General features: G+C 39.2%; 3 protein-coding genes across 4 annotated transcripts; 2 read left to right on the top strand and 1 right to left on the bottom strand.

Annotated features, from left to right (window-relative positions):
- Positions 1 to 11,723: 11,723 nt before the first annotated feature.
- Positions 11,724 to 13,559, bottom strand: LOC145974703 (uncharacterized). 2 transcript variants are annotated; one of them, XM_083104710.1, is made up of 6 exons: positions 13,476 to 13,559; positions 13,285 to 13,377; positions 13,069 to 13,189; positions 12,709 to 12,869; positions 12,394 to 12,612; positions 11,724 to 12,183 (listed from the first exon to the last, which is right to left on the bottom strand). In XM_083104710.1, the coding sequence occupies exons 4-6, from the start codon at positions 12,857 to 12,859 to the stop codon at positions 11,852 to 11,854; spliced, it is 702 nt and encodes a 233-aa protein (XP_082960836.1). In that variant the 5' UTR covers positions 12,860 to 12,869; positions 13,069 to 13,189; positions 13,285 to 13,377; positions 13,476 to 13,559; the 3' UTR covers positions 11,724 to 11,851. The 2 variants fall into 2 exon arrangements, with proteins under 2 accessions (XP_082960836.1, XP_082960835.1); XM_083104709.1 differs by lacking the exon at positions 13,285 to 13,377 and having other exon boundaries at positions 13,480 to 13,540.
- A 6,763-nt stretch (positions 13,560 to 20,322) lies between these two features.
- LOC145974332 (uncharacterized) lies at positions 20,323 to 24,725 on the top strand. The gene is made up of 9 exons (XM_083104122.1): positions 20,323 to 20,612; positions 20,735 to 20,993; positions 21,072 to 21,134; positions 21,216 to 21,419; positions 21,502 to 21,823; positions 23,916 to 24,060; positions 24,128 to 24,207; positions 24,331 to 24,531; positions 24,616 to 24,725. Exons 1-9 carry the CDS (start codon positions 20,323 to 20,325, stop codon positions 24,723 to 24,725), a joined length of 1,674 nt encoding a protein of 557 aa, XP_082960248.1.
- Positions 24,726 to 43,336: 18,611 nt separating this feature from the next.
- Positions 43,337 to 53,621, top strand: LOC145974333 (uncharacterized). Its single transcript, XM_083104124.1, has 4 exons — positions 43,337 to 43,950; positions 44,506 to 47,853; positions 48,124 to 48,638; positions 53,205 to 53,621. Exons 1-4 carry the CDS (start codon positions 43,611 to 43,613, stop codon positions 53,619 to 53,621), a joined length of 4,620 nt encoding a protein of 1,539 aa, XP_082960250.1. The 5' UTR covers positions 43,337 to 43,610.
- Positions 53,622 to 72,089: the final 18,468 nt, after the last annotated feature.

A 72,089-nucleotide genomic window follows, 5' to 3' on the forward strand; every position in this document is an offset into this window, starting at 1 on the left:
TAGTGAGTGAATAAACAGTAAACTCGTTATCGTGTAATCTGTATTGTGTCAATCGAGTGTGAGACTAATAATCGAAAAAATTTCGATGTGTCGCGCATCTCTAGCAATCATAACCGTGCAGCAGATAACATAGCATGAAGATTCGCTACGCTGCTACAAGGTGAGTGAGCAAGTGAGTAAGCAGGTGAGTGAGTGATCGAGAGAGTGTGAGTGAGAGACTGAATGAGATAGTGTATAAGTGTTGCGTAAAAGAGAGAAAGAGAGCGAGAAAAAAAGTGCGTGCGTATGTATGAATGTCTGTCCCTCCTACCCTCCCTCTCTCTCTCTCTTTCTCTCTCTCTCTCTCTCTCTCTCTCTCTCTCTCTCTCTCTCTCTCTTACGCACACACTCCGCCATACACACATCGCGTGTAGCAATCAGCTGATTGCAACGTCGGACGGCCGGCGATCCGGAACAACTTTTCATTATTAAAATAACGTTATTTTAAGGAACACGTATTTCTGACGTAATTCTAAGACATTTTCTTCTTTACCAAAATTTTATTTAAAGCATAATTTTATGTTATAAGATAAAATAGTTAGCGACTCATGCGGTGGTAATCACCCGTCGGGCGGTCAGCTGCGCCCGCGCTCGCGGCACGCCGCGCCGCTCCTGCCTGCCTTCTGTACCCGACGCGTGATTTACTAACTATTTTTGCTCATAATTCAAAAACTACGCTTCAAATCAAATTTTGGTAAAGGAAAAATTGTCTTAGAATGGTGTCAGGAATACGTCATTTTAAAGACATAACATTTTTCAGGATCGCCCTGTATAATACTGTCCCCGACAAAATTTAACTTTTTTTTTTCTTTTGCTTATGGTATGTCATTTCTGAAGATTTTTGGTCACATCTTAATAAATATATAAACAATTTTTTTCTTAGAATGATAAATAAGTCACTCTTTCATATTAATAAATCACTTTATTGCACTAATTATAGGCATTTAAAACGCAGCAAAAAGATAAAATAGATCAGTAAAACAGCTTTGGTTTAACGCACGAAGAAGTATTCGCTATTCGCCAAATAAGATTTTAGAAATTAAACATGTAGCCCATGAATTTAAACAAAGTAGATATCTCGCCGATTCCTCGCATAATCTATTTTTTTGTTTAGTTATAATTAGCCCTGCTACAGAGAATAATCTCTCTGATGGAACGGATGTTGCGCAAATACTCAAAAAGTCTTTTGCCATTTCAGATAGACATGGATACACATGGGTGTGCTTTGACCACCATTCTAAAATATCTTCATTTTCATCTGCTCTTTTACAATTCAAATATTCATTAATTTCTTTATTCCAATCATTGTCATTTGAAGCTGAATTGTTCTCATACAGTGAATGTGTATCAATTGTATCTGGATCAGAATTAAATGTTGCATTGGTTAAATCTGGAGAATAACTTTGTTCGGAAGATATTTTAAAGTAATTTTCTTTATATATTTTTTTGAATTTTTCCAACGATTGATTTAGCAACTCTTTTCCCCAATTAGTTAAATTAAATGTTTCTAATTTATATCTAGGATCTAAGAGTAATACAATGCAATAAATCCAATTTGTCTTATTATAATATTTAATTAATTTATCCCTTGCTGCTTGAAATGCCAAAAGCAAATTTTCATCGGTTCCACATCTGTCTTCTTTATGATTTAATAATTGCATCATATTTTCTATTTTATCTAGTAGCATATTAAATACTACTATGACTAGCCGCAAAGTAGCATACTTGTCTCCTCCAAGAAGAGTGAAAACTAATTTAAAATTTTTAAAAAATACGCTAATCTGTTTTAATAAGTACCATTCATCGTCTGTTAAGAAAGAAAACGTTCAATGTTCATATCATTACTAGTCCTATTACATTGCTACAAAGTGCATTCAGAGCTGAACGCATTGATAATCCACATTCGATCATGTCGTATGTTGAATTCCAACGCGTTGCTACGTCAATTATCGGCGATAAGTACTTCGTGTCTGTTATGTAACAATTACTTTTTAATTTATTGCGAAGTTGTTCCGATCTTTTTAATTTTATAAAAATGCTTCTTAATTTAAGAACTGGTGTTTTAACAGATTCATAATCGTCGTCATTATCTATTTCATCTTCGCGCGTCTCTTCACTGACTAATTTCTTTAAAGAATCCTGCACAGCTAAATTTAAAATGTGCGCAAAGCAGCGAAAATGTTGGTTTTCAACATCAAAAACTAGTGAATTGTTTATCATAAGTTTTCCGAATTGTTCAATGAATGTAGAATTTGACGCAGCATTATCTAATGTTATGCCCTGAATTTTTTCTAAAATGCCTTTATCTTTTAAACATGCAAAAAATATTTCTGCGATATCTTTTCCTGTGTGGCGACCATTCGAAGCGACGAAATCTGAAGCAACGGAAACCATTTTCCAATCATCATTGATAAAATGTGCAGTTATCCCATAATATGATTTTCCTGCAACAGATGTCCAACCATCTAATGTGAATAATATTTTAGATTTGTTTTGCATCAAGGTGTCAATTACAGATTTTTGTATATGAGTCATTCTTTTACAAACCGAACGGTTTTTGACCGACCCATTGCTAAATCGCTTCATAATTTTTTGATGTGTTCTAGATATACAAAATGAGTGAACACGTGTATCGGGATTTTTTTTTTAAATTTTTTTCGAAAAATATCGGGATTTTAAATTTTAACGCGATGCATTTCATGGTCATTTTCAAATCGCCGTATCTCCGGTAAATTTTAACGAAACAAAAAGGTTTTTTTTTATTTTAAAGCTTGTAACGGTGCACTTATGCACCGTTCCTAATCGACTAATAAAACTATACATCGGACTAATCACTCATGTACTTTCAACCATGCACGCCCTTCATCCCGCTCTTCCATACGTTTGCTGGATGTCTTACTCGCTCAACCGCTCTCTCTCGCTCGCACACACACTCTCTCGTTTGTTCACATCGCCTGACGCATGCTGTCTCTTTCACTCTTTCACTCAACTGTTGTTATCCTCTTCGCACTCGTATATCTTATCCGAACAACGCTGTTGGAAGGGGAAGCCCGGCCGGGTATATAAACCGGCCCGGCCGACACATCGAGACCAGATCCCGTCCTGCGATCCTACCGAACAGATCTTCTGCAACCGAGGTGTCTCTCGAAAGCGCTTCCAGTCCGGATCGAGGTGTTTCTCGATTCAACCGGGTGTCTCCGGCTTCCCGTCCGGGTCGAGGTGTTTCTCGGCTCAACCGGGTGTCTCCGGTTACCAGTCCGGGTCGAGGTGTTTCTCGGCTCAACCGGGTGTCTCCGGTTACCAGTCCGGGTCGGGGTGTTTCTCGACTCAACTGGGTGTCTCCGGTTACCAGTTACCAGTCCGGATCGAGGTGTCTCTCGATCCAACCGGGTGTCTCCGGCGGCTAGCCCGGGTCGAGGTGTTTCTCGATATACCGGGTGTCTCCAGTTACGAGTGAGTCCCGATTGCGCACATTCCCGAACGGACACAGCGAAATTTCCCGATCGGACACAGTCCCGATCGGACACAGACCCGATCGGACACGGACCCGATCGGACACGGACCCTATCGGACACAGTCCCGATCGGACACAGACCCGATCGGACACAGTCTCGATCGGACACAGACCCGATCGGACACAGACCCGATCGGACACAAGCCCGATCGGACACATACGGTTGCAATCGGACACAGTCCCGATCGGACACAGACCCGATCGGACACAGACCCGATCGGACACAACCCCGATCGGACACATACGGTTGCAATCGGACACAGTCCCGAGCGGACACAGTCCCGATCGGACACAGACCCGATCGGACACAGGCCCGATCGGACACAGACCCGAAGTCCTGATCGGAACACAGGTGCAATCGAACATAGCACTTGTCGAAAATATGTAATTTTTTAGAATACATATTCGGTTTAACATTAGATAATTGCATTTAATTTTAGGATAATGAGTTTTTAGTAAAGGTGGAAACGTGTTGCATCTCTTTTCTGCCGGCATCGTTGCTTACTGCATACGTGACAGATATTCTAACCTATATCATATATTATATTGTTAGACATCTATCATTGTCTTAATATCTCATTATTGTGTTTTAATATCAAACACATTTGTGAACTTCGAAAATCTTGTCTTTTGTCGATAAAGTGACATTGAATTAGCATACTTTGCTACCATGAAGGATAATGAGGCAAATGAGCATAATAAGGTAAATTTTTAGAAGTATGTTTTGTAATAAGGTACATTATATTTAGGAACGAGTATTTCTTGTTATATTCTAATAGTATTTGTACAAGATATATAGCCTATTTGTGTTACATAAGTGTAATAACTTTCCAGTGTAATAACTTTCCAGTTTAATGAATCTCTTCTATTTTCAGTAATGAGATCTTTACACTTGTATAAGAAATAGTTGTGTCTATGAAATATATATCAGTGCTGATACAACTATAATTTAAGATAGTATATTTTCATATTGTGTTTTTTTAGTGTTCATTCAATCTAAAGGAAGACTAAATATTGATGGTGATAATATTCTGGTACGATTGTTGTATGAATGAGTTCTTAATGTCGCACTGCCTACTAATATTACATTTATTTTAAAGAAACGAAAATAACAGATTAATAATAATTTGCTACAGATCCAGCTTGTATCAGATGTAAGGAGAAAAAAGTCCATTTACAAAGCACGAGAATCTTTTAAGCGAGAGTTCAATATTATATCCTCCGCTAATAGAATCTTGTGATCTGTAATGGAATGCTTATTCATCAAATTGCGTCTGTGGAAGTCAAATAATAATAATTTAGTTGATGCTTGTTAGAAAATTAAGTAAACATTAGTATTGCTATTCAGTTCTAGTTGACACCTACACACTTTAATATGTACCAAATAGTATATTGCTCAACCATAGCCAATCCTTTAAAGAATGGAATAGCTGATTGGACAGTATAGTATTTAATACGCAAAATATATATTATTACCTACATTACAGTACGTATATATATGTATATGTATGTATGTATACGCACTCTAATGTAAGTAATAATATATATTTGCACATATATATATACAATATATATATATATATATTGTGACCGTTAATTCTTTAAGGGCTAATGATTTTACGTGGCCGGTGTTTTTGGCCCACGGCACACCTTCGGCGCGATCTCCTTACATAACAAAAAAAAACGTTTCTCTCCAAAATCAAATATATGGGCGCCAGGTGCGGTAATCCGCACCGCTCTATAAAATTTACCGTATCGGCAGTACACAAAGAATGCAAAATTCTCAGAAAAATCGCGACGGACGCTCGACTAGCCCCGTCTCGAAATTGGCAGAGGGGGGGAGTCCGTGTTAACAGTTCACAGGGAAGGATCGAGAATACAAGGTGACTGCAAATAAAACATAATATTATAATAACAAGAATTAATATATTTAACATATGAATAAATTTTAATGACAGATTCGTGTAGATGCAAAGCGGTTTTATAATATTGATTATCCGATTATTAGCCGGCAGCGACGGGCCGGCATTCGAGCGCGATCACCGCGGTATCATATGTCACGCGGCAGAAAAAAAGCATACAAGAAAAGTCCCGGAATTCCGCGCTAAACGAGACTTGTTAGAGTTTCGGCAGCTACGAATCCCCAAATAACTTTTAATAATGAGCACCGCGGTGTCGCCTCCTTTAATGACATCCGTCTTTCGCGAATAGAAATAATTAATTATAATAATGGATCTACCCGTCGCAGTTAACAGAAGCGAATATAGATGCGAACCGATTATACAGATCTGCTGCTTCAACAAAAAAATTTAGCGACTAGTAACGTATCTAACAGGAACGGTTGAATCGAGACACGAAAAACTATCAATAACAATAAAGTATCAAATGACTTGAGCCTCGGAAATATACGAGCCGATGCCGCGACGTATTTGTCGGTTATTGGATATCGCAATCGCCTTTGTGTGTGAGCTCGGTTACAGTACTTTTAACAGACAAAGTTTTACAGCTAACAGTAATAATTGTACAAATAAACATTTACAGTGACTGTCGGCGCGCAACTGGGAGAGAGGGCACTTAGTTTTACGAAAGCTCGAACAAAGTCTTTCGGCCGGCCGTCGTACTCTAAGACGCAAATATCGAGAACGCAGAAAAGGAATTTCACAATAAATTTAATGACGGCAGCTATACGGCACCGACATTGTTCGAACTAATTCTACCTGAATTATTTAACAAAGACGGCCAGATGGGGTCGACGCTTGTCTCACCGGTGACTCCTCGCGGTTCTCCGTGCTCTCGGCATCCACGTGTCGGATCGGTAATTTTGGGCCGTCGTTCCCTTCGCCGGTCCGCCGAACAGTGGCGAGCGGAAGGCCCGTCGGAATCACGCCAGCAAATTAATGCGTAACTAGGCCACCTGTGGCGCTTCCGCAACCCTCAGGATCGTCGTGTGGCCCCTTCAATCCTGCGGCCTTCAGGGCTGTACATGTGCTTGTCGCACCCCGTTTCCTCTTTTATTTTCCATAAGTCCTCTCGTCGAGGCCCGTCAGGAGGGATACTTTCGGCCGCCACTCGCCGTTATTTAGAATGTTCTTCTTTAGCGCTGTTCCGGCCGAGATGACTCCGACTCGGGGTCTCAGTGTCAGTTTTCGTCCGCTGGTTGGCCTTCCCCTCAATTGTTCCCCGTACCTGCTGGGCATGTGAATGTTTACAGGGGCGGCAGCGGTAGTCTTTAGTGGACTTTACTATTGACGCAATTAAATAATAATACTTAGCTTGGCGTGTTCCTTTTACTCGGCGCCTCCGCCCGCCCGTTTCCTTGTGTCCTGTACTTCTTCCTCAAGTTTGAGCCACCGGATGAGATCCCGTCAGCGTCTCCCATCGTGCCCGCTCTTAAGCCTAATCTTAATGCTAACAAATAAATTTGTACGCACGGGAGGCGAGTATAATCTCGCCTCCAATAGCCGCTCTCTCCCTAAATTAGGGGAGAACGAGGGCCCAAATTCATTCTCGGTCGGATCTCGCGATCCTTGTGACGGACCGCCAAGTGTCACGTCACAATATATATATATATATATATATATATATATATATATATATATATTAAAAATAATACATATATTAAAATATAATTTAATGTTATGATTTAATGTTAGTTAATGTCAGTTAATGTTATACTTTAATGTTATGTACAACGTCATGTATTAAGTCATATCAGATAGAATTGAAAAATTTAATTATAAATTTTAACTTCCATATGTGTAGATACATTTCTCATTCAATTATCCTATTGATATAAGCGCTGCATATACATATCAAACTTACGCATACAGATTAAATTATCTGTATCACATAGTTACATAGTTGAAGTAATCTATAATTAATTACATAGTTGAAGCAATATATATAGTAATATATGTATGTGTAGTGCTTGTATCATTAGAAAATTTTCATGAGAAATGTATGTAGGTGTACATAGCAAAGTCAAAATACTATATAATTAAGTTTCTAATTCTCTTATGATATATGACGTTGCTTTTGTACATGACACGTTAAATGATATTTTATCTTATTTCGTGCAGACAAAATTAAATTATCTATATCGTATTAATAATAGCTAAAGTAATATATATAAATAGCAATATAAATGTGTTCTTATACCATTACGGTATTTTTATGAGAAATGTATGTATGCACATAGGAAGTTAAAATATAATAATATAATAAATATAATAATTACATAATTAGGTTTTTCAATTATATTTTATATGAGTTATGACATACATGACATTGTTTTTGCATATAACGTATTAAATCAATTTCATTTTTATTGCTTGCAGTAGGCAAAAAATGATATACACAAATGTTTTGATAGCAAAGAGCACTGATTTCCCAAAATTTCAACAGATGAATGTGCAGACACGTTGATGTTTTCATAACATTATACAAGATTCTAATAGTGAGTTAATAATAATAAATTCTCGCTTAAAAGAATCTCATATTTTGTTAATGAATTATTCTTTGATATTTGCTGATAGGTCTGCTATGCAAATTACTTTTTAATGCATAAGTTACATCGCTCTTCATTTTTTTGTATCTGAAACAAGCGTATAAAAATATTAATAAAATATATATATAATATATATAATGTAAAATTTGGTGAAAAAATGTTAAAAAATTCATAAATATACATATCACAAACAGATAATAATCCAAAACGATAAGAAAACAACAATTTGCAATATAATAAACTTCTTTGATAACACTGATGAAAATATTGTTCAAAACACAATAATGTGTTAGCAGGAATATAAAAAAGTCATGTATCACTGAAAATAAGAAAAATTTATTGTTTATTACTATGTTTATAGGAATGTCATTATACTGCATTCTTGCATGTTAAACAACAAAGAATAAAATCACACTCCCGAAATAAATGTATCAATATAATGCTCAAACAAGAAACTTTTTCATACGACAATTAAAATAACTAATTATATATATATATATATATATATATATATATATATATATATATTCTCTGTTAGTTTCTAATTGTATTATATTATTGTATTCTAATTGTATTATATTATATTATCTAATTGTATTATTCATGTCCTTTATAAATGCAACACGATAATTTTAAGAGAGGTTAGGAAATCTGTCATGCAGTAGGCAATGGCCGCGTTCGGCAGACTCAACAGTTGGGCAACATTACTAGATTTTCCGATGTAAATCGACGCTGACTGGCCGGTTCTGAAAGTAGAAACCAGTCAGGTTCGATTGCTACTTAGCGGTTGAACATGATTGGTTTCTACTTTCAGATCCGACCAATCAACGTTGAATTACATCGGAAAATCTAGTAATGTTGAGTCCGCTGAATGCGGCCAATGGGTGCATCCAGAAGCACAACCGCTCACTGAGCGGCTAAGTAGCAATCGAATGTGATTGGTGAATTCAAAGATAAAAACCAATCACATCCAATCGCTACTTAGCTGCTCAGTGAGCGGTTGTGCTTCTGGATGCACCAAATGTAAATGAATGTAATGAATGAAGAATACAGAAATATGAATAATAAAGATATTATTGTTCAATATTACTGTTCTTCTACATTGCCTACTGCATGACAGATTTCCTAACCTCTCGTAAAATTATCGCGTTGCATTTGTAAAGGGCATGAAATAATATAATCAGAAACTAACAGAATAATATATATATATATATATATATATATATATGCATATATAAAAGAAAATTAGTGATTTTAATTGTCGTGTAAAAAAGTTTCTTGTTGAGCATTATATTCCTTCACCTGATACATTTATTTCGGGAGTGTGTTTTTATTCTTCGTTGCTTAACATGCAAGAATGCATACAATGACATTTCGATGAATATAATAATAAACAATAAATTTTTCTTATTTTCAGTGATACATGACATTTTCATATTCTTGCTAACACATCATTGTATCTTGAACAATATTTTCATCAATGTTACCAAAAAACTTTATCACAATGCAAGTTACTGTTTCCTTATCTTTCAGATTATTTTCTGTTTGAACTGTGATATGTGTATCTATGAATTTTTTCACATTTCTACTAAATTTTATATTATATATATTATACATATATTTTATTAATATTTTTATACGCCTGTAGATACAAAAAACCAAGAGCGATGTAACTTATGCATTAAAAAGTAATTTGTACAGCAGACCTATCAGCAAATATCAAAGAAGCATTTATTTAAAAAATATGAGATTCTTTTAAGCGAGAATTTATTATCATTATCTCGCTATTAGAATCTTGTATAATGTTATGAAAACATCACGTGTCTGTACATTCATCCGTTGGAATTTTGGGAAATCAGTGCTCTGCTATCAAATCATATTTGTGCATATCATTTTTTGCCTCCTGCAAGCAATAAAAATCGATTTAATGCGTTATATACAAAAGCAACGTCATATACTAACTCATAAAAGGTATAATTGGAAAATCTAATTTTATATAATTAGTATATTCATTATATTATTATATTATATTTATTATTATATTATAGTATATTTATTATATTTATTATAACTTCCTACGCTTACATACATTTTTCATAAATGTATCCTAATAGCATAAACACTACACACACACACACATATATATATATATATATATATATATATATATATATATATATATATATAAGTTAAAATATATAATTATATATTTTTCAATTCTATCTTATATGACTTAATACATGACGTTGTACATAACATAAAATTATATTTTAATATATATATACACACATATATATATATATATATATATACATGTGCGTGTGTGTGTGTGTGTGCGCGCGCGCGCACTTAGGTCTATAGTTTCTGAGTCTTTTTTTTATCGATAAAAGTGCCTCTAAACGTGGTTTATAAGCCCTCTGATTGGCTACAGGCCACTTTTAGAGGCACTTTTATCGATGAAAGAGAACTCCAGAATATGAACCATACTCTTTACACAGTTTGCATGAACAAGATGAATATTTTACTTCGATAACGACTCTAATTAAAGAGCTAAAAATACACTTTGTGTGTTATAACACACTTTCTAAATACTTTATTGGTTCTCGCTAGGTCTGTAGATGAAAGACGGGAGGAGAAGATCTCCCGTCGTTCATCTACAGACCTTGGGTTCTCGCGGTGTTGTTTACTTTCCTATAACAGTATACATGTCCAAAAGATGTCCACAGGATATCCAGAGAACGTCCTGGATATTTTCTGGATGTTGTCTGGATCTTATCTTTCAAACATGCTGTTAGAATTAGGGATTATGCGGAACTCTCGTGACGCATTTTTTTATGAAGAAAACCTTTAAAAATACAGTTCTTTATTCAGAAATAAAATTACATATGCTACATATCTTTCTATGTGTATAACTCTTTTTTTACTATCATAAAAATAGAAACGAATTTATGACGTTGAGTACATCGGGTATTAAACAGATATTAAGATGTGAATATTTTAACATCCTTTTTATTATAAAAGTCTGTTTTAGTGTCACAATGCCTGCTTGTATAATATTATTACAAATTATGTATAATGTTATAGGCAGTAGCTCATATATTAGTAATAATGGAATTACACTCATGAAGTAATCTGCCGTAATGAAAGCTACATAACTTTATCTCACGATTTATCTTGTTTCAAAATATGATACATAACATACCTAGTTTAACATGCATAATGTGATATATCATAACACAAATAAGAAACTCAGTCTTTTAAAAATAAGAATATATATTACTTTTCTATATATTTATGTTATCTCTCACTTTGCTTTTTTGTATTAAAAATATGAGAATTGCACAACGAAATAAGAATTCATTACAATAAGTACGAAAAAAAAAATCTTTATATATATTCATACAAAACTTATACTTCTCCTAACATTAACGTTAGTTTTATACAAACTAAAATATATAGACCAATACGCAGATACTACTTTCATTAAATTGTACTTTCGTTATAACAGGTACAAAATTGCATAAACAATTATTGCACAATTTAATCAATGCATACTCTTATTAAGAGACTAATAAATGAAAGAAAATACATACATCTTATTCATAAAAAAATTAATTACTCTTTTTTTGAATAAATAGTTATTAAGTAATAGCAATCGTTTGAATCTTCTAAACAATATCTGTTTAGAATACAAGTAAATATAATTTCAATGTAATTGATAATTTGCTACTCATAAAGAAACATGAAAAGAGATGCATGTACGACTAACTTTTATGCAAATTAAAAAACTTTTATGATGAAATGACTCGAACAATATCTCTTATTTGTCCTTTGCAAAGTGGACATTCTTTGTTGTTTGTATCTGTAAAAGTATGAATACAATTTGCACATAAACACATATGACCGCATGGTATGATTATCTGGTTTGCTTTCAAATCTAAACATATAACGCAAGTTCCTTCCGGCCTCTTATTTTTTTCCGTTGTGTAATCATTTGTATGTACATTTGATGAAAGCTGCTCTATTGGGTAGTATGGTAAAAAATCGTCTGACCCATTTGTCATATTTTCATACCAAAATCCGTAATCGTCTTCCGGAACTATGAATATATTTTCATCAGTATCTGAAATAACGTATATACATACACATTATATGTATATAGGTTTATGAACATGTATACACATATGTAAATGTTAATTATAATAAATGGTAATATGTTTTATGTAAAAGCATACATATTAAATGTGTGTATTAAATTGAATAACTCTAAAATGTAATTTCAATATAAATTAATTTATATAATTTATAAACAAAAATTTTATGATTTATTTACCGTCTTGATAACATTCTGTAATATATTCTGTCAGTTTTGTTGGCGAATCCTTATTTTCAGATATTGTAGTTTCACAAGCCTTGGGATTATCCTCTTCGGACTCAGTTTCAACTGATCTAATATTTTCTGATGGAAACTGCGTTCTTATAATTCGTCGTGATCGACGACGTGAATTTCTATTATTGCTTAAATTATTTCTATCATCATTTTCATCAAGTTCTAAATAGAGAGAAAGACAAATAAAAAAAATATTCAAGAGTTTTAAAAATAGATATATAAATAAATTGAAAGAAAAAAATAAATTTTTAATTTCACCTTTATCATGGTTGACAATAGGCGATTCTGATAGCAAGTCGGCACAAATCTTATCCATTTCGTTATTTTCATGTATCACATTTGAAGAAGTTGCATCAATAAGATATTGTTGAACTTCGTTAAATTGATAAAAAGATTTTAAGAATTCCATGAGGGATAGTCTAAAAAAAGAAAGTTTCTTTTTATCATAAATAGTTGTTCTTAATAAATAGTAATAGTTATTCTTCTCATCAAAATAAATAACTGTGAAAAATTTTAATTATTTATATGTTTAATTTCGAGCCATGTGTAGGAAAATATGAATAATATATAATGAATATATAATACACATAATACCTATTTTGGTTAAGATCTTCTTGCCTTTGTAATACGATCTCATTTCTTTTTTTATTAATTTTTGAATGGACGCGTCGTACTTGAAGATTGTTTTTTGCGCGGCCAAAATCAATTTGTTGAGTAATAATCAACTTCTTCAAGTTACCTAAAACATATATAAAAGTAATTTCTATTGTTTTCATAAGTGTTAATTTACAATACAATTACAATAATTAATAATTATAATTAACAGTTACTAACAATTATTACAATAATGATTTGTAATCAGAGCATTGTTCTGTCATTTAATTGGTATCATTAGTAATTATTAACGATTGTCCTATTAGTACTTTCCTACATAATATATAATTATTATTATATTTTGTCAAAGATAAAAAAACCTATAAATACTCATAATATATCTAATAATAAGTAAAGATAAAAAAACACACCTACAAATATCCATATGTTTGTATGTCTACCAAAATGTTTTAATGCTGTGTTATGGAAGCTTTCCACTAGATTGTTAGTTCGCACAGGACAGTTGTAAACTGAAACTTTTTCAGATATGTGTTGCCATGTATTACGCATATATGACATAAACTGCAATACAGCAGCAAAGCTGCCAGATCTCCGCCGCAAGCAACATGCAACACGGCGTGGAGGGGGTAATGAGGATGTGAGCGTAAGCGTACGTGTGAGCTCGGCGCTTCGGCTAGCTTCGGATAGTAGAAGAGGACAGAATACAGTCTTCTGTCTTCCTCTTACTAACGAAAGCGACGGCCGACGCGCGACGCTACACGCTGCTTGCTCCTCGATATCTCGATATGCGCTCAATGTTTCTCTTACAGCTTTTTTATCGTATAATATGTTTATAATATGTATGTGTATGTGTATATATATATATATACATATATATATATATATATATATATATATATATATATATATATTATAAATATATTATACAAATATATATACAAATATAAATATATACTAATTATATTACAAAAATATATTATAAAACTATTTAATATAATAATTGAACTTGTTTTCTCCATATATATACATTTAAAATAATAAAATAAAAAAATTTAACGAGTGTGGCGATTTTCCACACCACCCACGGGGTATCACCAATGGCGCGTTAGGTTTTTTTATGTGGACCTTCGCCTAGAGCCCTATTATACCACATTGCATTATTTTGTCATTTACAAGTATGATGTCTGTTATACAGACAAGATAATTTTTATTCTCTTGCTTTTTACAAATATGTTGTCTGTTACACAGACAAGATGTTTTTAATACTTTTGCTTTCCACAAATATGATGTCTGTTACACAGACAAGATGTTTTTAATACTTTTGCTTTCCACAAATATGATGTCTGTTACACAGACAAGATGTTTTTAATACTTTTGCTTTCCACAAATATGATGTCTGTTACACAGACAAGATGTTTTTAATACGTTTGCTTTCCACAAATATGCACAGAAAAAAAAATAAGTGTCAAATCAAAACTTATATACTTAAACTAACGCGTTCATTGTTTCGTATATACGCAACAATTTATAATCTTCTTAGAAGAATTTAATAATTTTAAATTTCAACAATATTATGTCTTATTTTAATATTGTAATTGTCACCACAAGAATATATAATTATTTAATTCTACTTTAAGAAAATTATAATCTTTGATTCAAAAATGTTTTTTTTTATCTAACATTGTTTCTTTTCTATTCAAGAAAATTAAATCTTAAATCATAAGAATATATTTTTCTTGATTGAACTATATAAAATGGCTTCATTCAAGTAAGCAATTATTCAAGCAATTATATTTTTCTTTAATTAACGCAATATAATTTCATTTCAAGATTTTCACGTTGAAATTAAATATATTTTCAAAACAAGAATGTCCTTTTTTTCTGTGTGATGTCTGTTACACAGACAAGATGTTTTTAATACTTTTGCTTTCCACAAATATGATGTCTGTTACACAGACAAGATGTTTTTCACGTACTTATTTTTACAAGCGTAATGTTTTTAATAAATTTATTATTTATGAGATGAGGGGCCAGCTATGTCAATAGTATCTGCAGCATGTAACCTTAAAATACTTTTATTTTTTTTAGCAACGGTAACATATAATTTATCCGCTGACATAAGAGACAAATGCTTTTCATCAATTTTCATTTTGATAGCTGTCTCGCCTCTCGTTTTTAATGCAGATTTAAATACACAAATAGCATTAACAGTAGCTGACGAAAAACTGTTACGTTTTTTTGTTTTTAAATTATTTAAAAGAGAAAACATTCTTTCCGGATCGGCATTTGAATTTGGAAGAGATCTAATAGTACTTATAACATTTGTTAAATTGGGATATTTAGCAAGATTATTGTGTCGATTTTGTAAAATTTTTTTCCACATGCTGTCGAAATTTAATTTAGAAAAGTTTTGTTTTTCTTCCATTGTAAAATCTGATGGTAAGGCCATCCATTCCTTCTTTAAATCGTCTTCATCAAAACCGCCGATAGTTTTAGCTATAAAAGAAACATCATTGAATGATGTTTCTCTATTGTTATCAAATAAACTTATATATGGTCGAAAAACTTGTAACTTTGATAAAAATATATTATTTAGAGGTAATCTTTTACGAATTTCTTCTGCAGCAGTCACATAAAATATTAAACAATTCTCTCGAACAATTGTAACAATGTTTATGTGACCTTTCAGCGTTAATTCGTTCAGATATTCCTCACATTCTGATCCCAAAATAATTTCATTAGTAGGTTTTTGATTTTCTTTTAAGGAGAATATAATATTTGGAGAAAATGGTTTTAAATATTCTTCTTTTATAAAATTTCGACAGATTTGGAAAAGAAAGTTTAAAGATTTTGGATGCAATAAATGAATCCTTGTTTCTAATGCTTGAAAAAATGCATTAAATGCATTAAAGAAATTCAAAACGTAATTTAAAAATAGAAAATAAGCTTTTATCTCTACGTTGTTCATCATAGACAATAGATATTCTCCAGAATTTGTTTTCTCGCTCACAACCATTTCAGTAAGAAAGTATTTTATTGTATCCCAAGATTCAAGAAGTCTTTCGATACATAAATAATGCGAAAGCCAGCGCGTATCACATAATTTCAATATTTTGCGATTTGTTTCTTGGAAACACTCACAAAATTCACGAAAAATAGCCGTACGTTTTGGACTGCTATTGAGATAAGTAGCAATTTTTTTTAAAAATTCCTCGCAATATGCAGGCATTTTAGAACATGCAGCATGCGCTGCTAATCCGGAGGAATGACATGGGCATGAAAATGTTAATAAATGTGGACATATTTCTTCTAATTTTTTTTTAAACGATAAATGTTTTCCTGTCATAACAGATGCATTGTCACATGATAAAGCTACGATATTTAAAAATGGTATCTGTAATTTCCACATTTCACATTTAAATGCCTCAAACAACTTTTCTGCGCTTGAATCTTTGGCATCAATATCAATTAATTTAACTAATTGTGAGCGAATATCTAAAGTTTCCGGATCAACATAACGAACAAGAAACGTCATCCATTTTTCATTTGTTATATCAGAAGTTTCATCAATAAAAATAGAAAATTTTGTATTTTGTATGTTATTAACTACACGTTCTGTCTCAACCGAACATAAAACATTCGAAATAATATTTTTACATTTCGTCCGACCCATAGTCATGCTTTTCAAGACATTAGGATCTTTTCCTATGTCTTGAAAAAAACTCAGAATTTCTTTTGCAGTTTGATGAGGAATATTTTTCTCAGTGATTAGTGCGGCATATCGTATTTCCGCTGATTTTTTTCGCTCATCAAACGTCAAAAGTAATTCATCAGTTTGCGTACTTAAATTTTCGTTCGGTTTATTCGCTTCTATGTTACTTTTTTCAGATTCTTTTTGATGCATTTTAGATTCTGCGTGTCGATATATTTGTGACAGACCGCCCGAAAATGATCTGTCACAAAATAAACAAAAAAATGAACTTGCGTTGTCTGGTACTTCACGTAACCATGATTTAAATTCTTTCATTTCCAGCCACTGTGGTCTAAATGTTCGCGTGTATTGCTTTTCATATTTTAATGTTTCATCACTATTATTACAAGGAACATTTTCTTTAATATTATTTTTATGACACGCAGAATCTGCATGCCTGGAAACATGCGATGAACAAGAAAAATTTTTATTGCATATATTGCAATGAAATAAAGTATTATCATGTAATACTGGGCTTATCCAACATTTATAACGATCGTTGGTAAGCCAAGCTTGTGAAAATTTTTTGCTTTGGTTTTTTTTAAATTCATCGCACGTTTCCATGATAAATATATAAAATGTATAATTGGAAAATTAGAAAAAACTAAGATAGATAGATAGATAGATAGATAGATAGATAGAGAGAGAGAGAGAGAGAGAGGGAGAGAAAAGAAGTGGCAAAAATTGCGAAAAAGAACAAAGAAAGATGAAGAAAAATGAAAAACAAAAGTGACAAAATATAAAGGAAAAAGAAAAAACACAGAAAAGAACAAAAAAATAAATATGGAAATTGGAAAATTGTACCTTTAAACGAAAAGAGCTTTAATAACGTGGCAATCACTACGACAACCAGACGCTATTTTGCAACGATACATGTGCAATGAAACAAATGCGAATCAACTATACAAGGCTGTACTGATAGATAAGATAGCAAGGCAATCATCCTGAGAGGGTGCCGAAATACATAATATTAGTGTAGTATACGAAATAATCAATATCATTGTTATATATCTATTTTTGAAAAATATATTTGCGTATTTATAATGATACTTTTATTGATAAAAAATATGAATCTTAAAGTTTACAAATTTTATATTTGCATAATTATTTATATTTTTTTTATTGTACAACATTGAAACGAATGACTTAAATTTTTTTTTAATTTTAGCAAATTAAATTTAAAATTGCAAAATGCATTTTTGCAAAAAAAATTTAATGTTTTACAATTTGAATATTTATTAGAATATATTAAAAAGAAAATATTTTGCAAAATTTAATTTAATAAAATGTTAAATATGGAAAAGGAGCAAAACAAATCCGTATTAGACGAGTTACTTTACGTATGTAATGAACGTTTTGGCGTAATATACATTATAATGGAAAATATTATATATAATATTATATATTTTTTAAAATATCAAAAAGTACCTTTAATGCATTTTGAAATTTTGCCTTTTGAAACACTTTTTAAAAAATGCGTCACAATATTTTACCTACAAAATTGTAGTTTTAAATAGGACATTCCTTGCTAAATGGAAAAATATTCCACATTTTGTTTTAAATATAAACTGTATATAAACTGTAAACCACTGTATAAAAAATGTATATGAAAGATATGTATCATTTTTAAATGTGTAATCCGTGATAAATTAAATTTTAATTCTTTATTTTATTTACATGGCAAACTTGTTTTGTTAATTTCATTTTTGCCATAATGATTTAGCTAGTATATGGAAAATATATTTACCATAATTTTTACCATAAATATATATATATGTATGTGTGTGTACCATTTTCAATGTTATATTAAGTAAAACATATGTATTTTTTTCCGGTTTGACACTATAAATACCGAGTTATTTTCCAACAGTTTCGATTTTTTAATTTAATATTTTGTTTTAACCTGACCAATAGAATATTAGTTTAAAAAATCGAGACGGTTAGAAATTACTTGGTATTTCTAGTGTAAAGATCACTTTAGACAATTTATAATTCACGAGAGAATAAAAATATAATTCTATTTATAATTTTATGTATCATATAATATAAAGGACATTTGGTAATTCATAAATGTATGTACGTATTTATGTATGTATATGTGTGTGTGTGTGTGTGTGTGTGTGTGTGTGTGTGTGTGTGTGTGTATGCTTAAATTTATAGCTTCTCTAATTTTTAGTTTTTTTCAATATACAATTTTGATTCAAATTCTCTCGTGATTTATAAATCGTGTAAAGTGATCTTGAAGCTAATATTCGACATATTACTTTACTTTTTCTATGTTCTGTCTTTTATATTCTTCTATATATTTTATATCTATCATTTTATATTATCTATTTTATGTCTGTCCTTTTTATTTATTCTTTGTTCTATCTCTGTCGTATCTATCATTTTTCGGAAATGTAAAATATTATGTTTTCCTTAATATTATATTAAAATCATTATATATAAAATATTTTATATTATTATATATAATTATTATATCTAATATAATATTAAAGAAAACATTTTTTTACATTTCCTCTTGACGGAAGAGACCACCACCTTCTCGCGGTTTCCGTTGAGCAACAATATGTACGTTGCTTATTTACAAAAAAGAATAATATATATTATTAATGTATAATTAAATTTATAATATTAAATATATTTAATAATTATTAATTTTTATAAATAAATATATATTAAGTTCATATTGGCCAAGAGTGGATTTCTATCACTTACATTTCTTCCATTCTTTATTTCTTTAATTGAGTTTATATCTTTTATTATTTATAATAAATATAACTAGAATTTATAGAATTTATTTATTTATAGAAATTATTTAAATATTGATTTAAATATTAATATTTTAATTTTTTATTTAAATATTTATTTATATATTAATTTAAATATTAATGTATTAATTTCTTATATATTTAAATATTTATTACGCATAATTAATCTAGAAGAGAAGGGACACACGAGATCTAATTGAAAATATATATAATTTTAACATATATAATTCTCTCGAGATCTCGATTTTCTTCTGCTTGGTGACGTCACTCTAGCTCGGGAAAGAAAGAGACAGCTGATATATCTGCGCTCTTCTACTATCCGAAGCTAGCCGAGCGCTGGGCGTCGTGTACGGACACGGCTCTTTCTTTGTGTGCGCTACCTCCTCTACATGTAGTGGTGGGGGCAGCGTCTCGAAACTGGCATCACTGCGTACAATAGAAAGAATTATTTGTCGCAACGTCGCAAAAAGAATTGCCGGTATCGAATATCGTTTCCCACAGCAATAAACATTGTTCATTATGTTTGTATTTTCTCAATATTTTGATAATATGTATATAGCGAATGATAAAAGTTATGTTCGAAGAATTAATCTATCGTGACATCTAAATTTATTTGCGTTTTGTCATTGTAATAACGTAGACAGTTGTTTTTCTGTTTTAGAAGCGAGTATCTCTTTTTCATGTTATTAATTATTGTGTATCGTCAATCATTAATTTCTCGCTTGATTCGTAAATATGGAGAAAATTAAAGGAAAATCAGAAAACAGTATCATTTATATTTATGAAGGATATACTTATAATATCGATAAACGTTTACAAGATACATACAGATGCTCTACTCGTCGTACTACTGGGTGCCGTGGATTGGCAAAAATCGGAGAAGATAAAGTTACCATTAATCCTTCCCATAATCATGCACCAGATAATTTAAGAATACAGAAATATATATTAAAACAAGAGATGTTACGCTTATCTCGTGAGACATTACAACCTCCCAAAGATATATTTGATGATGTTTCTCGAAGGTAATTATAAATCACAAAATACTTAACAATCTATAATACTTAACAATCTATCATGTAATTATAACTGATAAAATTATATTTATACTTTGTAAAAATATGATTAATATATGTATATTTTACAGAAATCCTGAATCAGCTGTATTTGTAGCTTTCAAATCAATTAGGAGTCAATTAAATAGAGAACAAATAAAAAACAGGCCAAAATTACCACAATCTATAGATATACTTGCTGATGAATTAAATAATTATATACCAATAAGTGATATTTATAAGGGAAGCGTAACTACAAATGATGGAAATAAAGCATTGTTCTTCTCCAATGACAAATTACTTCAGGCACTCAATTCATCTACTGAAATATTTTGTGATGGTACATTTTCTGTAAGTTAATTATTATATATTACATTGATATTATATTTATCATGTTGAAATTATAAATAAATGAGAATTTGATTAAAGGTTGTTCCTCGAGTCCCATCACTGAGTCAACTTTACACAATTCATATACGTTATATGGATAAGGTAATGTTTTCCTTTGACAATAGCTGTAATTACGAATAATAATAACGAATAATTATAACATATCTCCTATGTATTTTAAAGGTTCTTGCAGTAATATTTATTTTATGTGAAGCTCGTACTGCATCTCTTTATGAAAAAATTTGGTCCAAAATAATAGAACTTGTGCCTAATCTGCTAATGAACAAAAAATTTATCATGACAGATTATGAATGTGCAGCGATGAATGCAATGGAAAAATATTTTCCAAATGCTACTATACATGGATGTTGGTTTCATCTAAACCAAGTATCTTAATTTATAATTACTTATTTACAATATGTAATTATTAATTGTATCATTGAAATAATTATTAACAATTATATTTCAGGCTCTACAAAGAAAATGGAATCATTTAGGTTTAAGTAACTCTTCAAACATCATATTGTCTATGGCAATGACAATACCATTGCTGCCAGAACAATATTTTACACAAGCTTATCATATATTGTGTAATACCTATGAAGAAAATAACCCTGACTATGAAAAATTAAAGGAATTTCTGACATATTTTGAAAAGACATGGTTATCCAAAGCTTCAAAAGTAAGCGTGTACAAGTGTCCAGTTAGAACAAATAATGCAGTTGAAAGCTTTCATAATGTAATAAATAGAAAATTGGGTGCCCATCACCCAAATGTGTGGTTTTTTCTGGGTAAATTACAATAAATTTTATATTAAATTAGTATTTTTTAATAAAACAATAGAAAATTTGAAGCCTATATGTATATATATATATATATATATATATATATGTATATATATATATATATATATATATGTATATATATATATATATATATATATATATATATATATATATATACAGTGTGTGAACTCAGTGCCAAAATTGATACAGCAGCTTTAGGACATGAAAACAAGTCGGAAATGTTAATAAACACCCTGGCGAAAATAAGAAACTTTATAAAGCGTTAACAACCGTTGAGTGAGGGTTTTCTGAGAGTTTATATGTTTTTCAAACTTTGTAAGAGCACTTACATAACGCTGTTGGGTTTTGAATGCTTATCAAACGCTGCAGTGTTGCAATTTTTGTTCTACAAACTCTTTATATAATGTTACATGAAAGTTTTGCAATGCTGAGGTAACATTTTTCAGAGTACGTTCAGTAAACGTTGATACATCTTCGTGTACAGAGTTTACTCAGACTTTTCAAACGTTTACGATTACGCTATAACGTACAAACGTCTTTTAAACGCTGCAGTGTTGCAATTTTTGTTCTACAAACTCTTTACTAATCGTTTTTAAACTCTCGACGAACTTCCACAAACGTTCATGTAAACGCCAAACAAACGTCTCATTTTTGCCAGGGCATATGTCCAAATTCGAACGGTTTTGAAGTTATAAGGTAATAATGTTGCTTCTTTATGACAATATAAATTGAAATAAATGTTGTTTAATGTTCCTTATTTTGTTTAAAGCTTTACAAAAGATATTTAAAAATTCTTAAACATTTATTTCAATTTATATTGTCTTAAGAAAGAAACTTTATTATCTTGTAACACTAAACTGTTTGAGAATTCAGACATATGTTTATTAATATTTTCGACTTGTTTTCATGTTTTAAAGCCGCTATATCAATTTTGGCACTGAGTTCAGAGACATCCTGTATATGGTATATGTATATATACAGGGTGAGCCATTTTAATTAACGCACGCAATTATTTCGGAAACAAAGCATTTTAGAGAAAAATGTTTCAGACAAAAGTTTTATGGTTTCGAGGGGGCCATAAGATGGTATCATTGGTTTGACCTTGAAGAGTTATTTGAAGGTCACATGAAGGTCACCTTCAATTTCTTAAATGGAACCTACTATTTGTCATTGCATATTCTTGTAGCTTGTCTCGAGAGCTTTCCAAAACACTATAATTAAGTACCTTTTCGTTAAGTACTTTTTGAGTTATGAGGCTTGAAATAATTTCTTAATTTTACATAAACCGTAAAATATCTTGTAAAATATTCATTTCTCGATTATCTAACCTTAATACTTTTATGTACAAAATAATGAGAGGAATCAATTGGTGTAAAGAAAACACATAGTTGTTTTCAAGAAAAAATATGGAATTGTTAATTGCAAATTATATATTTTTTCTTCAAAACAACTATGTGTTTCCTTTACACCAGTTGATTCCTCTCATTATTTTGTACGTAAAAGTATTAAGGTAAGATAATCGAAAAATGAATATTTTACAAGATATTTTACGGTTTATGTAAAATTAAGAAATTATTTCAAGCCTCATAACTCAAAAAGTACTTAACAAAAAGGTACTTAATTATAGTGTTTTGGAAAGCTCTCGAGATAAGCTACAAAAGTGTGCAAAAATATATAGGGTGTTCCGCTTAAAAAAATTGAAGTGACCTTCACGTGACCTTCAAATGACTCTTCAAGGTCAAACCAATGGTACCACCTTATGTCCCCCTTGAAACCATACAACTTTTGCCTGAAACATTTTTTTCTAAAATGCACCGTTTGTGAGATATTCAGCTGTATCGGAACTTTTTGGACACCCTGTATATATGTATATATATATATATATATATATATATATACATTCTGTGTGATATCCAATTAAAAGCTAAATAAATTTTAAATTATTTAATTAGCTTTTCTTAAATTAAATAATTATTTTTCTCAAATAAAGAAAGAAAAATGATTATATAATGAATATTATTGTCCAAATATAAATATCTAATTAAATTAAATTTAAATTTAATCATTAAATAACTAGAAAAATTAAAAAATGTCGTAATGGATCAAACAATTGATTTGAAACGTTTGAAAAATAATAAAGAAGTACGATCTGTACGATCACGAGAAAGCATGGAAAGGGATAAAAAAATTTTTCAAGCACAGACAGATCTAATTTCTGAAAGGTACATTTACTTCCTTGTATGTGCACATTATTTTAGGATAATATTAATATTAGATGATATTTTATAGATTACCTCTTGAACAATTTCTTCGCATATTTGTTGGCAAATTGAATGACTATTCCTACAAAGAGAATTTTACTGTTCAAAGTAAGTAATAATAGACAATATAATTGTGACAATTATATTTTTTCACACATATTCAAATATATAAAAATTCTACAGCATCTAAGGGTATTTTTAATAAATCATGTAAGGATATTTTAAATGAATCATCTAAGGATATTTTAAATGAGTCATCGACAATCAATGGAATAGATTCTACACAATGTAAAAATACAGCAAAAGAAAAAACCAACTCTATTACAGATATGTTATTAGAACCCGAGATAAAATTACAAAAGCTTTCCGAGAAAATTATAAATGCAACAAACCGTCAAGTGCTTCAGTCAATTGAAAATATTAATACAAAATGTAAGATTTATTGTATAATGTTCACATATATCCCTTACATCTATATAAAAAACGAAAAATATAACAAATATTTTATCTTCATAGTACAAGAATCAACAGAGCAACGATCCAAACGCAATTGCTTTTCAATTCGTGGAATAGTGAATAAGAAAGCTAAATTAAAGGTCAAGAAAACTACGGGAAACAAAAATTAGTATATAATATAAGAAAATAAGTGCAATTTATCGCGCGTTAGTATATGAAAATATATAAAAATATATAAAAATTCATAAAATTGCAATATCTTCTTAAAAAATGAAAATCTTACAGATTAGAAATAATATTTATATTTTATTTCAAATTTCATCGTAAATATAATACTGAAGATTACAAATAATGATACAAAAATACGATAAATGTTTTAAAAAATTCAGTATTATATTCTTTATTATACATTACCTATTATATATTGCACACTTTTTATTACGTAAACTAAAGTAGATTTTTCATTAACTTTAAACGAAGTAGCAAATGATATAAAAATGAAAGACTCAAAATAACTCAAAAACAGTCTATATTACATACGATTCAATTGCAAAACAAATCAGATAATCATACCATGCGGTCATATGTGTTTATGTGCAAATTGTGTTCATACTTTTACAGATACAAACAACAAAGAATATCCATTTTGCAAAGGACAAATAAGAGATATTGTTCGAGTCATTTCATCATAAAAGTTTTTTAATTTGCATAAAAGTTTGTCGTGCATGCATCTCTTTTCATGTTTCTTTATGAGTAGCAAATTATCAATTACATTGAAATTATATTTACTTGTATTCGTATTCATATTTACTTGTATTCTAAACAGATATTGTTTAGAAGATTCAAACGATTGCTATTACTTAATAACTATTTATTCAAAAAAAGAGTAATTAATTTTTTTATGAATAAGATGTATGTATTTTCTTTCATTTATTAGTCTCTTAATAAGAGTATGCATTGATTAAATTGTGCAATAATTGTTTATGCAATTTTGTACCTGTTATAACGAAAGTACAATTTAATGAAAGTAGTATCTGCGTATTGGTCTATATATTTTAGTTTGTATAAAACTAACGTTAATGTTAGGAGAAGTATAAGTTTTGTATGAATATATATAAAGATTTTTTTTTTCGTACTTATTGTAATGAATTCTTATTTCGTTGTGCAATTCTCATATTTTTAATACAAAAAAGCAAAGTGAGAAATAACATAAATATATAGAAAAGTAATATATATTCTTATTTTTAAAAGACTGAGTTTCTTATTTGTGTTATGATATATCACATTATGCATGTTAAACTAGGTATGTTATGTATCATATTTTGAAACAAGATAAATCGTGAGATAAAGTTATGTAGCTTTCATTACGGCAGATTACTTCATGAGTGTAATTCCATTATTACTAATATATGAGCTACTGCCTATAACATTATACATAATTTGTAATAATATTATACAAGCAGGCATTGTGACACTAAAACAGACTTTTATAATAAAAAGGATGTTAAAATATTCACATCTTAATATCTGTTTAATACCCGATGTACTCAACGTCATAAATTCGTTTCTATTTTTATGATAGTAAAAAAAGAGTTATACACATAGAAAGATATGTAGCATATGTAATTTTATTTCTGAATAAAGAACTGTATTTTTAAAGGTTTTCTTCATAAAAAAATGCGTCACGAGAGTTCCGCATAATCCCTAATTCTAACAGCATGTTTGAAAGATAAGATCCAGACAACATCCAGAAAATATCCAGGACGTTCTCTGGATATCCTGTGGACATCTTTTGGACATGTATACTGTTATAGGAAAGTAAACAACACCGCGAGAACCCAAGGTCTGTAGATGAACGACGGGAGATCTTCTCCTCCCGTCTTTCATCTACAGACCTAGCGAGAACCAATAAAGTATTTAGAAAGTGTGTTATAACACACAAAGTGTATTTTTAGCTCTTTAATTAGAGTCGTTATCGAAGTAAAATATTCATCTTGTTCATGCAAACTGTGTAAAGAGTATGGTTCATATTCTGGAGTTCTCTTTCATCGATAAAAGTGCCTCTAAAAGTGGCCTGTAGCCAATCAGAGGGCTTATAAACCACGTTTAGAGGCACTTTTATCGATAAAAAAAGACTCAGAAACTATAGACCTAAGTGCGCGCGCGCGCACACACACACACACGCACATGTATATATATATATATGTGTGTATATATATATTAAAATATAATTTTATGTTATGTACAACGTCATGTATTAAGTCATATAAGATAGAATTGAAAAATATATAATTATATATTTTAACTTATATATATATATATATATATATATATATATATATGTGTGTGTGTGTAGTGTTTATGCTATTAGGATACATTTATGAAAAATGTATGTAAGCGTAGGAAGTTATAATAAATATAATAAATATACTATAATAATAAATATAATAATAAACTATAATAATAAATATAATATAATAATATAATGAATATACTAATTATATAAAATTAGATTTTCCAATTATACCTTTTATGAGTTAGTATATGACGTTGCTTTTGTATATAACGCATTAAATCGATTTTTATTGCTTGCAGTAGGCAAAAAATGATATGCACAAATATGATTTGATAGCAGAGCACTGATTTCCCAAAATTCCAACGGATGAATGTACAGACACGTGATGTTTTCATAACATTATACAAGATTCTAATAGCGAGATAATGATAATAAATTCTCGCTTAAAAGAATCTCACATTATTTAAATAAATGCTTCTTTGATATTTGCTGATAGGTCTGCTGTACAAATTACTTTTTAATGCATAAGTTACATCGCTCTTGGTTTTTTGTATCTACAGGCGTATAAAAATATTAATAAAATATATGTATAATATATATAATATAAAATTTAGTAGAAATGTGAAAAAATTCATAGATACACATATCACAGTTCAAACAGAAAATAATCTGAAAGATAAGGAAACAGTAACTTGCATTGTGATAAAGTTTTTTGGTAACATTGATGAAAATATTGTTCAAGATACAATGATGTGTTAGCAAGAATATGAAAATGTCATGTATCACTGAAAATAAGAAAAATTTATTGTTTATTATTATATTCATCGAAATGTCATTGTATGCATTCTTGCATGTTAAGCAACGAAGAATAAAAACACACTCCCGAAATAAATGTATCAGGTGAAGGAATATAATGCTCAACAAGAAACTTTTTTACACGACAATTAAAATCACTAATTTTCTTTTATATATGCATATATATTGTGACCGTTTATTTTTTTGATACTGGGCTGATAATTGTGGCCGGTGATTTTGGCCCACGGCACACCTTCGGCGCGATTTCTCTTCAAAACTTCGACTTTAAATCTGCATGGGCGCCAGGTGCGGGAATACGCACCGCTCTAATAAAGTCTTTGGACGATATACGATACTTAAAAGAAAGCGAAAGAATTTCAAAGCTATCGCGACGGACACTCGGCTAGCCCCGTATCGAGAATGGTAGAGGGGCGGTCCGTTTAATTTCCAATTTAATTAGGAAGGATCGAGAATACAAGGTCGCTGAAAATAACACAAGCTATTAAGATAATAAAAGTTAAAATATATTTGGCGTAGATAATTATGAACATTAATATTGGATATCAAATCGACGCGGGCGGTTGGAGAAGAAAAATTATACAATCGATTTTAGTTATTTTATCATCGGCAGCAACGGGCCGGTGTACGGGTACAAGCACCGCGGTATCACATGTCCCGCATTGACAAAAAGCGTTGAGAAAGTTTTTGGAATTCCGCGCTATGCGAGGCTTGTCGGAGCCTCGACAGCTAGGAATTTAGACAAATTTTTAATAATGATTACCGCACTACTCGCCCGGTTAATGTTATTTACCCGGCGTGAAAGGAAGAGAGCGAATTATAAAATTAGAATAAATAGCCGGACGCAAAATGAGTGAATTCTTTACACAATGAATTGGATTATCAATTACCGATATGTTACACGTTAACGAAAAGAATTTAGATACGACTCGATTAATTCATAAAAGACACACTAGATCAAACGCGAACAATTACTCTCTATGATATAATACACGGAATGCGAGTCGACGCTGCAACGCAATTGCCAGCTATCGAATATCGAGATCGCCGTATGTGTGTGTGAGCTCGTCGTATCGACAGTTAACAGGCAAAGATTTTCACAAAATCACAATAAACGCAACAAGAAAGACAATTAATTTGACTGTCGGCGCATACTCGGGAGAGAGGGCACTTAATCTTACGAGAGCTCGAACAAAGTCTTTCGGCCGGCCGTCATACTCTAAGACGCAAATATCGAGAACGCGGGAAAAGAATTTCACAATAAATTTAATGACGGCAGCTATACGGCACCGACATTGTTCGAGCTAATTCTACCTGGTACTCTAAACGATAAACGGCCTGATGGGGTCGACGCTCGTCTCACCGATGACTCCGTGAAGTCCTCGGCGCTCTCGGCATCCGCTCGAGAAAATCGATGGATTTGGGCCGTCGTGCTCCTCGCCAGTCCGCCGAACAGTGACGAGCGGAAGGCCCGTCGGATTCACGCCGGCAAGTTAATGTGCAATTAGGCCACTTGTGGCGCTTCCGCTACCCTCAGGATCGTCACGCGTCTCAATTAATCCTGCGGCCTTCAGGGCCGTATTCGCGCCTGTCGCTCCCTGTCTCTCCTCTGGTTATTTTTCTTGGCCCTCCTGTTGAAGCCCGGTGTGAGGGGTTTTTACGGTAGCCGCTCGCCGTAACTATTATGGTTCTTCGGTAGCGCTTAATTCGGCCGCAACGGCTCCGTTTTCGGGGTTCCGGAGTTCGATCTCATTTTTCGGTCGACCTTCCCCGATTGTTCCTCGTACCTGCTGAGTATAGGGAGGTTTACAGGGGCGGCAGCGAAGTCTTAAATTGACGTTACAATTTTAGGAAAGTAGAAAGAGAGGTACTTAGCTCGGCGTTCTCCTTCCGGTCGGCGCCTCCGCTCGTCCCGTATCTCTTGGTCCGGTCCTCTGCGCCGTGTCGAGTCACCGGGTGAGATTCCGCTAGCGTCCCCTATTACAGTAGCGTCTAATCTTAATATTACTATCGCCATAATAAAAAAATAAATTTTTACGCAAGGGAGGCGGGTCTACTCCCGCCCCAAAATCCGCTCTCTCTCCCTAAATCAGGGGAGGACGAGGGCCCAAAAATTCCTCCCGGTTGGATCTCGCGATCCTTGTGACGTGCCGCCAGGCGTCACGTCACAACTCCCCCCTCCTAAGAGAGGACCGAGGAGGTCTCGGCTACCGACCAACGTCGACAGCCGTCAGCCTTCGAATGCTCCTAAATCTCCAAATTCAAAATTAGTCCACTCTCCTCCATAGCCGCGCCTGCAGTCATCCTCATACAGGTTACGAACACGCAACACCACAATGATCATGCGACCACAAAGCCAAAGCAGAGTACGACTGAAACAAAGAGGAGCACTTATCCTAGGGGGCGTAACAGTAGGAAAGGGCTAGGAGGATAGAAACCGACTAAGGCGATGCTGTGGTCCCTCAATCTATTTTTATTCTCCACCAGAGAGGAGCCGAGAAAAAAAAAAGGTACAAAAGGAAGGCAGAAAAGAGAAAAAAAAAGAAATATAATACATAGGTAGAGGGGTTGGCGGCAGCTATTATTGGCCCCCCCTCAGGGGCATCATAGAGCTTGTCTCTTTGGTGTACGGGCATTTGCGATCCCGAGGTACCCGAGCTTGGTGAAGGAAAACACCATGTAACACCCGGAGTGGAGGCTTTGTTAACCAGGTAAGGTCTCCTCCTAAGGGAAGGAAAACCCTGACAGAAAACCAATTCTTTGTTACAGATATGGATGACGTCACAAAGGAGATGAACTCCCTGGGTTCGGATACCAGGGGCCGGCGGGAGGGTGGTACTGTCCCGGCCACCCTCTCGTCGTCATCGTACGACGGGCCATCTGGATTTCTGCCGGCGGGGAATCCAGAGGAACTGGCTACCGCTTGGGAATGCGTGAAGGACTGCCGGGTTTGCAGGGTCTACGCGCAATTGAGTGCACCGTGTGTGGATGAGTGCGGGATCACAAAACTCTTTGAGATTGTGTCTCGCATCAGGGATGGAGCGACTCTCGGTGAACGTAGGTGCCCGCGATATTGTGTTGTGGTGAACAATGAACACCGGAAATTAAGTAAACTTGTGAGTAGTTTTGGTGTGGCGAGGAAGGACTCAAACGAGCATCCTCGTACCCCTGAGGTGATTCGTGGAGACAGCGGAGATGGGGGGGAGGAGGAGAGGGATCCCTCCTTCATAACCATTTCTTCGACGAGCTCTCCGGAGGTCGTGGAGCGCACTTCGGAGGAGTGGACCCCGAAGGACAAGCGCCTGTTGACAGGAAGGAAACAGTACCCTAAGGGACGTAAGTCTCGAAATCCTTCTTTCTCTGGGAAGAAGAAGGAGACACGCGGACGTCCGGCCACGACTGGCGACTATGTTGGTCTCGCTGAGGCCAAAGAACGCCTCAACGCGGCCAAGCGGGAGGAGCTCCTTCTGAGAGATATGGAGAGGCTTTTGGACCCCACATCGGGCCCAATTCTTACAGCGGTCGGGAGGAAGAACCTCCCACCTCGTGGAGTTTTTGCGGCCAGTCTGCAGGGGATTACCACCTTGGAGCTTAGGAAGCTGGCCGGGACTTTCGGCTCTCAAGTTGAGAGGGTTGCGGGAGTCTCTGGGATGGATGAAGTCCTCTCCAGGGAGCTTCTCGTATCCTCGATGAAGCTTGAGGGCATCGTTGAGGAGTTAGCTGCGAGGGTGGGTGTGGCCGCGGATCCTCGGGTGGACGCTCTTCGGAGCGAAAACCAGGGGCTAAGGGGCCGCATATCCTCCCTCGAACAGGATTTAGAGCGCGTTTCTGGGGAGCTAGCCGCCCTTCGTGCGGCGCTCCCTTCCATTGAGGCTCAAATGTTTGAGAAGCCTGGGAAGAAGAGACCTCGTGCGGTTTCGCCCGGGGGGTCTCCGTCGCTTGTTGTCGCGGGAGATTCTGCCGTCGTTGGGACGGGGGATCGACCCGTCTCTCTATCGGAAGTGACGTCCCTCTTGAATCGGCGGTTGGTAGATTTGAGGGGAGATATCGCCTCTATAGTTTTTGCCACCTTGCGGTCGCCCCCTGAGGAGGGTGCTGGGGCTTCTCTTTTGAGAGGGGCCTTTCAGCCAGGGTCCCTTCCATCGGGTCCGGATGTTCGCGATGTTCGGCGCGAGACGTCCCTTGTTTCTGGGGGTACCGCCGCCCCCGCATCTGCGGGGGTCTCGGTGGGTGTCCCCGGATCGGGGACGGTATCTAGGGCTGCCTCTAGTGGGTCTAGGAGAAGGCGCAGGCCCAAAAGGCGTCTAAGAAGAGGGGTATTTCCACCCAAAAATGGGAATAATTCGGTGGCTCCCGCCCCCCCCCCCCCCCTCGACGTCGGTGGTATCGTTAACCATCGACAAGAGGAAGGGGGGGAATGATAGGACTTATGCCTCGGTTCTGGCCGAGGCTAAGTCGAAGGTTAATCTGTCGACTCTCGGTATTCAACAATTTAGCATGCGCCGGGGTGTTACTGGCAGCCTTCTGATGTCGGTAACTGGCAAGCAGTCGGTTGAGAAGGCCAAAGCATTGGCCGACTCTCTTACACAGGCCTTCTCGGCGGTAGAGGACGTAAAGATAAACTGTCCCATGCGTAGAGGTGAACTTCGTATAAGAGGACTTATGAGTTTTGTCTCGCGGGATGAAATTCTCATGAAGGTAGCGGCCACTGGTGGATGTGAGTTGGAAGACCTTCGTGCAGGTCCCATTAGATTTTCTTCCTTGGGATCAAGCGTGGGCACAATGTGGCTCCGTTGTCCCGAGCGCAGAGCCTCGTTCGAGCTGGTGGAGTAAGGGTAGGTTGGATTACCCTTTCGGTGACGCCGTTAGATCGCCGCCCCCTCCAATGCTACCGTTGTTTGGCCTTCGGCCATGCGTCTGCGAGATGTGACTCGGAAACGGACCGCAGCAGTTGCTGCTATCGTTGTGGCAAGGAGGGTCACAGGGCCGCTGCTTGCACGGCGTCCCCTCACTGTACGCCGTGCGCGGTTAAGGGCAAGCCGGCAGATCATAGAGCAGGATCTAAGGCTTGTGCTCGTCCGTTTGTTCCCCCGAAGAAGCTCACGGGAGATCGGGAAGACAATCCTGCGAAGAGGCGGCAGGTGCCGGGTAGACCGGATGGAGAGTTGATCCCCGGAAGTTCGGCGGTAACAGGTGAGAGTAGTCGGGAGGGGGTTCGAGCTGCGTCTGAGGACGCTGTCGGGCCCCTTCCTGACTCGCAGGGCTCTACGGAGCCCATGTCGTCGTCCCCTTGAATGGAGTTTGTCTGGTGACGTCTAATGTAGCTATGGGGGCTGCGGCCATGCTCTCCGGAGAGATCCGGAATTGTTTGGTTCGGATACGCCCTCTGTCCATAGTCTGGTGTTGGTACCTTTACCGTATGTTGGCGTGATTATCTGTGCCCTATGTTAGGTGTTACGTTTAGTACGTGTAAATGTGTTCCCCACCCTCGGGTGGGTTGTCGTTGCTTGTTTCCTTATTGTTTCCTCGTGGTTTCTGCGCTTCGGCGTTTATGTGTGGGGAAGGTGCTGGTTGCCTTCCGTTCCGGGGAGCAGCGGGTGGGAGTGAGGGCTCCCACTCGCATTGCACGTCTCCCTGGGGACGAGGGGAGAATGGCTAATAGCTCGGCCGTTCTCCCTACAGACTCTTGAGTCAGGGTTATGTGTGTAAGGGGGGCGACTCCCTTCGGGAAGGGTCCTCACAGACCAGGCTATAGGGTTGTCCACTGGATGTTATGCGCGAGCGGTTCCCGGTGGACGTAAATCCCTATTAACGGCCAGGGGCTATAGACAGGTTTTAGGGTCCGGTGCTGACATTTCGGGTCAGTACTGGGTGGTAAACCGGCCCAACCCACGTGGGTTGGGACAAACCGGGAGTCCCCCACGACGGCAATCAGACCTCCCTCGGGTCTGATTGCTAAGTGCGCAAAGCATTTCCTGTCTTAAAAAAAAAAAAAAAAAAAAAAGCTATTATTGGCCCAAATGTCCTCTGTCGGGGTGGTAGGGCCCCAGGTCTCTCCACTCCTCCCGGCATCTGGGGCAGGTCCGAAGGGTGACTCCGTCCCGACCACATCCATAGCAGTACTGCCGGTCCCCCTTGGGCCACGGACAGGTGGAGTAACGATGGTCGGGGGAGCGGCAGTTCCAGCAGGTCGTGGAACCTCTGGTTGGTGGCCTAGCGGCCACTACCGCGCCCGAACGCTGTGGTTCCCCCACGAGTTGAGCGGCGGCACGACCTGTCTCCGGTGGAGGCGGAGATGGGGGAGTATGACCCCCCATCATCAGGCCGGGGCGCGTCAGAGAGGCTGACAGTAGGAGGCTTTGGCCTCTTCCCCTTCCGGGAGTGCTCCGGTGCACGGCAGCTATTGCGGATGGAGGGGTGTCCGCCTGGACCCCTTGGGACTGGGTGACGGCCGCTTCCGTCTGGGTACCCGCGTCTTGTGACTCCGGTGCGGCAACCCCGAATAGGCGTTGTCCCAGGGTCCTTCCTCCGGAGGCCTGGGTCCCCCGCTCCCTAGTACGGGGAAATTCCCGGACGGTCGCTCCTCGGGTGGTAGTGCGGCGGCGGTCCCTATTCTCTGCGAGGTCCCGGAGCTCTATCCAGAACCCCGGGTACCGCTCGTGTATTTCTTCGATGGCATCCCGGTATCGGAGCCTGAAAGTTCGCCACTCATCCATTTTTCGCTCGGTTTCCTCAACGCTTATACTTTCGGCAGCTATCTAGGGAAGCGGAACATGGTAGGGTTTAAGATCCTGCACGTGCACCTTACCTGCAAAATCGCCACTCAAATGGACGAGCTCACACACAACAGGCGAGAGCATGCGATCAATGCGAAAAGGTCCGTGGAATTTCGGTGATAGCTTTGCGGCAATATTCTGCGCCGCTGACGATAAAACATGGTGGCGTTTTAATACTAGATCGCCAATCTGAAAAGCAACATTGCGTCGCTTCAAATCGTAATAAGTGGCTTGTTTGCGGTAGGCCTGCTCTAAATTCTCGTCCACCCAGTCGTATAGGGTACGTAATCCTCTCATACGCTCGGACCAATCCGCGGGGTTCCGCGGTTCGATTTCGGCCGTCCCTCGGCAACGATCGCGTAAACTATTGGAGGGATCTAACTCCCGTCCTAAGTTTAAGAACGCGGGTGATGCTCCGATCGAGGAATGATGAGCCGTGTTATAGGCGAAACGAAAGTCTTTCAAGTGCTCATCCCACTCCCGATGGTCTCGATCCAGGAACGCGACAATCATTGTTTTTAAGACCCGATTCACTCGCTCTACGGGATTCGCTTGTGGGTGGTACGGCGGAATAGTGGTGAGTTGGATTCCGTGCTCTTTAGCGAACGTTTGCAATGTTCGGTTCGCGAATTCCGTGCCGTTGTCCGTAAGCAGGAACTTTGGTGTACCCTACCGCGAGACTACTTCCTCTAAAGCCTCACAAATCTTTTTCCCGTTAGCGGCGCGTAGCGGAAAACACTCTACCCACTTTGTAAATAAGTCCTGCACGACCAGGACGTATGTGAATCCGGACATACTTTTGGGGAACGGTCCCATTATATCGGCAGCAATGACAGTCCATGGGCCCTCTACGACGCGTCGGCCCATAAGTCCTGTCGGGGGAGCCTGTTCCACTTTCGTACGTTGGCACGTGTCGCACCGCCTAACGTATCTCGCGACATCCCGAAACATGTTCGGCCAAAAGTACGCGACCGCGAGTTTCTGGAAGGTCTTTTCCACCCCTAAATGTCCGGACTGCGGCTCGTCATGCGCCTCTCTCAGAGCCTCCCCCCGCCGTTCTTGCGGTAGTACTAATTTCCACCGATCTAAATCCTCGACAATGTCCGACACGATCGCCCTTGGTCGACAGTAATACATTTGACCATCTACAACTCTCCAATCCGTATATCTTTTGGTTCGGTCAGATACCTCCCTGAAACGCCGGCGATACCACTCATCTGCGGTATCGGCAGCTGAATCTGCTTCCGCGGCAACTAATACTTGAACCTCGGTGTCACCTTCATACATTCTCGACAGAGCATCCGGTACGTGATGTAACGCGCCTTTTCTATGCACTATCTCGTAATCGTATTCGAGTAGCTCCCACCTTGCGAGTCGACCCGTAGGATTCTTAAGATTATGCAACCATCGCAGGCTACTGTGATCGGTTATTACCGTAAACTTATAACCCTCTAGGTATGGTCGAAATTTCTTAATAGCCCATACGACAGCTAAGCACTCTTGTTCCGTGACGGAATACTTCTTCTCCGGATCGGACAATGCTCTACTCGCGAAAGCTATAATATTTTCTTGTCCCTCGGCCGTTTGTGTCAAAACTGCTCCGATCCCGACAGAACTCGCGTCTGTTTGCAAAACGAATGGAAGATTAAAATCTGGACACGATAAGGTTGGAGCGGCCATCAAATGTGAACGGATCTGTTCAAAAGCACGGGCTTGATCTTCCGCCCATTCCCAACGTTGATTCTTTTTCAGTAATCTTGTTAGCGGTTCACTGAGAGTCGCCAATTGCGGGATAAAACGCCGATACCAGGACGACATACCTAGGAGCCGGCGAACTGCTTAATGTTCCGCGGGGCCGGATATTCTAAGATCGGTTGTACTTTCTCGGGGTCTACTGTTAGCCCGTCTCTCTGTACAATAAACCCGAGATACCGAACTTGTGAGCGGCAAAACTCACATTTCGACGGATTTATAGTAAGACCGGCAGCAAAAATTTTATCCAACACGCGTCCCAACCATTCCAGGTGTTCCTCGAAAGTCGGCGTCACGATCACGATATCGTCTAGGTACGCGAACGCGTGCGGTTCCATTTCCGGCCCTATTAATTTATCCAACAATCGCTGGAATGTCGCGGGTGCTCCGGTAAGTCCATAAGGCATTCGCGTGAAGTGGTACAACCCCTTTCCGGGAACACTAAAGGCAGTAATCTCTCTGCTTTCCTTGGCCAACGGTATTTGAAAGTACGCCTGGCTCAAGTCGAGAGTTGAGATATATTTAGCAGATCTAAGTTTATCTAAAATACCGTTCATATTCGGCAGCGGATACGCATCTTTTTTAGAGATGCCATTCACTTTCCGAAAGTCCAAACAGAATCTATATTTCCCGTTAGATTTCTTTACCATAACGATAGGATTTGACCACTCACTAAAAGAAGGCTCTATAATTCCAGCCTCTAACATTTTATCCACTTCATCGCGAATAGCCTCCTGAACCTTAGGCGAAACCAAATAACATCGCTGTTTAATAGGTCGATGTTGGCCAACGTCAATAACATGCTCTGTAAGAGAAGTGACACCGGGGTTTTCGACAGCTATCGGTACCCTATTCTCCAAAAATGACTCTAGGTGTTCATTCTGCAAGGGTGTCAACTCGGGGAGTCCACAGCATACTCGCGATTCCTCGTTCTCCGACTCAAACGGATATCTCACGGCAGGACTATCTCTAAAATTCCACTCCGATAACTCATAATCCACAACTACGCCAAATTTTCGCAAAAAATCCATGCCGATTAAACACGAGACGGTCAAGTCCGGCAGCAAACAAGCGGAAATGGTACGAATCCGATCCCTTAGTCGAAACGATAGATCGACCTCCTCGCGCGCTCTTGCTATCTGCCCATTCGCGGTGCGAATCCGAGTAACTCGTTGCCGAGTAGGCAGATTCAACCTTCGAACAATTTTAATGGCCTCAGCCCCGAGGATCGTACGAGTCGATCCCGAATCGACGAGCGCCCTTAAAGGCTCCTTATTAATGGCAACGATAAGATAATGCAATGGTGGTAGCTCTAAAGAATCGGTGGGATCGACCATGTTCGAAGACAAGACTATCTCGCACGTGGAGCTCGCGACGTGGGCCTCCCCTTCATTATTCAGAGTCGCAGCGGCCCTCCCTAACGACTCTCGGCCTCGTTTCCCGAACACGAGGGGCACGTTTTCACGGTGACATTCGCCTTGCCGCAACGGTAGCAGTATTGGCGGCGCGATTCCGAGCATTCACGCGCTATATGGCCGGTCTTTTCACAATTCCAACACTTCACCTTTCGGTTGGAAGTCACTGAATTGCTAGAAGTCGGAGCGGAAGTACCGGCGGTCGCGGCAGCAGGAGGCGCAACGGCAACGGTCGCCGGTGCCGTTCGGGTGTCAGTCGCCCCTTTCTGGGCTCGTTTGTCGTTCTTCTTCTTCTTCGTGGGCTGCACGTTAGTTATTCCGGCGGCAGCTACGGCAGTCGGGCCTTTCGCGGTCTTTCGCGGAGGACGATACGCTAAATCAGGAAAAATAGACTGGTCCGGAGTCGGCGGAGGACGATATTGCGCTAAAGCGTCGTAGCTACGTTCAACACGCGTAGCCGCATATTCTAGCGAGGTGAAATCATAAACATTACAGCGGTGAACCGAAATCTGTAAGCGTGGCAGCATATTACGATGGGCGTAATTTAACTGTTCCTCCAAACTCCACGGAGGACTTAATCTATCGAAAAGAGCGCGGATACAGGTTAAATAATCCGCGATAAGTTCGTGTTCGCCCTGCGTACGCCGCATGATCTCGTCTCGTAAGGCGAATTGGAAGTCAGGATTCCCGAATCTTTCACGCCATGCAGTCTCAAAATCTCGCCATGTCCTCCACTGATTACGTTCACCACGGTACCAGTATAGCGCGATGCCCGTTAAAAAGAATGGAATGCATTTAAAAATTTCTTCGTCGCTGACTGTTATCAACGCGCGGCCCTCCTCGATACGCGTTAGAAACGTCTCCGCGTCGCTACCTCTCGCGCCGGAAAATTGCAAATTCCACCGACGCATGATATGATAAACGTCCATGGCGGAAGACGCTGGTCTCGGAGTGGTTCGATTATCCACGGGTTGCGGGGGTAGTTCTATTCGCGGGGGTCGTACACGCAACCGAGAGCGATCCCCCTCTGCCGCCCCCTCGGCGGCTACGGACCGCTCGTCCCTATCACTGGGCCTTCTAGGCGCCCCTTCCGGCTGTTCGAACGTTTCCAGATCGACTCCGGTGGGTGTCCGCGGCGTCTCCCATCCCAGTAGTGTGCAGTTCTCATGCTTAATTAATCGAGCTCTTAACGCGGGGGCGGTACCCTCAATGCTCTGACCCCGTCGCTCCAACTCCGCCCTCAGCTGGTCCACCGTCAGCGCGTGAACCCATTCCGTATCGTTCCGATTTTCTACGCTCATCGCGAACACTCGATCTCGAAATAAAATTCAAAATTGGCTGTTATCTCACGGCAACTATACAAGTCGAAAATATACGTGTTTCGATCGACGAAAGCTGTGGTTCCCCGAGGACGCAAATATTTATGCTATACCGCGAAGGCTTTATTCGAGAGATCCTTGAGAGAAGCTAACAATGACAATCGTTAAATTCGAAAATAATAGGCAAACGCTCCGAACGGTAACACACAAAAATATAAACACTAACGCGAAGACAAACGACTCTAATGTTCCGAAAACTCCGAGCAAGCAATCCTTACTAATATAATTTTCCCAATTAATATCCCTTTTATAAAATCACACCGAAATTCCACAGATAAAGAAAGATTGGTTTAAAATAAGAATTTTACTATGGCAATTAAATCCTGGAAGAAAGGCACATTAATACACAGAATATACATCCAGATAAATAATCTCAATCGCTAACAAGGCAAACGGTAAAAGAAAAAAATTACACAAGAAAAAGAATCCAAAAATAGCACACATCAATATACAAGTTATAAAGCCGAATATTATAGCGGTAGGCAGCAATTAATGCGCCAATAAATGAAAGAAAGGAGGAGGGGTGCGCAAGCATTCCAAATTTAAATAAATAAGGTCCTCTATATTGACTTTTAATTCGCTACGTTTACTTTTCAACAGCTCACAAAGCAAAAAAAACGAAGAATTAATTATAATATATAAAAAAAAATTAAGCAAAAGATTACGAAGTTTTCAAGAAGTTATCAACAATCATTAATAATAACCGAGAGATAATAATAAAAGCTCCAGACGTGAATAAAATTCTTAAAAAGTTGAATTCCAATATATAGTATCTCAGAAGTTTTAATATTGAAAACCAAAAAAAAATTTAATATTTTCATTAAATTAAAATAAATTACAAACTTTTTTCCAATCGACAGCTATAACTTTAGATATTTCATTAAATCGATTAAATAGACGATATTACTAATATTTGAAAAGTTTCCCGTACGGGAAAAATATTAATCTGTATTATATATGCTTCTGAGACTTCCCGATACTTTCAAAACGGTTGTTTTCAAAATCATATTTGCTTGCGACCCTCAAATACAAGAGAAATACATGTTCAAATATCAGACATAGAGAGATATCACAACATTCACAATTCAATATATATTACAGTTGACCTTGTTATTCTCGAGTTCCTTCTTCCTTGTGCCAACGAATCTCTAACGGAAAATTTGAAATCATGAGATGCCCTGTTTTTAGTGGGCCCCACGTTGGGCGCCAATTTGTGACCGTTTATTTTTTTGATACTGGGCTGATAATTGTGGCCGGTGATTTTGGCCCACGGCACACCTTCGGCGCGATTTCTCTTCAAAACTTCGACTTTAAATCTGCATGGGCGCCAGGTGCGGGAATACGCACCGCTCTAATAAAGTCTTTGGACGATATACGATACTTAAAAGAAAGCGAAAGAATTTCAAAGCTATCGCGACGGACACTCGGCTAGCCCCGTATCGAGAATGGTAGAGGGGCGGTCCGTTTAATTTCCAATTTAATTAGGAAGGATCGAGAATACAAGGTCGCTGAAAATAACACAAGCTATTAAGATAATAAAAGTTAAAATATATTTGGCGTAGATAATTATGAACATTAATATTGGATATCAAATCGACGCGGGCGGTTGGAGAAGAAAAATTATACAATCGATTTTAGTTATTTTATCATCGGCAGCAACGGGCCGGTGTACGGGTACAAGCACCGCGGTATCACATGTCCCGCATTGACAAAAAGCGTTGAGAAAGTTTTTGGAATTCCGCGCTATGCGAGGCTTGTCGGAGCCTCGACAGCTAGGAATTTAGACAAATTTTTAATAATGATTACCGCACTACTCGCCCGGTTAATGTTATTTACCCGGCGTGAAAGAAAGAGAGCGAATTATAAAATTAGAATAAATAGCCGGACGCAAAATGAGTGAATTCTTTACACAATGAATTGGATTATCAATTACCGATATGTTACACGTTAACGAAAAGAATTTAGATACGACTCGATTAATTCATAAAAAACACACTAGATCAAACGCGAACAATTACTCTCTATGATATAATACACGGAATGCGAGTCGACGCTGCAACGCAATTGCCAGCTATCGAATATCGAGATCGCCGTATGTGTGTGTGAGCTCGTCGTATCGACAGTTAACAGGCAAAGATTTTCACAAAATCACAATAAACGCAACAAGAAAGACAATTAATTTGACTGTCGGCGCATACTCGGGAGAGAGGGCACTTAATCTTACGAGAGCTCGAACAAAGTCTTTCGGCCGGCCGTCATACTCTAAGACGCAAATATCGAGAACGCGGGAAAAGAATTTCACAATAAATTTAATGACGGCAGCTATACGGCACCGACATTGTTCGAGCTAATTCTACCTGGTACTCTAAACGATAAACGGCCTGATGGGGTCGACGCTCGTCTCACCGATGACTCCGTGAAGTCCTCGGCGCTCTCGGCATCCGCTCGAGAAAATCGATGGATTTGGGCCGTCGTGCTCCTCGCCAGTCCGCCGAACAGTGACGAGCGGAAGGCCCGTCGGATTCACGCCGGCAAGTTAATGTGCAATTAGGCCACTTGTGGCGCTTCCGCTACCCTCAGGATCGTCACGCGTCTCAATTAATCCTGCGGCCTTCAGGGCCGTATTCGCGCCTGTCGCTCCCTGTCTCTCCTCTGGTTATTTTTCTTGGCCCTCCTGTTGAAGCCCGGTGTGAGGGGTTTTTACGGTAGCCGCTCGCCGTAACTATTATGGTTCTTCGGTAGCGCTTAATTCGGCCGCAACGGCTCCGTTTTCGGGGTTCCGGAGTTCGATCTCATTTTTCGGTCGACCTTCCCCGATTGTTCCTCGTACCTGCTGAGTATAGGGAGGTTTACAGGGGCGGCAGCGAAGTCTTAAATTGACGTTACAATTTTAGGAAAGTAGAAAGAGAGGTACTTAGCTCGGCGTTCTCCTTCCGGTCGGCGCCTCCGCTCGTCCCGTATCTCTTGGTCCGGTCCTCTGCGCCGTGTCGAGTCACCGGGTGAGATTCCGCTAGCGTCCACCATTACAGTAGCGTCTAATCTTAATATTACTATCGCCATAATAAAAAAATAAATTTTTACGCAAGGGAGGCGGGTCTACTCCCGCCCCCAAAATCCGCTCTCTCTCCCTAAATCAGGGGAGGACGAGGGCCCAAAAATTCCTCCCGGTTGGATCTCGCGATCCTTGTGACGTGCCGCCAGGCGTCACGTCACAATATATATATATTATTCTGTTAGTTTCTGATTATATTATTTCATGCCCTTTACAAATGCAACGCGATAATTTTACGAGAGGTTAGGAAATCTGTCATGCAGTAGGCAATGTAGAAGAACAGTAATATTGAACAATAATATCTTTATTATTCATATTTCTGTATTCTTCATTCATTACATTCATTTACATTTGGTGCATCCAGAAGCACAACCGCTCACTGAGCAGCTAAGTAGCGATTGAATGTGATTGGTTTTTATCTTTGAATTCACCAATCACATTCGATTGCTACTTAGCCGCTCAGTGAGCGGTTGTGCTTCTGGATGCACCCTGTTCAGTTCCTTATTTTAATCTTTATGATAAGTCGATTATCACGCATGCAGCGCCATCCGTACGCGATTACGATACTCAAGAGCCGATCGCAAGGAACTACTTTCTAATATGGCTGCGATTGATCAACCACAAAATTCACGTTGTCCATAAGATTATACCGAAGATCTCAAATACAGTGTTCAAGTTTTTACCAAAGAGTTCAATCGAGAATAGTTCTTTCTCCATTACCTCCTTCTCCATTAACGGCCTAAACATTGGTCCTTCGAGCCGGATTCACTGCAGGAAGGAAAGACGTACAAAGAACAAAGGAGGAAGTTCATACGAGAGCACGAAGATCGGTAATCATACAAGGACATTGTAATCGGCGCAGCCAAGAGAGAATATTACCAAGTCAGCAGTACGTAATTACGCACGGCGCTCTCTTTCTCGCGCTCAAGCGAGATACGGCCGTCCTTCTCCTACGGACTACGCACGGCGCTTTCTTTCTCGCACTCAAGCGAGATACAGCCGTCCTTCTCATACGGATTACACGGCGCTCTCTTTCTCGCGCTCAAGCGAGATACGGCCGTCCTTCTCCTACGGATTACACGGCGCTCTCTTTCTCGCGCTCAAGCGAGATACGGCCGTCCTTCTCCTACGGACTACGCACGGCGCTTTCTTTCTCGCGCTCAAGCGAGATACGGCCGTCCTTCTCCTACGGATTACACGGCGCTCTCTTTCTCGCGCTCAAGCGAGATACGGCCGTCCTTCTCCTACGGATTACGCACGGCGCTTTCTTTCTCTCACTCAAGCGAGATACAGCCATCCTTCTCCTCCGGACCACACACGGCACACGGCGCTCTCTCTTTCGCTCAGGCGAACCATAGACGTCCTTTTCTTAGGGTGAAAGAAACAGTACGACCAACCCAATGACAGGAAGTACAAAATTACGTGGTCAGAGTTACAAAGACTATATTGTAATAAGGTTAAGGTAAACCTTATATTAAATAAATATTACGTTAAGTTAGCATAGCAATCAGCTAAATACGATAACAAGTTCAGTCATTAGACATTGATATTAATCTGTGTTAATTACGTCCGATGAGCAAAATGGAACAAAAGGCTCAATTAATTAGACAGCGTGGTAGAGTTAGAGCGAGACTCACTAATTTTAAAACTTTTGTAGCGAAACTTGAGGATGAACCTGAAAAACGAGTAGAATTAGCCAGTCGAATAGAAAAGGCAGAACAGTTATGGATAGAATTCGATACAATTCAAAACAAGATTGAAGATATAGATGAATCCGATGAACAAGAAATAGAACGAACAAATTTTGAGGATTCTTATCACAAGATAATTACCGATGCGCGAAGACTATCCATGACTGATCAACCAGCCGTTTTTCCGACCGCTCGCGTCGACGCACAACCAGTAATACAAGGTGAACAATTTGCGATTCGCCCAATCGTCAAATTGCCCAATATCGATTTGCCTAAATTTGATGGAAATTATGAACGATGGATACCTTTTCGGGATTTGTTTGAATCTCTTATCGCTTCAAACCACGCGTTACCTAATGTACAAAAACTACACTACTTGAGATCTGCTTTGACAGGTGAAGCTGCAAAGGTAATCAATTCGTTAGAAATTACAAATGATAATTACGCGGTAGCGTGGAATTTATTAAAGCAAAGATTTGAAAATAAACGATTGATCGTACAGTATCTTATTCAAATGTTACTTGATATTCCAGCTATCACTAGAGAATCATATGCAGATCTCAGGCAATTAGTTGATAATATTACACAATATACACAGTCGCTAACAAAACTCGGTCAACCGGTAGAGAGTTGGAGCACAATGATTATACATATTATCTTACCAAAAATAGATAAAGGATCTCGTAGAGAATGGGAGTCAAAACGATCTGCAATAGAAGCGTTTCCTACGTTGACCGAATTTATTGATTATCTTATTAATCGTAGTGCCTTTTTAGAAGCGGTAAATCGAGCAAATCAGAATTCGCAAGGTATGACTGCAAATACCTATCGAAAAGATGTTAAATTGCCTCCAGGCCATCACAAAAGTGTGACGCAAGCATATGTAACAAGCGATTCATCGTGTCCAATATGTTCCGAGAGTCATAGTCTGCGAGAATGTCAGGTATTTCTTAAAATGTCGGTAAACGAAAGAATTTTAGAAATAAAAAAGAAACGTTTATGCATAAAATGTTTTAAGGCATTTCATGGGCGGAACTGTAGAGTGTCTAATTGTAAAACTTGTAACGGCTACCATAATACTCTTCTACATAAGAGCAATTCTAACCACGAGACGTTAAACAAGCTCGAAGTGCAACCGATTAATAGTACCAAGCAAGTAGCACAACTTGCTGTTGATCCGGAAACAAACGAATCATCCACTGTTCTTAATCATTGCAGTATTAGGGAGACTAGTCAAGTTCTTCTCGCTACAGCTATTATTCACATTCGCGATTGTTACGGAAAAACACATGAATGTCGCGCACTTCTCGACAATGGATCGCAATCCAATTTTATGACAAAAGAATTAAGCGAACAGTTAAATTTAAAACAAGAAACTATTAATACTAAGATTATAGGCATTAGCAACATTCCGATCAACACTGTGCAAAGAGTTCGTGCAATGATTCAATCGCGAATAAATTCATTTCAGTGTGAAACGTCTTTTTTAGTAATCAATCAAATATCAGAGTGCCTGCCCATGATCGAAATCAGCCAAAATCAATTGGATATACCATCCAATATAACTTTAGCAGACCCAAGTTATGGCATTCCAGGGAAGATAGATGTACTATTGGGTGTCTCCATTTTTTGGGAACTCTTGTGCACCAGGCAAATACAACGAATGAAGAATTCCCCTGTTTTTCAAGAAACACTCCTGGGTTGGATAATTTCAGGCTCAGTATATGCTAATAATATGAAGCAACACGAGGAATCGTACTGTGGAATGTCAACTGACAACGCGCTGCAGCAACAATTAGAAAAATTCTGGGAGATTGAAGAAGTGGAAATGCCAGTACATTATTCAAATGAAGAGATACAATGTGAAGAATATTTTGTTTCTACTCACAGTAGGAACAAAGACGGTCGCTTTGTAGTACAACTACCGCTAAAGGAAAATATAGAAAAATTGGGAGAATCCTTCGACATAGCAGAAAAACGATTAAAGGCATTAGAGAGGAAATTAGAAAGGCAACCAGAATTAAAGGAACACTATCATGAGTTCATAGTGGAGTATTTAAAATTAGGTCACATGACCGAAATGCAATCCGATGAAAGACATGCCAAACTAGCATATTACATTCCTCATCACGCAGTAGTAAAAGAAGAGAGTACAACTACAAAGGTAAGAGTTGTTTTTGATGCATCATGCAAGACATCGTCCGGAAAATCCTTAAATGATATACTCATGGTAGGACCAACGATCCAAGAAAATTTAATGGATATCATTATTCGATTCCGGCAATATAAATATGCAATGACCGCTGATATAGTCAAAATGTACAGGCAAGTTATGCTGAAGCAAGAAGATCGCAAATTACAACGTATTTTGTGGAGATGGGATAGAAAAAAACCTATACAAATATTTGAGCTTAACACCATCACTTATGGAATGGCTAGCTCATCATTTTTAGCGATTAGATGCTTACAAGAAGCAGCTCAACAGATGGAATATAAGTTTAAAGATGCCAGCGACGTAATAAGAAGAGATTTTTACGTAGATGATCTATTAACAGGAGCGGATACAGTGAAAGCACTTATACAACTGAAACAAGAAATTACATGCATACTGGATTCCAGCAAATTTGAATTAAGAAAATGGATATCAAACGTACCGGAAATCGGTGATCAAATGGGCAACAGAGAAAAGGAAGTCACAATGAGTGAATCAATTAAGATACTCGGGCTATGGTGGAACCCTACAGCCGATAATTTTCAGTATCGTATTAAAATAAATAATAATGAAACCAAGATTACGAAACGCAACATATTAGCCAGGGTAGCACAGGTATATGATCCACTCGGACTAGTAGGCCCCATAGTAGTGCAAATTAAAATTCTTATACAGCGACTTTGGCAATCAAAATGTAACTGGGATGAAGAAGTTACAAATGATATAAAGAATATGTGGATACAATGGAAATCTCAGATTTCAAGCGTAGAAGAGCTGCTAATTCCAAGAAGGATAATCTGTGATAACCCAGTAGAAATAGAATTGCACGGATTCTGCGACGCTTCGGAATCAGCATATGGCGCCTGTATATATCTTCGTAGCACTAACTCAAGATCAGAATATACTGTGAGATTATTATGTGCCAAATCAAGGGTGGCGCCCATCAAAAAGATATCATTACCAAGATTGGAGCTATGCGGAGCGGTGCTATTAGCTAAATTAGGTAGAAACGTGCTGCAGAGGTTAACAGTACAAATACATAAAGTTTATTACTGGAGCGATTCAACTATAGTATTATCCTGGATAGCAAGAGAACCTGCACAATGGAAAACATTTGTAGCAAACAGGGTGGCTGAAATACAGCGGGAGACAAAAGAAGCACTATGGTATCACGTCAAGTCGGAAGACAATCCTGCTGATCTCCTATCTAGAGGAGTAAATCCTGACAAGTTAAAAGACAAGAAAATGTGGTGGGAAGGCCCACAAGTTCTACATCAAAATTCAGATTTTGTGCCATTCAGTGACGAAAACATTCAAGGAGACGTGATAGAAAGGCGTACAACAAGCCTATTTGTGCATAACGGAGAAAGGGACGCCTATTTAGAGATTATCGAAAAATTTTCATCACTATCGCGAGCACAGCGAGTGATTGCTTACTGTCTACGTTTTAAAAACAATGGAATAAAAAGGTCATCACAAAAAACGAAGTCGATAACAGTAGAAGAAAAACAACAAGCCATGAAAGCACTCGTCAAAGGATGCCAAATTCATAGTTTTCCACAGGAATGGCATAATCTTCGTAATAAAACAAAATTGCATTCAAAGAGCAGACTACTGACATTGCACCCATTTTTGGATGACGATGGTATTATTCGTGTGGGCGGAAGGTTGTGCAATGCGTCAATAGAATATTCACAGAAACATCCCATCATTTTACCTAATAAGCATCACCTCACTACCCTGATAATTAGAGACACACATTATAGGAATTTACATGCCGGAGCACAAGCTGTTTTAACGATAATACATAACACTTATTGGCCGATCTCGGGCAAAGAAGCAATACGTCGAGTATTAAGATCCTGTATAGTATGCTTTCGCGCAAAACCGATAACTGCAAAGCAATTGATGGGTAATTTGCCGGCAGTAAGAGTTACTCAACAATCACGCGCTTTTTTATATGCAGGAGTGGATTACGCAGGTCCATTCACAATAAAGATATCGCGAAACAAAACGAGCAAAGCTTATTTATCTATTTTTATTTGTTTGGTGACAAAAGCGGTGCACTTCGAACTAGTATCTGACTTAACTACAGCGTCATTTCTTAACGCAATGAAACGTTTTTTTGCCCGAAGAGGTAAATGCATAACCATATATTCGGATAATGGTACTACTTTTGTAGGTGCTAACAATCAACTTTCAGAACTCAAAAATTACTTAGTAAAAGCATCGACTCAAAATCAAATTAATGAATATTTAGCAGAACAATTCATTAATTGGAAATTCATCCCTCCATATTCACCCCATATGGGAGGATTGTGGGAAGCAGCCGTGAAATCGGCAAAAACTCACATGCGAAAAATTATCGGAGCAACAGCATTGAGTTTTGAAGAGCTATACACAATATTAACATTAATCGAAGCTTGTTTAAACTCAAGACCTATTACACCATTATCTAATGATCCGAAAGATCTGCAGCCTTTGACCCCTGGTCACTTTCTAATAGGAGAAGCCATGACTGCAATTCCGGAACAAAATCTCGTTGATGTATCGATGAATCGCTTGACGCGTTACCAATTAATTACTCAAATGAAACAGCATTTTTGGAATAGATGGTCCAAAGAATATATCGCGCAGTTACAACAGCGAGTTAAGTGGAAGCAAGCGAGTCCCGTAAATATAAAACCAGGAACTATGGTAATTTTAAAAAACGAAAACACCCCTCCAATGACATGGCCATTAGGGCGAGTTATAGAAGTACATCCAGGAGGAGATGGAATCACTAGAGTAGTTACACTCAAAACTAGCCGCGGAATATGTAAGCGAGCAATAACTAAAATATGCATTCTACCAATTGAAGACAATAATTCAGTTTAAGTTTAAGATAAGTTTAAGTTTAACCAATTCGTTAGGTAATGTTCTTCATAAGTTTTTATTTATATGTACCTATCGGCGAATATACGCTTATCTCTTTGATTATTTGTATTGAAAGGTTTATACCTGTCAAGGGGGGCAGGATGTTCAGTTCCTTATTTTAATCTTTATGATAAGTCGATTATCACGCATGCAGCGCCATCCGTACGCGATTACGATACTCAAGAGCCGATCGCAAGGAACTACTTTCTAATATGGCTGCGATTGATCAACCACAAAATTCACGTTGTCCATAAGATTATACCGAAGATCTCAAATACAGTGTTCAAGTTTTTACCAAAGAGTTCAATCGAGAATAGTTCTTTCTCCATTACCTCCTTCTCCATTAACGGCCTAAACACACCCATTGGCCGCAATCATGTTCAACCGCTAAGTAGCAATCGAACCTGACTGGTTTCTACTTTCAGAACCGGCCAGTCAGCGTCGATTTACATCGGAAAATCTAGTAATGTTGCCCAACTGTTGAGTCTGCCGAACGCGGCCATTGCCTACTGCATGACAGATTTCCCAACCTCTCTTAAAATTATCGTGTTGCATTTATAAAGGACATGAAATAATACAATTAGAAACTAACAGAGAATATATATATATATATATATATATATATATATACATATATATATATAAAATTAGTTATTTTAATTGTCGTATGAAAAAGTTTCTTGTTTGAGCATTATATTGATACATTTATTTCGGGAGTGTGATTTTATTCTTTGTTGTTTAACATGCAAGAATGCAGTATAATGACATTCCTATAAACATAGTAATAAACAATAAATTTTTCTTATTTTCAGTGATACATGACTTTTTCATATTCCTGCTAACACATTATTGTGTTTTGAACAATATTTTCATCAGTGTTATCAAAGAAGTTTATCATATTGCAAATTGTTTTCTTATCGTTTTGGATTATTATCTGTTTGTGATATGTATATTTATGAATTTTTTAACATTTTTTCACCAAATTTTACATTATATATATTATATATATATTTTATTAATATTTTTATACGCTTGTTTCAGATACAAAAAAATGAAGAGCGATGTAACTTATGCATTAAAAAGTAATTTGCATAGCAGACCTATCAGTAAATATCAAAGAAGAATTCATTAACAAAATATGAGATTCTTTTAAGCGAGAATTTATTATTATTAACTCACTATTAGAATCTTGTATAATGTTATGAAAACATCAACGTGTCTGCACATTCATCTGTTGAAATTTTGGGAAATCAGTGCTCTTTGCTATCAAAACATTTGTGTATATCATTTTTTGCCTACTGCAAGCAATAAAAATGAAATTGATTTAATACGTTATATGCAAAAGCAATGTCATGTATGTCATAACTCATATAAAATATAATTGAAAAACCTAATTATGTAATTATTATATTTATTATATTATTATATTTTAACTTCCTATGTGCATACATACATTTCTCATAAAAATACCGTAATGGTATAAGAACACATTTATATTGCTATTTATATATATTACTTTAGCTATTATTAATACGATATAGATAATTTAATTTTGTCTGCACGAAATAAGATAAAATATCATTTAACGTGTCATGTACAAAAGCAACGTCATATATCATAAGAGAATTAGAAACTTAATTATATAGTATTTTGACTTTGCTATGTACACCTACATACATTTCTCATGAAAATTTTCTAATGATGCAAGCACTACACATACATATATTACTATATATATTGCTTCAACTATGTAATTAATTATTTATGTAATTAATTATAGATTACTTCAACTATGTAACTATGTGATACAGATAATTTAATCTGTATGCGTAAGTTTGATATGTATATGCAGCGCTTATATCAATAGGATAATTGAATGAGAAATGTATCTACACATATGGAAGTTAAAATTTATAATTAAATTTTTCAATTCTATCTGATATGACTTAATACATGACGTTGTACATAACATTAAAGTATAACATTAACTGACATTAACTAACATTAAATCATAATATTAAATTATATTTTAATATATGTATTATTTTTAATATATATATATATATATATATATATATATATATATATATATTGTATATATATATGTGCAAATATATGTATATTATTACTTACATTAGAGTGCGTATACATACATACATATACATATATATACGTACTGTAATGTAGGTAATAATATATATTTTGCGTATTAAATACTATACTGTCCAATCAGCTATTCCATTCTTTAAAGGATTGGCTATGGTTGAGCAATATACTATTTGGTACATATTAAAGTGTGTAGGTGTCAACTAGAATTGAATAGCAATACTAATGTTTACTTAATTTTCTAACAAGCATCAACTAAATTATTATTATTTGACTTCCACAGACGCAATTTGATGAATAAGCATTCCACTACAGATCACAAGATTCTATTAGCGGAGGATATAATATTGAACTCTCGCTTAAAAGATTCTCGTGCTTTGTAAATGGACTTTTTTCTCCTTACATCTGATACAAGCTGGATCTGTAGCAAATTATTATTAATCTGTTATTTTCGTTTCTTTAAAATAAATGTAATATTAGTAGGCAGTGCGACATTAAGAACTCATTCATACAACAATCGTACCAGAATATTATCACCATCAATATTTAGTCTTCCTTTAGATTGAATAAACACTAAAAAAACACAATATGAAAATATACTATCTTAAATTATAGTTGTATCAGCACTGATATACATTTCATAGACACAACTATTTCTTATGCAAGTGTAAAGATCTCATTACTGAAAATAGAAGAGATTCATTAAACTGGAAAGTTATTACACTTATGTAACACAAATAGGCTATATATCTTGTACAAATACTATTAGAATATAACAAGAAATACTCGTTCCTAAATATAATGTACCTTATTACAAAACATACTTCTAAAAATTTACCTTATTATGCTCATTTGCCTCATTATCCTTCATGGTAGCAAAGTATGCTAATTCAATGTCACTTTATCGACAAAAGACAAGATTTTCGAAGTTCACAAATGTGTTTGATATTAAAACACAATAATGAGATATTAAGACAATGATAGATGTCTAACAATATAATATATGATATAGGTTAGAATATCTGTCACGTATGCAGTAAGCAACGATGCCGGCAGAAAAGAGATGCAACACGTTTCCACCTTTACTAAAAACTCATTATCCTAAAATTAAATGCAATTATCTAATGTTAAACCGAATATGTATTCCAAAAAATTACATATTTTCGACAAGTGCTATGTTCGATTGCACCTGTGTTCCGATCAGGACTTCGGGACTGTGTCCGATCGGGCCTGTGTCCGATCGGGTCTGTGTCCGATCGGGACTGTCTCCGATCGGGACTGTGTCCGATTGTAACCGTATGTGTCCGATCGGGTCTGTGTCTGATCGGGACTGTGTCCGATCGGGTCTGTGTCCGATCGGGACTGTGTCCGATTGCAACCGTATGTGTCCGATCGGGCTTGTGTCCGATCGGGTCTGTGTCCGATCGGGTCTGTGTCCGATCGGGTCTGTGTCCGATCGGGACTGTGTCCGTTCGGGACTGTGTCCAATAGGGTCCGTGTCCGATCGGGTCTGTGTCTGATCGGGACTGTGTCCGATCGGGAAATTTCGCTGTGTCCGATCGGGAATGTGCGCAATCGGGACGATCCCCCAGTTACCACTATCAGTCCGATACGAAGTTTCTCTCTCTCGACTCAACGGGATGTCTCCAGCTCCCGAGCTGATCCGACACACAGCCCCGTCGACTGTACAGTAACGCAGAGACAAATTACGCGACCTTGTGGATATTCCTAGTAGCAACGCGATACGACCTACGCGCGCAAAAGATCTTCCGTTGGCGTGAGACTAAACTTCGTACCGCTCGCGCGCTTCGCCATCGCTCAGCGCCATAAAGTCTGCTTGTATATATATATATATATATATATATATATATATATCATCACGCTTTGTATATTTATCATCACGTACAGAGCCCGCCTGTAACACACCTAGAGATAAGGCTACCGTACACCGCGCGGTATTCGCCCGCGATTATACGACATCCACTCAGACCAGCTAGAGTGCTTTCATTTTGTATTCTATTTAGCTACTACAATAAAGATTTATTTTTCCACACCCACGTTGTTCGCACAAGCTTGATTCTCCCCTTCTCTCGAATCCTGACGAACCGACGAGCCGATCCGGAGCGTCGAGAAAGGCGACCGCGTTACATGGCGCCCGAACAGGGACCAATCTAGTAGAGACTCCAGCTTGTGCGTTCATTCCCGATGAGTACCTGGATAAACTGTTTGTCTAAAAACAAGTTAGAGACTCAGTTAGAAGCCTACGGGATTGATAGTTCCGGAAATACGGAAACGTTGCGAGGACGATTACGACAGTTCGTGGCCAAAAACCCGAGTTTCTTTGAAGAATACGCAAGAATGCCGAAAACGGATGATGGACCAGCAGTTAGTCGCGTGGAACAGCCCGAGCCGAAGTTACCAGATTCGGCAACGATCCTCAACCAGATCCGAAAGTGGGGTCTCCATTTCGACGGGAAGGACCCCTTAGCATTTCTCGAGCGTCTCGACAAACTTAAGCTAGCCTACGGTTTCCTAGACGATTCTCTACTACTGGGGCTACCTGAACTATTACGAGGGGATTCACTGCTCTGGTACCGAAATAATCGTGAAAACTGGGGCACTTGGAGCGACTTTTGCCAGGCTTTCCGAACACAATAGTTACCGCCGGGATATCAACGAACGCTAAGGCGGGAGATCGAGGGCCGTCGACAGCTAACAGGTGAGACTTTTGATAAGTACGCTACGGCCATGTTAACAATGATGCGGCGAGACGGTGGATATACGAAACAAGATCAGCTAGAACAACTCTACGAAAATATGAATCCAGATTACCAGATCTACATCCGGCCAAACGAGGCTACCAGCATCATCGAGTTAAGCGCCAGGGCCGCGCAGTACGAGAAAGTGGAGAAACTCCGCAAGGACCAGCGGAACACTCCTAAACAAAGTTTCGGACCGGTTGTTGCCGCCGCAACCTACAGCCGCGAAGAATGTTGCTGGCGGTGTAAACAGCGCGGACATACGCGTTGGGACTGCAAGCGCCCGCCGAAGAAGTTTTGTTCCAGGTGCGGAAAAGATGGCATTTTTACTCGGGATTGTCATCCGCCGCCGGAAAACCAACGTCGGGCCGGAGAAACCTCGGCCATCTCCGACCCCGAAAAACTCGAATAAAGTTCATGCCTCATCCGTTCGTTCGAGTCCACCTAATTGGCCGACGTTATTGGAGCCTTCTAGATCCAGGATCCGAAATATCCTTCATCAACTCTGTTGTAGCAAAAGTAGCTCATCGACAGGGCCATCTACTGTATGCTGTAAACAAACAGGCTTCATTGGCTAAGGGAACACCAGTTTCGATAACGCGCACCACTACACTACCAATTTCCGCGGCCGGACGCACCGTGACTCATGCCTTTCAAGTCATGCCGAACTTAGATTGCCCGATACTCATAGGTGTTGATTTGTGGGTCAAGTTACGTATTCACTTGCCACTTCCACCTATAGTTGCTACCACAACTGTACCCAGCGTGGGAGGGATTTCCCACGGTTTAACCCCACGGACAGCAGACGAAGAACAACGTCTGCAACAATTTTTGGAACAAGAGCTCGCCGCCTTCGAAACTATTCAGGGACCAACTGATCGCATCGAACATAAAGTCCGACTGAAAACGGACCAGCCGATTAAACAACGTTATCGACCCAGGAACCCCGCCATGCAGGCGGTTATCAATGCCGAAGTAGAGAAGATGGAACGAGAAGGCATCATAGAGCCCTCCCAGAGTGCCTGGAGTTCCCCCATCGTTGTGGTGCGAAAAAAAGATGGAGGCTTCCGGTTTTGTATAGATTTTCGGCGGTTGAACGCGGTCACAACAAAAGACGCGTACCCGCTACCGCATATCGCCGCGACCCTCGACAAATTGAAGGGAGCCAGGTACCTGCCAACTCTCGACTTGAAGAGTGGGTATTGGCAGGTGCCACTCGCTCCTGATAACCGACCCGTCACCGCTTTTACGGTGCCCGACAAAAGACTCATGCAATTCCGAACCATGCCGTTCGGGTTGCATTCATCTCCGGCAACATTCCAGCGACTACTGGATTCCGTCCTAAGCCCCGAGCTCGAGCCCCATGTCTTGGTATATCTCGATGACATTATCGTGGCCAGCCAGACTTTCGACGAGCATTTCGAACATCTCACGGAGGTGTTTCGACGACTAAGAAGCGCCAAATTGCGCCTGAACGCCGAGAAATGCCACTTCTGTCGAAGCAGTCTCCGTTACCTTGGGCATATAATCGATCAGGAGGACCGACCCCGCCAAAGTCAGCGCGATTACCAATTGGCCCACTCCCGCAAATTTGAGACAAGTACGCCAATTTCTTGGCGTTGCTTCCTGGTACCGGCGCTTCATTGCGGATTTTTCGACCGTGGTCGCACCATTGACCCGACTGACCCGTAAAAATGCTCGATGGGCGTGGACTGCCGTAGAGGAAACAGCATTTAGAAGTATTAAAGAAGCATTGACTTCCGCTCCGGTATTAGCCTGTCCGGACTTTAACCAACCATTCGTCCTACAAACCGATGCCAGCACACTGGGCACCTGGGAGCGGTGTTTACGCAAAATCTAGACGGAGATGAGCGGGTCATTGCATACGCCAGCCGGACGCTAAACCAAGCAGAGAAAAATTATAGCGCCACCGAACTGGAATGTCTCGCGGTCGTCTGAGAAATACGACGCATGAGAGATTATTTAGAAGGATACCACTTCACAGTAATCACGGATCATCAATCGCTCCGGTGGCTACAGCGATTGGAATCACCCTCCGGCCGATTGGGGAGGTGGTTATTTGAACTACAGCAATATGACTTTGAAATCAAGTACCGGAAAGGGACTTTGAACCAGGTAGCCGACGCATTATCCCGGCAACCTGAAGTATGCGCCACAAGACAAATACATTGCTCATGGTACCACCGTATCACTACCGGGTTACGGGATCGACCGGCCGATTTTCCCGACTATCGGATACAACACGGAAAACTCTATCGGCATATCCTCCACGACCTTGACTTCCGTGAGATTGATCCAGAAGAACAATGGAAACGATGCGTCCCCACTGACCAACGCGCATCGACAGTTTTTCGATCTCGCTCAACAGCACGTGTGGCATTCGCCATTGTATCTTGAATATGTTGATCGCAGGCTCCAGCGTCGAATCTCCAAGCAGACAATTGTTGTCGTTGCGCGATCGTATTAAGATCAATTCGTGACGAGCGTTAATCACGCGTTTGTAATCCTCGCAAAATCCCAATAACATTTAGAGCGGTACGCAAAAATTGAAGTGTCCATTTGCATTGATCGACGCATCCCAGCCGGCGTTCCTCATAATCACGCTTCTATCGGATGATACCGTTACATAGTTTTTGAGCGTAGTAGTTATTCCTACGTTTCTATTGCGATCAATCTCAACGCTATCGAGTTCGTATCGAATCTCATCGAACATGAATGCGACGCAATTATTTCCCAGTGCCACATCAGCTCCTCCGTCAGCTGGTGGTCTGTTTTTCGTTAGTTCTTTCTCGATAGGAAACTTTCATACGGCAATGTATACAGATCCTGTTGTTGTATGGATATTCTTATCTCGTCACTGTATCCGAACGTTGTGTTGGCGAACGGGTTGTACCTTTGAGTCTCGATCTTGACGATACGATCGTCGAAGATCGGTTCGTCACCGATGTTGAGGATGTCGGTCATCGTTCAGCTGTTTCGCACCGCGAATCCCAAAGATTGTAAAAACGCAACGTTCGATGCGCTGAGTTTCTTTTTCTTGGATGATTGGATATTAGCGAACGTCGACGTTGTTGTTGTTGTCGCTGGCCTCGTAAAGATTGCGTTATCTCTCATGTCTTTCGATCCGTTCAACACGAGCATCTCATACGTCGCATACGTATGTTTTCGCCGTAGCCGTCGTACATGTAATCTTATGGTGATCTCTTCTCCTCGAAAATCGAGCAATCGTCCGTTCTGGTTGACAACGCGTAACGTTAAATCCGTAATGCTCCGCGCGATGATCGGCAGGTAAATGATCTGCGCCGGCGTTTCCGATATCTTATATCCCGGTGGTACCCTCGGTGAAAATTCATGTATCGTATGAACGAGTTTGCCGTTGTTGTACGCGCCCGCGGTCACGTTACACTCTACGCGGATAATATTCACATTGATAATGATAATCGGCATGTTCGATTCGTACCATTTTCGCGGCTCGAGAATACGATTCGAGAATCTTAGCAACGATTCAATGTTGTTGGGCTTGCTAAAGTTTATTCTGTATGCGCATTTGATCTCGCTCCTCATCGTATTGTAATTAGCGCGGAGCACTATTGGATATTCTCCATCTTCATAATCGCCGTCGTCAATGTGTTTCTTATCGCGATGTTTCCGTGAAATTGCATGTTTCAAAAATGCATGTATATCTCGCAACTCGTAGGATCCCTCGGGAATCGTAATTTCCGCGTCGTCTTTGCCAAAGTAAAATTTATTATTCGAGGAATTCACATTCGGTATCGTGTGATAAGTCTCAAAATCCGTTAGATCGAGCTCGTATGCATCGTCGCCCAAATCTACGGCGGGAAAGAAGTTTGCCGCGGGAACGCTACTCTTCCCAGTCAACGTGAATGTCATAGACATGTCGGCAAAACTGTTTAACGAATACTGAGTTAAATAGCGCAATATCAGTCTTTAAATTCGCACGCATCGACCGTTCGAAGAAACTGCAAGCACAATTGTCCGCAGATGCTCTGATCGTAAGTTTGAACAGGTGTGTGATTGTACTGTATCTTTGTTACGTTTCGTCCGAAATATCGCACCAATTCATTCGGTGGTCGAAGATTGCCGAAACTGTCGAAATATACGACACGATCTCCCCTCTTTGCGTACGCTACCCAATGAGTACCCGGTCCTTCGACGCTATCCAAATTTACGATACCGCTCTCGTTTCGATATATACCATCGATCGGTAAAGAGTCGCGCATGAAAACACCTCTAAAATATGGAATGCGCACACGTTTTGCCAGTTGTAGCAATTGTACGTTGGTAGTTGCGCCCTGCGGCATTTTTAGCGTCTCTTTGACGTTTTTTTTTAATTTCTTCTCGTTGAGGCTCCTCGTTCGTATTTGTAAGGAACGAGATATAATCCGCGACCTTCCATGGCGTGATTGTGACGTAGCATCTCTTGCAAGTGACGTTGCGCGGCTTTTCCGTCGTTCACCGCCTTCGCTACACCCGCCGCTCCACCGATCAGGGATCCGAGCGCACCCAACATTGGTAGAATCGGCAACACACCACCGCGTTTTGCTACCGGAAGTATCCGTTTCTTCGCCGTTTTTTTCTTCGTCTTCGTCTTCGCCCTTTTCAGACCCATACCGAGCTTCGTCTTGGCTTCCATCGCTGCCCAGACAGCTGTGGCGGCGGCTCTCTCACGGAGAGTCGAATCTCTCGCACCGATGCGATTTCGCGCTTTCTCGGCGAGTATCCTATCCGCCGCGTGTCTCTCGGTGAGATCGTTGCTCCGAGAGTATGCTATATCGTGTTCACGACACGCCGCGTCCAATGGATTGATACCTCGATCGCCTCTGGCTAATCGCTTCTGCAACCGCGTGCCTGGACCGCAAAACTGACAGCCGGGAATATGGAATTCGATCGGAAGCGCGTTTATCGCACGATTTAAGAGACCGTTGCCTCTCACAATTCTCGCTGACATTCGTAACAATCTTTTATTAACGGTGGCGGACCGTCGATGTGCGTTCGCTGCCACGGCTGATTGTAATGGCGCATGCACGAACGATATTGTCGAACCTCCGAATCAGCCTTTATATATTCTGGAAGCTTGTCCCACAATCGTTCCACGTAATCACCAAAATTTTGCAGTAAAACAATCTTTGGGATATACTGCAGTTGTTCGGCGGTAAGTCGGAAAATGTCTTTCATCCGACAGAAGGAGAAACATTTTTGATACTGAGTGGTTTCGAGTCGAGACACCTCTATAAATAGGTCTCCCCCCTCGTGATCATTCGCAAAATTGATTGGAAAGAGAAAACATGCGGTTCGTACGACAACCTTTGACGATACGCGTGACGAATTGCGATGACAGATTACGATCAATGGGGGACAACGCGGAGATGCGCAGACACGGTACGATGCTACCGACTACTATACGTGCGATCGTTTGCGGCCCCTCGAATTGCGGTAAAACCAACGTTCTGATAAGTCTACTGGAAAGTCCGCACGGTGTACGTTTCGAGAACGTGTACGTGTACTCGAAGTCGCTGCAACAGCCGAAATATCGATATCTGGAGAATTTGTTGACGCCGATCGACGAAATCGGCTACTTTACGTTCTCGAATAACAGTGACGTCATTCCACCGAGCGAGGCATGTCCAAACTCGATTTTCGTCTTCGATGACGTGGCGTGTGACAAGCAAGATACGATAAGAGAGTACTTCTCAATGGGTCGTCACTCGAACGTCGACTGCTTCTATCTCTGTCAGACGTACCCGAGAACACCAAAACATCTTATACGCGACAACGCGAACCTGCTGATCTTATTTAAACAGGACGGTACCAACTTGAAACACGTGTACAACGATCACCGACATGTCGTACGAGGATTTCAGTGAATTATGTCGTACTTGTTGGCAGCAAAAGTAGTGGATTCCTAGTGATAGATAAGGACAGCTCGCTTACGAACGGGCGATACAGAAAAGGATTTAACGTGTTCGCGATACCGCGAAACGATTAGTCGCTGCCGACATTACGTCGAGAGGGGTGAAACGCTCGACATTTTGTCGACATGGCTGAAAGCGATAATATTCGCGAGCATGAAAAGATTGCGAGGAAGATTGAGAAAACGAGCGAATCGATCCGCAAGAAACATCGCGCTTTGAAGACCGGTAAGATCGACGACGATATTGCGGTCAAGACCCATTTTGGGCCTATTATCGAGCCACTACAAAAGATCGCCGACAACTCTAGCTCAATCGCGGTGAAAAACGAGCCGGAGAGTAACGCTGACGCGAAGATTAAAACGTTACCTATCAAGCGGTACAAGGAGGAAGAGGAGGATGCGACACCGAGAAAGAGGAAACGGTTGAAGGCGAATCGTTTATCGACGCGTACATCCGATCTATCGGATGCTTTACTGGATGAACCGCCGATAACCTCTACACCGTCCGCGACAACGAGAATCGTACAACCCACGATATCCGAATCACTCGCAATCGAAAATGTTTTCGAAACCACGAACAACCCGCTCGAAACATCCGTTCGAAACATGTTACAAACGTCAGAAGGTCAAGAAGTGTTACGAGAGCACTTGGGACCACTGGGACAAAAGTACATGAGCGCTCTCCTTAGTGGCGACGAAAGAAAAAACGAGATCGATCACGTGTACGGTGTCTATTTCAACGAGAATGAAATGCGTCTCGGTAACAAACGATTCGACATTGATAGAGATGACTCTATAATCATTGACAAAGTGAGGTATATCGGTACACCTGGATTATACGAGTTGATCTTTAAGAGAATTCCCGATGACGTCATATACACTGAGGACGATATGCAAAAATATAAGAGCATATTAATGGCGACGAGTGCGCATAAACGCAAATATGATGCGCAAGGTCGATTAAATAGCAACAAGGGATACAAGTATAAACAAATAATCCCGTCGTTGATGTCGATCGAATCGAAAAAGAATAAATCTGGAACGGGAGTATTCACGCCTCGCGCGATGACGCTACTCGACAATAAGATCGATTGAGTGGATATAATTTGACAACGTTCGAAATGGCCACGGATAAATTTGACCACATTCGAAATGGCCACGGATAAATTTGACCACGTTTGAAATGGCCACGTTCGTAATGGCCACGTTCGAAACGGGCACGTTCGGAATGGCCACAGGAAATATTGAATAAAGTTCGATTTGACCACGTTTGTAACGGCCACGTTCGAAACGGCCACATGTTCGAAACGGCCACGCTCGGAATAGTCACGGAAAATATTGAATAAAGTTCCATTTGACCACGTTCGGAACGGCCACGTTCGTAATGGCCACACGTTCGTAACGGCCACGTTCGTAATGGCCACACGTTCGTAACGGCCACGTTCGTAATGGCCACACGTTCGTAACGGCCACGTTCGTAATGGCCACACGTTCGTAACGGCCACGTTCGTAATGGCCACACGTTCGTAACGGCCACGTTTGTAATGGCCACACGTTCGTAACGGCCACGTTCGTAATGGCCACACGTTCGTAACGGCCACGTTCGTAATGGCCACTCGTTCGTAACGGCCACGTTCGTAATGGCCACACGTTCGTAACGACCACGTTCGTAACGGCCACACATTTGTAATGACCACTAAATTCAATTGGTTAATTTCTCAAGGCTTAAAGCTTACTACACCTATTGTAGAAAAATGTTAAAGTTATCAAATTTTGAGGCTAGGATACCTGATATTTTATATGGTTAGGAAATTTGTAATATTGACATAAGAGTGATGTGCAGAAATTATATTTTTATTATAAATGTGATGTAAGAGTTTGGACATGGGTTGAAAAAGGTCTTATAGGTCGAGTTTCCACCGAAGCGTTAATTCGCATCTAGTGCGGCGTAGAATCAAATTTAAGCCGATGGAAACGCGTCTAACCGTACTCATTTCACTCCCGCTTCGCTCTACAAGCTTTATCGGAGTGGCAGCGAACTGATACCAAATTTAGCCGTGGAAACGCTTGATAATAAATAGTGTCAACCATATATTTAGAGGTTAGATCACATACTGTATTACATTCAACAAAAGTTAAGTTGGCTGCACTGAAATTTAATCTTCCTCACTTCTATTCTACTTTCGATGGAAACAGTATGTTAAATCCGATGCGCACCGAAGCAGAATCGGATTGAAGATTTCGGTGGAAACTAGACCATATTGAAACTTCCACACAGTACTGTCAGCCTTGGTTAATTTCCACGTTCTCAAGTTGTTATTTTTTTTATGTGGGAGGGCACGGGGACCGGGCTTCGCCTCGTCCCTGTAAACTCCCACCTAAACATTCTTTCTCAGCATGTACTTTACACAAAGTCACAAATCCTTGTGTAAAATACATGCTGAGAAAGAACGTCTAGGTGAGTGTTCACAGGGGGTGCGTTCCGATTTACGCATGTAACGCATAGACTGCATTATTGTTGCGCAGCGCTTCGAAATCGTTCCGTTTTATCAATGCGCATGAAGCGCTTTAATTATTCGGAACGGTGTCTGCGCATTCTATGCGCTAATACGATTTGAAAATGGTAAAATAGTAAAAAGAAAATAAAAATAGAATAAAATAATAAATACAAATAAAATAAAAAAATAAATAATAAATATAAATAAATAATAATAAATATAAACATAAATAAATATTAATAATAATAAATATAAATAAATAATAAATATAAATAAAATAAATTAATAAATCAAGATAAAATAATATATTAATATTAGCTTGGCTTGTTTTCTCCATATCATTTTTATTTAAAAACAGTTATCATTTCATTAGTTTCTTCAATTAAAACTGGAAATTCATATAATTGTTGTTTTTCCATCGTCACAAAGAATCTGTTATCTGTTATTGCGTTCCGAATTACGCATAAAACGCATATATCGCATAAACGCATCAACTGCCTCAAGTCGAGAGTAGAGGCAGTTAATGCACTGGAAGGGTGCAAGAATTTAGTACAGTTAGTACAATCTAGAGAATTCTCAGCGCTACTAAAGCGCTACCAATGCGCGCATTGGTTAAATCGGAACGATTTTCTATGCAGTCTACGCGCTTCATGCGTAATTCGGAACGCACCTAGGGATGGGGCTTCGCCCCGTCCCTATGCTCTCCCACATGAAAAAAATAACACAACTTGAGAGCGTGGAAACTAACCAAGGCTAACAGTATTGCGTGGAAGTTTCAATATAAGATTTTTTTCAACCCATGTCCAAACTCTTACATGACATTTATAATTTCTGCACATCACTCTTATGCACACTAAGTCGATATGACAGGTATCCTAGTCTCAAAATTTGATAATTTTAACAATTAATATCTCGCTTCACGGAGCAGAGCGACAATTTTTTCTGCCAGATTCTTTCGTTTTATGCAAAAACGCGTCGAATGAGTATAATTTTATCAACTTTTGAGAATGAGTAATGATTCTGAACAATTACCAAAGTTTTATTTTAATAATTTTTGTTTTTTATATACTCTTACCTTAATACCTTATCAAATTTAGGATCATAATTCAGCTTGGATATCATGGGTATAGCATCAGAGGTCTGCGGATAATCAATATCCTTTACATGAAGTCTATTTAGAAGCATACAAGTCATTTCTCCTGGCAATGGTTGATTGCTCATTTTTTTAAATTTTTGTGCCGAATTTATCAGTTTCCACAATGTAATGAAACAACCGATTCCCTGCAGGCACTTCAACAGTCATATAAACATTTGGTAATTTATATAAGGGGTTGTGGATAAAGTCCTCGTAAGAGGATAAACTCAAAAATTCGGTTATGGGTTAATGCTTATGACTTAAGCTTTTTCATGTGTTCCCGGCCTTACATCATCTTAGGCATAAATCATAAAGTATGCGTAATCAGCACTACATTAAAAATATAAAGTGTTCTTTCTATCGCAAATGCACATGGTTGATAAAGTAGGAAATTTTTTCACATATGAAAAATGTAATTATTTATAACTTTGTAATTATTAGGCCGAGTCTACAATAGGTGTAGTAAGCTTTAAGCTTGAGAAATTAACCAATTGAATTTAGTGGTCATTACAAATGTGTGGCCATTACGAACGTGGCCGTTACGAACGTGTGGCCACTACGAACGTGGCCGTTACGAACGTGTGGCCATTACGAACGTGGCCGTTACGAACGTGTGGCCATTACGAACGTGGCCGTTACGAACGTGTGGCCATTACGAACGTGTGGCCATTACGAACGTGGTCAAATCGAACTTTATTCAATATTTCCCGTGGCCATTCCGAACGTGGCCGTTCCGAACGTGGCTGTTTCGAACGAGTGGTCATTACGAACGTGGCCGTTTCGAACGTGGCCATTTCGAACGTGGTCAAATTTATCCGTGGCCATTTCGAACGTGGCCGTTCCGAACGTGGCTATTCCGAGCGTGGCCGTTTTGAACGTGGCCATTACAAACGTGTGGCCGTTTCGAACGTGGCCGTTCCGAACGTGGCCGTTACGAACGTGGTCAAATCGAACTTTATTCAATATTTCCCGTGGCGATTCCGAACGTGGCCGTTTCGAACGTGGCCGTTTCGAACGAGTGGCCATTACGAACGTGGCCGTTTCGAACGTGGCCATTTCGAACGTGGTCATTTATCCGTGGCCATTTCGAACGTGGCCGTTCCGAACGTGGCCGTTCCGAACGTGGCCGTTTCGAACGTGGTCATTACGAACGAGTGGCCATTACGAACGTGGCCGTTTCGAACGTGGCCATTTCGAACGTGGCCATTTCGGACGCTCCCGATCGATTACGTGCACTGGGACGACCCCAACGAGCTAGTGGATCGGCTACGATTGCTCGACGCTTCGCGCCGAGCTGGCCACAACGCTCACGACAACGAGATCCAGTCGATCCTAGAGGAACTTCGCGAAGCCGGCCTTATTATAAATTAAACGGTTTCTCGACGAAACTAATCAGTCGATCGACGTCACTCGCATCGAAAAAAAATGCCTATCATCAAATTTGGATTATTCGAACGAAGAAATGATGCGATCGACACAAGCGATCATTGGGGTAAATTGGTGAAGAGTTACTTGCGTCAAAACGCTCTTTGTCGCGTCGCTACGTACTATGACGCGAGGTCGCGCAAGATTCTCCGTGTAGCGCAACCTGAGGCTGATATCGATGCAGTCAACAAACTGTACGTGGAACAATGCGTTGAAACGTTGAAGAATCAACAGAAAGAATCAGACGAGAAGCTTACTGCGTTCGAGAAGGACGTGCGAGCTTTGCAGACTGCGATAAACGAACTTCGACGTGCGATTAACACTAATTCAGAAACGGCTATCAACCTGTAATCAGCTGTAGTGAACGGCATAGGAGCGGCTATTGTACAATTATTAAACATCTACAAAGGCTTATCGAACGGCTACGAACAGTTATCGAACGGCTACAAACAATTATCAAACGACTATAAACGGTTATCGAACGGCTATCAAGCTACAATGAGTGGCAGTGATCGAAGAGGAAACGACCTCAAACGAGGCTACGAACAATTCAAGAACAGATACGAACGAGGCTACGAACACCTCAAGGACGGCTGCGAACAAGGCTATGAACACGTCAGGAATGGTTACATACGAGGCGGAATACAACTCAGGAACGGCTACGAAGGGGTCAGAAACGATTGCCAACGAGGCTACGAACGGGTCAGAAACGACTGTGAACGAGGCTACGGACTACTTAGAAGCGACTACCAACAGGGTCAAGGACGGCAACAAACGGGTCAAGAACGGCAGTGAACGACTATCAAACGTGTAAGAAACGACTATCGAACGTCTATCGAACGCCAACGAACGAGCCAGGAACGTCTATCGAACGCCAGGAACGTCTATCGAACGTCTATCGAACGCCAACGATGGATCGGCGATCGGGAATAATCGAGGAAGCGAAGAAACAACATAGCTTAGAGAAACGGCAGTTGGTGAACGAACTGCACGAACCGGCGAGAAAAAATTTTCCCCGAAGACACGTCATAGTGCGGGGATACGATGACCTGTGGCAAGCTGACATCGTCGAGATGCGTCCGTATTCTCGTTTCAACAGAGGTTACCACTCACAGTCATCGATGCGTTGAGCAAGCACGCGTGGGCCGTACCACTCAAGAGTAAAGGCGGAAGCGACACAGCTGACGCTATCGCCGAGATAATTCGAGATAGCAAGAGGTGCCCGAAAAACATACAGACCGATATAGGGAAGGAATTTTATAACGCCGACGTGCAACGGCTCATGCGAAAACATAACATCAATCACTATTCTACGTATTCGGTATTGAAAGCATCGATCGTTGAGCGATAACTAAAAAACGACATGTGGAAGATGTTTACGCTGAACGGATCTTACAAGTGGATCCACGCGTTGCCGCGACTCGTATCGGATTACAACGCGCGCAAGCATCGAACGATCGGTATGCGACCCGTTGACGTTACCCCCGCGATCGCTGAAAGACTCTTGGCTACTGTATACAACCGTGTAAATATCGCGGGTTCGGCGAAATTCAAAGTAGGTGACTCGGTACGCGTTAGCAAGTACAAGACAGTTTTCAAGAAGGGTTACACGCCAAATTGGACAACCGAGGTGTTTAAAATTGTAAAAGTGCAGCATACTAATCCCGTAAGCTATCTACTTGAGGATTATCGCAAAAAATCTATCGCTGGAGCGTTCTACGAGCACGAGTTGCATCGCGCGAATTATCCGGACGTGTATCTCGTGGAGAAAGTACTGCGCAGGAGGGGTGACGAGGTTTACGTGGAATGGCTGGGATTTGACAATTCGCACAACTTTTGGATACATAAGGACAATGTGATTTAATTCATACAAATTGTATTTATTTTTAATTTTAAGAAAAAATATGTACAACATATAAAAATATACATGATATATATAAAAGATAAAATTTTTATTAATATTTCTTTCAATAGTATTATGTATGTAGTTATTCTTAATATAAATGTGTAAGATATGTATTACATAAAACTATATGAAATATAAAAATATACAAAATATATACATGGTTATGTACAAAATATATACAATTAATAATAAACAAAATATACATTTATTTACAAAGGTATCCTATAATGTCCCCATGGTAACGTGCCAGTCGAATCAGGTACGATATACCGCTTGTCATCGTACGGCGATCTTATACATGACTGTTGTCGAGTTATTTCGATCTCATCGTGCAAACACCCCGTGTAATCGTCGAAGGTTATATTACGCGCTACGACATTACTTTTGACGCCTTTAACCTTCTTCGTATCCTTTTTCCCGTCCACTCTCACCGCGTACATCTTTGCTCTAAGCCCGACGAATTTGGTCATTATCGCACCGTTATTTCCATCCTTCATTAAACCCGGTACTTTTTTATTCACGAGCGGTATACCATACGCGTTATCAATTGGATAATCGCTCGTATCAAATCGGTTGATATCGCGCTTGTTTTCATACACATCGACGCATTCGATGTGATATATTAGACTGTCTGTGTCGGTGTACATTACCCGGCATTTGTCGCAATACAGAGGAAACATGTACTCGTGGTGAAATTCGTACAAGCACGTTTTAGAAATGTCTAGTATGCACATGCCGACATAGATTGGTTTATAAAATTTTATTTCTAGTTTGCGTAATTCTATGGCAACCAGATTCTCCGAAAAAATAATTCGACTATGGAAATTTGGTTTCGCTATCATTGCTTCTGCGCCGTATCGTCCGTCCCACTTTGTTAATAATTTTACATCGACACGATTACGCACATTTTCCATCGTCTTGCCAAATACCGCGTTATTCATCAGTTTATATAAATTTTTTTCAAAATCATTTTTCGCGAGTGTTCTAAACTGTGTATTTAATTCGATATAACTGCGAAGCCACGGAGATTGTGTAAATTGTAATACGCGATGTATTTTTGTAACGCGAAGGCCGTGTCGCGTACATTGCTGTAGATTACGGTAATGTATCACGTAACGCTTCTTATCGTATAATGTTGCGAGGAATTTGTCTTGCCGCTTGCCGGGCGGCTTGTCGCGTGTCGGACAAAACGGAAGGTCAGTGTGCGTATCGTGAAGATGTTGCGGGTACTCGAGATCGACTTCGAGGATATAACCCGTAGGCGCATCTAACGCGATCGATGCTACGTCAAAATTCGACACGTCGTCGACCCATCGAAAATCGGCATAGGGCAACGATTGACACATTGCCCATCCGTATAAATTATTTACATCGAAATACATCAAGTACGACGATGGTTTCGATGGATCATACGACTCCATGTACTTGTTATTTGCACGCACGTATCTGTTGGAACATTGGCTCAGACCACCGCGTATACCGCGTTCGATAAACATAACCATGTCGATGTCGGTAAGCAATTCGAACGTAATCTTGGTATGCTTCAACATGGCATCCCACGTGTATCCGGGGAGAGTATAATAATACGCGGGGTCGAGTCCGTAACTTTTGATGCATCTATCGCGAAAGTTTTCAAAAATATCGTAAACTCGATTTCGTCGTTCACTTGCATACATGTAAAGAGCTAAAAATCGAACTTTTGAAGCTCAGTATCTCGAAAACCATTGATTTTTGGACCTTGTGTCCATTGAGACTTTTGATCAGGAGGTCATAATGAATAACATGGCATCCTCACCATGGCATAGAATAAAGAATGGATGAAACATCTCATAACAAGATACAAGTGACGATCTATTAAGCGCGCGCGCGCCCACACACACACACACACACACACACACACACAAAGAGACCAGTATGCTCGCCACCTCCTCATGGTTGATCCTAGGTTGCGCTAAGAGCGGGCACTAATTGTGTCGCTTATAGGTTATAAAAAATGGCTGATTTTCAAAATCAGTATACTTGTCAATTAAATACTACCATCGCCTTCACATCCACGCCCACATGTTTACAGTTACACGTATATTAAAATCGTAAACCCGATTTCGTCGTTCACTTGCATACATGTAAAAAGCTAAAAATCGAACTTTTGAAGCTCAGTATCTCAAAAACCATTGATTTTTGGACCTTGTGTCCATTGAGACTTTTGATCAGGAGGTTATAATGAATAACATACTACAGTTTCCGCAAATTTGGCCGGGAACCAAATTCCATTGATTGGGTGCGGGGTCCTTTGTACGAATCGATGAAGCGTAATTTTATATAATTTTTCCATTTGTCTTGTGCGACTTTAACAGTTTTTGTAAACGATATATATTTTTCCTTGGTTATCGGAAGTAATTCGATTTCCCCTTTGAACGCTGTGGCTATACCCTCGATAATGAAATGCGCGTCGTAACCTGATAAATTATGAAAGACTATCGGAATATATAATGATTCTTTGTAATTTAGATTGCAATTTGAGTGCGCGGGACCCCTATATCGCCCGGTCAAATGACAATGATCGCGTACGCGTGTATCGTCTTCTTGCGCAAACGGTTTTTCGCCTATATGACAATGCGTTGCGCTGTGAAATTTTTCCCACTCATCCGATGTTAAATTTACCATGGGGACATTTGTAGACATTAAAATAGTCTGAACGCGAATTGCTAAATTTCTAAGTTCTTCGGTGAACCACGAAACGCAATCGGCGCTACGGCGAGAATTATAAACGGATAACGAGTTGTCGTACGAACAATGCATATAATACGCTATACTAAATACCCGATGGTGCTGGTACAAATTTTGCTGTTCTTCCTCCTCCATCTTGGCCAAAACGCATTCCAAGTCGGCATAGATCACAAATGGAAGCCGCTATTTCCTCGTGTAGTTGTTGAACTCGAGCCTCCTTATCGCTCGGCAATCGGATAGCGCAGTCGTTTATTTTTCCGCAGTCTACCATATGTGACTGCAACTTGTCGTTCGAACTAAAGTAGTGTAAACATCTGTAAAAAAAAATATTTAAATTATAGATTTATGCAATACATTATATTTTATAATTACATAAACTATTTAAATTATACGTACCGATCACAGATATATTTCTTGTGATCCTTTTTGCTCAACTGTGAACTGACAAGTCGCGATAGATTCTTGATCCACGCGAAATGTCCGACGTTGTTGCCGTCTTGCACGTACAGCAAGTTCACATGTTTGTCTTTCTTGTGTTCCGAAAGATGTATCGGGACGATGCAGTTCTCGATGCTGTAGACGTTGACGGAGATATTGTTTATATGTTCAAACTTTTTTAATTGGTTCAACGTCATCGGAAACTCAATATTTTGTACATTTAACACCGTCGTATAGTGGGGATATGAAGATTTCCGATTCGTGTCTCTTTCAGGGGTATAGAGCGGCCACCACTGCCCACGCGAAACACACATTGTCTCTGGATTGTACATTAATTACCGCTTTCTTCACCGTAATTTCTCGCGGCAATTTAATATAACATCCCGCGCGCATAGAATTATATTTATTTACATTAACAGTCAAATTCTGTATTCGCGACAATGCCCAGCCACTATCGCGTTCCTGAAATTCTTCCAGCAACGCTAGGGTGTGCTCGATAACGCGGCACTCGTGTAAATCGGATGTGCGAAAGAGTTCACAGTTTTTCGTATTAATACTTTTATTCGCGCGTTTATCACCCAACACAAATTCACCGTTGAATATTGTATTCACTTTTACACTGTTGTGTCTTTTTATAACGTCTTGCACTTGCTCGAGTACGATGTCTTTGGCATCCTCGAGAAATTGACGAGGTTCGATATAGTTTGCGTTAATCACAGCACCAGTCAGAATACGGCTATCGAACGCGGTATCGATCTCTCGCCAAACGAGTCTTTCCGCGTTATTGTCGCCGCTGTAATCACCACCACTGAGTATAAACCGTCTCTGCAATCGAGTCTTTGCACCTTCGAGTCGCGCGATTTTAGCCTCCAGAGATTGTCTACTTCCGATCGAGTCGCGGACGCTTGACACGGCTGCGTTCTTCGAGCTGTTAGTAGGGAGGAGGGGCCGTTCCTGAGCCACTTTTTCCATTGGTGTGAGAGAGAGCGCCATAAGAGCGAGAGAGATAGAGAGATATCTGAGGGACAGGGTGCGGACCGAGGGTAAGCGAAGGAGGAGTAGGTAGGGCGAGGGGAGCCGCTCGCCGTCGGGTGGGTAAACGGCTCGGTCGTGACGTCACGCGGGGGGTGGGCGCGCGCGGCGGAGGGTGGGGCTAGGGGAGAGGGCGCGAGCGGGAGAGCGAGCGAGAGAGACGGGGTGGCGCGAGCGAGAGAGGAATGGAGCGCGCGTTCGTCCTTAGATATGACGCGTCGGGAGCGTTCCTGGATACGGCGCGTTAGGCGCGCGCGATAGGTGACCGCGGACGTTTCCGTCAATTTGCGACGTTCTAGTCGCGCGCGCTTAGGAGAGAGCGATAAGCGATAGGCGGCCGCTGACGTTTCCTTCGACTCATCGTGTCCCAAGCGGTGGATACGAGTTTGTCGCATCGCAACGCATCGCTCGTATTTCGCTTAACCTAAATATATTTTTTATTCATAAATACATACGCGATCTATCGGGAGAGCACGTTGCGAGTAGCGGTGTCTCTCACTGACGAAGGTCGTCGATCCTTTATTTTTTCTCGATCGATGGAGAGCGCGCCAATTAGGCGGCAGGGAGGGATTTGCTCCGAGAGGCGAAGACCTCGCCGCGCGCGCGCGCGCGATTTCGCGTTTACGCGCGATTTCACGTTTACGCGATTTCACGTTTATGCGCGTCGTCCAACGCACGTTTTTTTTCCGGGAGGCGTCGCTCACCTCTCCTTCTCGACGCGATAACGCGAGAGAGGAAGATATTTCTAAAAACCACCAGTCCACGAATAAATCGCCTCTGGGATAAATATTTTTTAAAAAGTATTTTTTAATTAATAACTAGAGCGCATATGCAAACCGCATCTGGTAAAATATATAATCTGTACGTGCATGTGTGTGTGTGTGTGTGTGAGTGTGGGTGTGTGTATGTATGGACGTATGTATGTATAAAAGTGATGCGAGAGTTACATGAGAAAGCGAGGTAATAAAAGAACGAGCGAAATAACAATAAGAGCGAAACGAGATAGAAATAGCACAAGTAACGAGGACTCGAGCTCGAGAATCGGATCTTTCTTTTACACTATTATTTTCCTCTCGCTCGCATCTATTACTGTCTCGCTCGCTCCTATTATTGTCTCGCTCGCATCTATTACTGTCTCACTCGCTCTCGATTTTTGAGTCCACTTATCTTTTCGAGCTGTCTCTATCACGATTGTCAAGTGTGACGGAGAAAGCAAGACTATGAGTAGAGAGTGAGCGAGATGACCTATCATC

Source organism: Camponotus vicinus, unplaced genomic scaffold (assembly GCF_025532165.1).
Source record: "Camponotus vicinus isolate PSW18456_S1 unplaced genomic scaffold, iyCamVici1.0 SCAF_7, whole genome shotgun sequence".
Lineage (NCBI taxonomy): Eukaryota > Metazoa > Arthropoda > Insecta > Hymenoptera > Formicidae > Camponotus > Camponotus vicinus.

What these genes read in the sequence shown, in the direction of transcription:
- LOC145974703 (XM_083104709.1), bottom strand. An exon ending in AATGAGATCGTATTACAAAG is followed by an intron (nt 12,870 to 13,068) that starts GCAAGAAGATCT and finishes TTCTTTTTTTAG; the next exon opens with ACTATCCCTCATGGAATTCT. An exon ending in TATTGTCAACCATGATAAAG is followed by an intron (nt 12,613 to 12,708) that starts GTGAAATTAAAA and finishes CTCTCTATTTAG; the next exon opens with AACTTGATGAAAATGATGAT.
- LOC145974332 (XM_083104122.1), top strand. Translation starts at nt 20,323, where the DNA reads ATGGAGAAAATTAAAGGAAAATCAGAAAACAGTATCATTTATATTTAT. An exon ending in AAATGTGTGGTTTTTTCTGG is followed by an intron (nt 21,824 to 23,915) that starts GTAAATTACAAT and finishes TTAAATAACTAG; the next exon opens with AAAAATTAAAAAATGTCGTA. An exon ending in ACAGATCTAATTTCTGAAAG is followed by an intron (nt 24,061 to 24,127) that starts GTACATTTACTT and finishes GATATTTTATAG; the next exon opens with ATTACCTCTTGAACAATTTC.
- LOC145974333 (XM_083104124.1), top strand. Translation starts at nt 43,611, where the DNA reads ATGAGCAAAATGGAACAAAAGGCTCAATTAATTAGACAGCGTGGTAGA. An exon ending in CGCACAACCAGTAATACAAG is followed by an intron (nt 43,951 to 44,505) that starts GTGAACAATTTG and finishes GTGCCTTTTTAG; the next exon opens with AAGCGGTAAATCGAGCAAAT. An exon ending in AACTGCAAAGCAATTGATGG is followed by an intron (nt 47,854 to 48,123) that starts GTAATTTGCCGG and finishes CTACTTTTGTAG; the next exon opens with GTGCTAACAATCAACTTTCA.